The sequence below is a fragment of the Akebia trifoliata genome, chromosome 5 (genome assembly GCF_017979445.1).
Source record: "Akebia trifoliata isolate Shusen 1 chromosome 5, ASM1797944v1, whole genome shotgun sequence".
NCBI lineage: Eukaryota > Viridiplantae > Streptophyta > Magnoliopsida > Ranunculales > Lardizabalaceae > Akebia > Akebia trifoliata.
Genome location: NC_141379.1, coordinates 23743475 through 23815563, shown reverse-complemented (window position 1 = coordinate 23815563; position 72089 = coordinate 23743475). Strand labels below are relative to the sequence as shown.

Genomic DNA, 72089 nt, shown 5'->3' with positions numbered 1-72089 from the left:
CCATTGACAACTCCGAGTCCGATCGACGCCATTGACGACGATGAATCGAAGTCTAAGCGAACTCAAACTCTCCGTTTGCCCCTTTTCCGATCGACGCCTTTCGATTCCTTCTCACAACAGCTTCGAACAAGATCTGTGAGCTCTCTCTCTCTCTCTCTCATCGATTTGGATCTTTGACGAAATTGCAACTTGAAGTTCGATTAACAGAAAAAAAATTTCTGTTACTGTTTTTCTTGTTAGATTTTTATTTTAAAAAAAATAATAGAAAAAATAAATATTTACCATTGATCGGGTAAAAAATTATTGCTTATTTTTGTTGCTTATTTTTATTCACCGTTGATAGGGTCAAAAATATTCACCATTGATCATGTCTGTTGCTTATTTTGCCTAACCTTGGATTGGATGTTTGGCTAGCACCATTCTTGGCCATATGGTATTATGAATTTATGATAATTGGCTGTTGGTAATCTGATAGTCTATATCAGTGAAGATTTATAAGACTCTTAGGTTAGTTACCGAAACTTGAAAAACTGGTTAACAACATTATTTATATTTTTTAGAGAAAAAAAAAAGGTTGATAATATAACAACAGATTGGAGCGTATACAAATTTGACTAAAACCTCATATATGGTGTACTATGGTGATTTTTATACAATTTCAGACATGGTTGTGCTGTGTTTTTTGAATACCTTAATACAAAATATCGACCCACACATCCATGGGGATTATCTTGTGATTCTATTTTTTTTATAAACAAAAAAAAATTATATGCTACAATTGGGCAATATCTAGAGGAAGGATTTATATTCTCATCATGTCTTGCATCCCGATTTAATGAAAACTTCCATTTACAAAACCAATGATTGTCATATAATTCCTGTTGTTAGTTTTACTGTTTGACATTGTTTTATTGACTCATTTATCTGTCATCTTTTCAAGTTATCTAATTGTTTTATTGACTTGGATCAAAGAAAATTATACTCGCCAAAATTTGTTCAGGAGTATTAAAGGGTTAGTTTGATTTTCAACACTTATTGATAGACTTTGACACTCCATTTGGAATGAGAACAAACACTTTCCTCTTCATTTGTCTTGTTTGAGAAATTAACAAGGAGGAGACAATGTATTAGTTGCGGGCATATTAAAATTCTTGTCTCTTATATTTTAGTTAGTTACATGCAAATAACTGGTGACTTTTCAGTCTCATCTGTTGATTGTTAGTTCAAAACATGAATGTCATATCTTTACATTCAAATACTAATAAATTAAATTACAATCTCATTATTCTCGTATCCCTATAATCATGTAAGTAAGAGATGTAAACTACAAAAACATTTATTACAATCTCATTATTCTCATTAATTATGAATCTCATTATTCCCATATCCCAAAATGTGAGTCTCCAACACACTACCTACCCAAATAGTATACAATTCTTGATTGGTTCAAGGTCAAATATTCAAGGAGGCAATCAAATTGTTTTTTACAATAGGGAGGAATGTTAAAATTTAGTTATGTGCAAATAACTTGTGATTGTTCAGTCTCATCTGTTGATTGTTAGTTCAAAAATTTATGTATGTTTTTTTTCAACTTACACACACACACAACAATTACTGTACGTTGTACAGTCAAAGATTGAGAACACAGGGCTCCCTCACCGTGGGACTGAGAACTGTGCGTTCTTCCGACTATCTATATGGTAACCTAACATTGTCTCCTGGTTTCTCTCTTTGATTATACACTGTGCAAAAGTTAAAATATATATATTTTTTTCTTTAACTTACACACGCACACACACACAACAATTGTTGTTCAACCAATGAATCATGTTATATTATTGAAATAGAATATGATATGTTCCATTATATGCGCTACTCTTATTATTACCATTGACAGATGGAAGATAACAATTCAAAGAATGCGAAAGCAGATTGAACACCCAAACAACATGAAGTTTGGGTCGAGATTTGTTATGACTTAGTTAAGAAGGGGAGGAGATCGCATAAAGTACTTGACAAGATCGGTTATGATTTCTTGGTTAAGGAGTTTAATAAAAGAACAAATGTTTATTACGATATAGGGCAAATGAAGAACAAATGGGATAGACAAAAAGGCATTTGCGGACGTTGGAATAAGGTTTGCACGAATACTGGCGTCTCTTATGATATTGAGAGTAGCATATTAGATGCAAGTGATGAGTGGTGGGATGGGTGGTTGGAGGTACATTTTTTTGATAATTTAACCTTCTATTTATTTTAAGATTTTTGTTTCTTTATGATAATCAGTTTTACTTATTATATTAACTATAATTATTATGTTAAAATGATGTTAGAATGTATATTAGATGTTATGTGGATGGGTTATGTATATACGATGTAATGTGGATGTGTTATGTACAATGTGAATTTTGGATTGCGTATTATACAAGTATTTTGTTTATCAGAAAAATTTCATATGTCCATTTTTAAGAGGAGATGCTGCCGAAATTTCTATAGAATTATAAATTTTTCTATAATTTTTATAGACATTTTAAAATTAAAATAATAATTATTTTAATTTTTATATAATTTTATTATATTTATATATATTTAGTGTAATTATATAATTATAGGAGCATTCTGGTAATTTTTAATGTATTATGGGTGCATTATCAACCTTAAAGGCATTTTGGTCATTTTACCCTAATACAGCAAATTCTTGAAGCTATATCAAGCAGTAATTACCAGATTCTGACAGCACAGCACTTTTAGAAAGTTCTATCAAGCAAGCTTTTCAGTGTTTCAGATTTTGACAGCAGATTCTAACAGCAGATTCTGACAGCAGAAGCTGACAGCAGATTCTAGCAGCTGAATTAATCAGGCCCTAAGACAATGCATACCTACTCATTATGGTACCAAGGACGCCAAGGAGAAACGATAGGAAGCTTCATTGCATTTATACTGTACCTCGTGGATGTAATTGGGATTACAGAATCTGTATTCCCACTAATCAGAACAAAGAAAAATAAGATATATTAGATTAATTGGTGGATGATTCAGATTAAAAATTGCTCAATGAGAGCACACAAAAGTAATTTCCACATCAATTGGTCCCTAGAAGAAATTTTCCAACTTGAACTAACTACTTACATAGTTCTTACTAGGTCCATTTTGATTGTAATTCAACTTTGAACAATTCAAAAAATCTGTTTACTACCATTAACAACCCTTAGACACAAGCGCATGAGTCACCCCCCACCCACCCTCCCTCCCACAGAAACCCACATACGGATAGATTAATAATATAGACTAGATGATCATCATTATCAATCCCTTATCCCCAATAATTAGGTCGACACTCGGTAACACGAATCATATTGCACCATCAATGCATGTATCTTTAAATATTTTCTTACTATCTCGATTCATGCCATTTTAAACCATTTACTGACCATTTTTAAAGCCTTCAAATTGAACCGAATAGGTTAAATAAGAACCAAAAAAAAAGTAGGCCATAAAACCATATAAATCATTCACTTTCTCAAGCAGGAGAGTCAAAGTTTATCAAAGTAAAGTTAAATTACAATAAAACAAACTCATAAATTAATTAATAATATAAAAATAAAAAGTAAGAATAAAAGGCTCATCTGCATCAAAACATTCTAAAATATAAACTAAACAAATAAAGAACAAGTCACCAAACAAATTTGAACAGTTAAAATACTTCTTAAAGTAAATTAATAAATAAACAAACCTAAAACTCCAAGACAATCAAATTTTTTTAGAAATTTTTGGTCTACTTTTGCACTACATCTATTAAAAAAAAACTACATGGAAACTTAAGAATGGGTGAAATTGAACACATCTGAAAAGTTTGAACTTCTACACTTATTAGTAAAAAATAAAAGCATAAAGAATTTCCTAAAGAACTAATTTTGATTAAATTATTTGAATTTTTAATTTAAATTGGAAATGGGAGCTCTAATTCTGATAAAAATAATTCAAAATCTAAACCAAAAGGGAAATTCAGAGTTGTTTGTCAGGTTCAATAACCAATTTTCATTCTTGTTCAAGATAAAATAAATTAACATTTTAGATCCGTCTGGCATATCAGATCGTAGTTCAAAAGAATCGAAATAAAACAAGCCAGAGTGTGAAAGAACTTCATATCTTTAATTTTTAATATAGGTTTAACTTAATTAATCTATAAAAGTTATTGATGATGAAATAGAATCTATTAAATTGATAGAACTTGGAATTTAGTATCTTTACCTACAGGTTATAAGGTTATAGGACATAAGTGGATTTTCAAAAGGAAATTAAAACCAAATGGTAGTATAGATAAATTTAAGACAAGATTTGGACTAAAAGATCCCGAAGGATCTCCCAAAATCCTATAAATAGGAAATCCATCTAAGGCAAAAAGGAAGAGCTCAATTGTGATCCAAAATTCTACTCAAATCACTTCCAAAGCTCTCTAGCCTTCCATTCTTTCCAAACCTCTTTCAAAAAATTTATAGAAAGAAAACGCAAGAAAAAGAAGAAGAAGACTAGGTGGGACCAAGAAACCTTAGCTAATCCCCATACTATCACTACCCCCTTCTTTATCTTTCAAGCAATATTTTAAACATAATTGTTTTGGCCATTCCTTGCTTATGACCAAATCAGTTAGTCTACCCATGTGTGCACACTAGGAAATGACCTCATCAACCTCCTTAAGTTGGATTTTCCTACAATTAATCATTTCTTAATTTCCTAAGTACCCGTACATAAATATTCAAATTTCTCATCATCTAAGGTCTTTTGGTAATCTCCTTTGTTCCCTAATCTTGACCCAAAATCATCTTTGATCCCCACTTAGAAAGAATTGCTTCATCTAACCTTGGTTTGTTGACACACATTAGGGTCAAATTACCTTTTTTACCCTTTCATTCTTCTTCAAGAACCAAAGATATTTCATGCCATTCAAGGTAGAATGACCTAAGTCTAAAGGCTATGAAAATTTTACCCATCTAAGATAATGCTCTAGAAATTATGTGAAAAAACACTTTTAGCCCTAGGTTGTTAAAAGCCTAGCTAGATAGAAAGTCTTAAAAATCCAAAATTCAAGTACTAAATTACATGCCATTTGTACTAGTTCTCTCTCAATTAGGGTCTAAGACTACTTTACCCCCTTCAAAGGATTCTTTAGAAATTATTAGACTTTTACAAATTTATCCCTGGATGATCTTGATTGGTTAGACCATGAGAAAGTGAAAGACCATCATAACCAAATTGTTAAGGGATAAATGAAGTCATTCTATAAGATTTTCTTGAGAATGTTGAGAATCTTAGGTTTTAAGACCAGATTATCCCCAAGGGTTTCCCAAAATTCTATAAATAACACTCCCATCCAAGACAAAATGGAGGAATTCAATTGTAATCCAAAATTCTGCTCAAATATCTCTCAAATCTTTCTAGCCTTCCATTCTTCCCAAACCTCTCTAAAAAATCCATAAAAAGAAAACCCAAGAAAAAGAAAAAGATTAAGGTGGGACCAATAAACCCCCTCTAATCCCCTTACTTTCACTATCCCTTATTTATCTTTCAAGTAATTTTCTCTTATTTACATGCTTTCTAGTTTAATAATGTAGATATTTAGCTTTATAATCTAGAGACTTGAGAGTAAAGAGTAATCCCTCTTTGAGGTAATCTCCCCAATAAGTTCCTTAAGAGCTTTAAAATATGTTGTCTTTACTTTATGCAATTTAAATTCCTAGATTAGTTGCTTTACATTCATTTATATTTCTTTGCACCTTAAATTCCTAAAATAATTGTTGCTATAGATATATATATATATTTTTATGGCAATAGAGCTAGAGAGTAAATCATTATTGGAGGTAATATTTTGTTGTTAAGTTCATTGTATGCATACACTCGCATCTAAAATGGCTATAAGGAAGGGCGTAGGTCTTTGTAGGCTTATACCTAACATTTAAAGTCAACAACAATGGTCCAAAAATGGACAAAAATCTCATGCATACGATCTAGATGCCTACATGATGTGATTCAAGTAATAAACCTCACTAAAGGATCAAACTAATAAATAAAACCTCCCAAAAGAGCACATAAATTAGTTTTGAAGCTTTGAGATCTCAAATGATGAAATCCAAATAGATTTTCATCAAAGTCTCAAACTCACAAAAAAAAATCTAGCAAGCATACACTTCAGTGTATGGCTTGCTCATCATCTCTTCTTTGTTCATTTTATAAGGCTAGACTATAACAATTTTCTCTTTAACTTCTATCATATATTCTATTTTCAAAAAATAAAATAAAAATAGTTTTAAATACTTCATTTATGGTCATATCAGTAACCATCTTAAGATGCGAGGGACAAGATGCCTAATACTTTCCTTGTCCTTTAATCGAACTCCCTTACCTTAGAATCTCTAGGAAGATCTTTCCCTTTATCCTTAGATATAAGAGTCACTACAAGCCAAGAAAAATAGATTTTAGAACATTTTTATGGTGTCCATTCATACTTTAATTGAAGGTTCACAATTCTTCATCTTATAAACTAGGGTTAGAAATTTTAGAATTTGTTGATTTTTTGTGATGATGATTTTCTCACCATAGAGATCATCCTCACAAAAAATCAGCCCATTTTGAAATTTGTATCCCATATAAAAAAAAATGCTGTCTAGAATATTGTCTAGGATTTTGTCAAAAGAACGCCACCATATATTATATATATAAAAGAAATAAAGAAAAATAAGGAAAGAGAGAGAAACTAAGAGAGGGGACCATCCAATTTTGGATAGGCTCCAAATCAGTCTAAAAGGTGCCAAATAGGCCCATGGATTTCCTAACAGGTTCTTAGATCCGAATAGGTGCCTAATGGATCCAATGGATTTTGTACCTATTAAGTTTCTTTATCCATTTTTGTATGGATATGACTTTTAAAATTGTTCTCTATATATAGAAATCAATTCTGTCAAGAAAAAAAAAAAAATTATAATCTCTCTATTTTCTAACTTTCTTCTTAATAAACTCTTTTCTATTTTTCTACCAAAAGGCATTTGTGTATCCGAGACTTTGTGTAACAGATTTTCTCAACATAATGTAGATTTTGAAAAAATATATAGCTGTGATAAAATTGGGCTTCTGTTGTATCTAAAGACAAATTCGTCAGTAACCCATCTACATCTTCGTGTTTAACCAGAGTGAGGTCGTTTGTTGTCTATAAGACAATGTAGATTGTTACTACATGCCTCAAAGTAATCTTCTTCCCTTTTTTCTCATTTTAATTGCAACACTCTTTGTTATTAATTTATATTGTACTTCGATTGTTAGTTATCTATTGCACTTCTTTTACAACTAAGTACTCAATGGAACTTTGAATTAATTTGAATACAAAGTTGAAAAGTATTTACAAAATCGTCTTATTGAATTAAATCCAATTAAATGAAAAACAAATATGGAATTTAAATTTTGTAATAGTAAGTCTAAGAGAATAAAAGGTTCAATCCAATAGAAAGAACTTTTCAATCAAATTGAATTTTGAACGGTAGAAAAATCAAATTATTTGACCCTAAGGAAGGTTAAGGTAGCTATTTGACCTTTACAGTTCACACTAGTTCAAGTTGGCTCACTCTTGGCCTCTATTCACATTAGCCCCTTGAATAAGACAAATAGAGTTGACATTATCCTCATCTATGTCAACTTCATCTGTGATTTTGAAACATTTAGACAACCCCTTAAATTTTTTTTGAATATCTGAGATACCCACATTTTTAAATTTTAAAACTGTTGACGTACCTTGAATGCAGATTCTCCTGAGAGTTTGATAGAAAATGACCAAAATACCCCTATCTTTGACAACTTTAGCATTGCCCATGAAATCAACCTTGGGCTTTTTATATCAAATTCTTGACTTGTTCTTTTCATGTTATGATTAATTACTCAATTTCCTCTGCTGTATTGTTTTCTGAATCAATGAAAATAAAATAAATAAGTTTTTATCATATCTTTTCGAATAAATCGAAAACCTCAATGATTTTTTTTAGAGGGAAAGAATCAAGGGGTTTTTGAAAGAGTTTGAAAACAAGGGTATTTCAGAATTTTATGCAATACCACTTTGGAGGAAATTAAGAGATTTTGCAAAATTTGTAGTTTGATTCATTTTCAAAAAGAAATTGCACCTAATTTGATCCCAAAGCTTTTCTAGTACTTCAGTATAATTCTACAGAGGCTAGCTGCTATTGGTGCCTAACTTTTATTTATTACACCCCAATATTTTAAATTATTTATCACACCTTAATAAAAGATTATAATAGTTTCATTCAAGTTATTACCTCAACATTATAAAGAATTATACCACATTCAACCAACTTCGGCAATTGTTTACAATTAGGATTAGGCTTATATAAAATCTTAAATCTAGCAAATATATATTTAAAAGAGAGAGAGTGACTGTGAGAGAGAGAGAGAGAGAGAATTAAAAAAATAACATAAAATAACCTCTAATTAATCATTTTGATTTCACAATTGAAAAGCACTTATCAAAAAGAGTTCTAACGGGATGCCAAAAAAGTGGGTTAGAACAGTTTTTATAATTAAAATTGGTTGGTTTTGAAACTGAAAGTGAAATGAAATGCAATATCCACGTTGCAATTGATTTAAAACTATTATCTGACTCATAGTCAATATGCCTGTTATTGAGGTTACAAGATGATTGGCCAAATATTTGAGAAATTCTTTTCTAATATATGCATAATTATCTATGGATAATCTTACAATAGAAAAAATAATGTATATATATATATATAAAGTATACAAAACAATTTGTTAATTCTCCCGATCCAAGTTGAAGTCGGAACACTTGGGCAACCTACAACATGACTTGAGAATTTTATAATATCTCATAACTCATCAATCACCTCATCATGGTCAACGAAATTAGGCGATGAACCAAGACGTCATTCATGAAATGAATAATGTTATTAATCTCTATCAGAAGAATATTTATATAACCAATAATGATCTCTAATAAATGGTTATATATTTATAAAATAAAAAATTATAACAATATTTCTAATAAACCATAGTCAATGGGTATACCTCATCAATTTGACAATATAATCCATTGAAATCAAATGTGGTATGCTTCAATTACCCATCTTTTTGGGTTGGAGGATTATCAATGCACATCCGGCAAGTTTGAATTTGAGTTATAGCATTGGCTCAAGATTGATTACAAGTTGCTTCATGTTCTTGACTTGATTGAATTTTGTGATAAATCAGATAAAAATATCGTGTCAAGTTGACTTATATCAATTGGATTATGAGAGGCATTGATGTACAAACACTAAAAAAATTAATTACTTGCATCATCAAAAATATAGTTGAAACTCAGGTCAAGTAGGGCTTAAAATGGAATTGATTTTATCTGAAATTCAAGTGCACCAAATCCGAATTTAGTGGGTTAGGGTTAGGTCCAATCAAGTATATCCAAATTAAAATATGATTCGAGTATGGGTTGATGTCCTTTGATCCAAGTCGAATATGGATTCATTCTTATATCCGTCAAGATCAAAATGATATATTATTTTGTAAGTAGTATTTTTATATTTTTCAAGTTATTTTACATTAACCAATAACTCTTTAAAATGAAAACATCTTCAGTTCAAGTCACCATTTGATTATATTTTAATAATTTTATTTAAAATAATTTTAAATGATTTGACATTATTCAATCAATTAATTAGATTGGATCGGATTCGAATAGAGATTTGATAAAAGTAAAAATGATTCGGATATGATTTTAATTATTAAGATTCGAATAAAAATTTGGATATGAATATGGACATACTTATATTCAGACCGTATCCGACTCATTTTAAGCCTTAAGGTCAATATGAGTTATATTTAATTATTTAGATAAAGAGAAAAGTATATAATTTAACATTTTATCAAAAAGAGTAAAAAAAAAAAAATTTAAAAGTAATTTGTATGTTATATCTACAAAATCATGGAATAAAAGTATTAGATGAAATTCAGGTGAGGTAATATATATTCTAAAAAAAAAGAAAATAATTGTAGTTTTAAAATTCTAATTTTGTGTTGAACTGGTCAAGGCTCCGAACGCAATTTGATCTGTCATCATATTTCGAGTTGACTTAAAACCGTAATTAATATGGGGCTGCAGAGGTGCTCATTTAGGACGTGTGTTGGCAGTTGGCAATAAACTTAGGTTGGACCCACCTTAATCAAGCTGCCATGTGTAATAATTATACCCAATCAGCGCATTTATAATGATCATTTTTTTTTTGGGGGTTGTACGGCAAACTGCCGCAAAAGTAAATTTTTATGGAGCTTTGTGGGCCCAATCGTAAAAATACGCAAACCTCTTTATTAATAACAAAAAAGAAAAAAGGGGGTTCAAAATACCGTGAAATTTTGTGGGAGGAAAAACTTTCACAGAAATTTTCGATTTTGAGAATTCTTCTACTTTACACGGACACAAGAGTTCATGAATATTTGAGACACTCCCTTAGGCATATTCCCTGACCTCAATCTTTTTTGAGAGAGAAATAGAAATTAACCTAAAGGACCAAAACTTCAACCTCTAGCTGAAAACCTTTAGCCTTGGAAACATTTTTTTTTTCTTTCAATTTTTGACTTCTTCTACCTCCTTCTTTTTGTGTGCAATATTTAAATCTTTTGGCATGTATGAGTGCATGCGAAAATGAGTAAAATATTTATTTTAGTTGAAAAATAAAATTTTATAAGTGTATGATTGCACATTTTCCCCTTACCCCAATTGTCAGGAAAATAAATGTCACTCACTTTTAAATGTCACTATTTCTACGACTGGCAATGGGTCAGGTGAAGCTATTTTCATGTCCTTATCCAACTCTATAACCGATTATTTATCCACTTTTTTAAAGGATATCCGTATCGGACTTCTACCTAAATTTCAAGTAGATATCAAAGTCGGATATATATATATATATACCTCCTTGGGAAGATGATGGAAAATTCTTAATTTTAGGTTATACATATATTTTTATTATGAATTTATCATATTCAAGTTGGATAAACGAATATTAGGGTAGATGGGATGCTTATCCATACCCGACTCTAAAAATATTCGGATAAAAACAATTATAGATAAATTTATCCGAATTCTTAATCGGATAAAAAATTTGTGCCCATACCAAAATAATTTTGGTAGGATGAGTTAGGTAAGCCGATATTATCTAACCCATAACCAGCCCTAATTATCTCATGATTACCTCGAATTCCAAACTAAAACCAAACTCTTTTTTGACATTTTTTTTAGGTGCAATCACACAATAAAATTCGTTTTTCCAAGGAATTTATTTGGACACTATGATTTTCATAAGAAGTCATTTTTCCTCAAAAAGGAAATCTCTATAATCAGGACTTTAATAACAAGATAAGATTTTTTGAGAAGTACAAGAAGTCAAGAAGATGGATATTTGAATCAATGTTTTTATTTTATTTTTTATATAAGAGTTTATGGATGAAGTCAATCAGATTAAAAATAATTTACCTCAAAAGTTAAAGAGCTTCGTAGTGGTTGATTTTTGGGATAGAAAATTAGGGTTTACAGCTAGAGGTTAAAGACGGTGGTATTTAGGATGTATTTGTTGACCAAAGAAAATTGGTGGAAAAATGATTTTTTTCAGAAATATGATATTTTTAGATGTTTGATTACATACTTTCAAACATCCTAAAGGATGTATATATATATATAAATTCTTGTCCAATACGATTGTCCATCCTAAAGGAGAAAATAGATTACCATTCCCCCTCCTTGAAAAATGATTTTCCCATCTCTCAATGTTATTCTTCATGAATATTCCCACCTGCAGATCTATTTTTTTAAAGTAAAAAACTCCATCTGACTTGAATTTCTATTGAGTTTGGTAAACAATTCAAGAATCAACTCAAATGAGTCAAATTAAAATATATTAAATTCATTAATATTTAAGGGACTGAATAGTTGCACACAATCCATTACTAATTGAACTTCATCACTTAAAAATTATCCCTTGCACTAAAAAAAAAAAATGTTTCACGTCTTGTTTCCTTCTTCTTCTTCTTCTTCTTCTTCAATCATGCCTACAAAATATTATTGCTTGTTCTTAAATGTATATAAAAGATGCTTGGCTGATTTTTAATCAATTTCTTCAATTGGTCAAGAAACATTTTCATTATTGAAAATCATTTAAACTTAGTCAATTAATTAATAAATAATAAAATATCTTAAAACAAAGATGACACAAGTAGAATAAGAAAGATGAACAAGCAGGTCATTCTAATGAAGTGTAACTTGTTGGTTATGAGATATTATAAATAATAAAGTTATTTATTAAGATTGAGATGCAAGCAACCAGTAGTGATGTGCAACAAGTCGTTTTCATAATTAATCTGTTCTCACTAAGAATATTAAATATAAAATTATAAATAATAATAAAAAAAGGTAATTTTTTAAGATTGGGATGCAGCTAGGCCGTAGTGATGTGCAACAAGTCGATCTCATATTTAATTTTATTTTCATAATAAATATTACATATAATCAAATAACTTGATCGAATTTCTACTTATTTTCAAGTGACTCAATAGTTTGTCGAGTTGACTTGGCGAATTGTTTCCATTGAATTTTGTGGTCATGTCAGTATGAACTTTACTCAAAGTTTAAAACATATAAGTTTCGTTTTGATATTTTGCCAGTTCAATCAAATAGTTAAAAATAAATTGTCAAAATATTCAATTTACTAGGAATTCAAATCTCTTGAAAACGAATTCTCAATAATCAAAGATAACCCTAATCAAGTTATTTATTTTATTAATATGTAAAAATAGATGAGGTCAAACAAGCATGTCATCTTAATATGAACTAAAATCCAGTGAAATTGTCTTAAACGCCCTTTCACACTTAATAAACAAAATAAAAAAGTCAACTTGATTGTAAATTTCTAGCCATTGATCTCAGAATACTTTTTTCATCAAAATTCCAAGATGAGAAATTCTCTATCCAACCCAATCAAGCTTACTTTTTCTCAAAGTAACCCCACCAAAAAGATAGATCATGTGTTCTTCCAAGGTTAACGAACTTGACACGTGGCAAAAATAATCCCAAGTAGTGTAACCTTAAACAACTTATGGAGTACATAATCAGTATACACAGCTGAACTCTCTACATCACCAATTAAGACGTTATGAAGTCGGTGAGAAGAACTTGCCTTCTCCAGTCAACGCTAACCCAGAAGAACAAAATAAAAATTGCTTCTTAATGGCTCAAAATCAAAATCAATATCAGAATCAGAATCAAAATCTTTCTTCTTCAACCACCCTTCTTCTTCCCAATCTCTCTCTCTCTCTCTCTCTCTCTCTCTCTCTCTCTCTCTCTCTCTCTCTCTTCTTCTTCTTCTTCTTCTTCTTCCCTTCTACATGGGATCTAAACTCATCTTATCCTTCACCTTCTTAACCCTCTTAACCTACGCACTCCTCCTTCATCCATCCTTTTCTGCTCCCCTCAACACAGAGTTCATCTACCCAAACTTCACCGCCTCGAGATTCCAATTCATCAACAACGCAGGCGCTTTCTTATCCTCTCTTAATGGAAACTTCATAGCCACTATCCTCAACCCCGTGAAGCAGCAGAACACCTACTTCTACGTCTCCATCATCCACGTGCCATCCAATCAGATCATCTGGTCCGCTAATCGCAATGCCCCAATCTCTGATTCAGCTAAGTTGACTCTAACAATCAAAGGTATTACCATCTCTGACGATAACGGAAACCTCGTATGGACAACTCCATCGTTAAATTCGACCGTTAGAGCGTTACAACTTAAGGAGACAGGTAATCTAGTTTTACTTGATCAATCAAATGTGTCTCTTTGGGAGAGTTTCGATCATCCAACGGACACAATTGTGATTGGTCAGAGGTTTCCCATCGGGGCTTCGCTGTCCAGTGCTGTATCAGAAACTAACCTATCGACCGGAGCTTTTCAATTTTCGATTACTGATAGAGATGCGATTTTGCAATGGAATGGACTCACGTATTGGAAACTATCGATGGAAGCGATGGCATATCGGAATACGAATTATCCGGTGGGTTATATGGAGATGAACTCTACCGGACTTTATTTGTTTGCCGGTGGTAATGGTGTCGTTGGATTGGTTGTCGTATTTCAGGTAATACTCGATGGATCAGATTTTCAAATTGCAAAATTGGATTCTGGTGGGAGGTTTAGGATTAGTAGTTCTGATAAATTGTTTCAGAAAATTAGTTGGCCCAGTCATGATTGTCAAATTCCGAACTTTTGTGATACAATTGGGTTGTGTTCCGACATCGCTGGATCAAATTCAGGCACAGGCACTTGTTCATGCCCATCGGGCTTCCGCAATGGTCCCAATTCAAAAGGTTGCTTACCCCCCAATTCTAATTATCTTCCATCTGCTTGTAATTCTACTAACAATGGTAATCAACCCAATTTGTCAGAGATTTCGTTTATGGTTCTTGCCCCTGGTATCGATTACTTCGCTAATTATTTCTCAACACCGGATACTTACAGTGATACTTTCTCTGCTTGTGAGAATCGTTGCTTCAAGAATTGTTCTTGTTTGGGTTTTTTCTATGATAATTCTTCTGCTTCTTGTTTTCTTATCAAGAACCAATTGGGGTCGGTTAGGCTCAACACTCGAATTCCGAACGATCGATTAGGCTATATTAAAATTCCAATATCACCAAATGATAACACAATCGATGGTAAACAAGCACGTAATTTTCCGCTAGCGGCTCTTATTTTGTTACCTTCGACTGGATTCTTTCTCGTGTTCGCACTTTCAGTTATTGGGTTCATTTGCTGGAGAAGACGGAGACTCGAGAAAATGAAAATTGTAAAATTAGGTCGAGATGGATCAAATTCTTCGATGGAGCTTGATGTGTTTTCAATCCCTGGCTTACCTGTTAGATTTGATTACGAAGAGCTTAGGGAGGCAACAAATAATTTTGAGACCCATATCGGGTCTGGTGGATTTGGTGCCGTTTACAAGGGCATTCTCCCTGACAAGACGTTGGTGGCGGTGAAGAAGATAAACAATTTAGGTGTTCAAGGGAAGAAAGAATTCTGCACAGAGATCGCGGTTATTGGTAACATTCACCATGTCAACTTGGTGAAACTTAGAGGGTTTTGTGCCCAAGGCCGGCAACGACTGCTTGTGTACGAGTTCATGAACCTTGGATCGTTAGACCGAACACTCTTCGGATCAGGACCGGTCATAGAATGGCAAGAACGGGTTGAAATAGGATTAGGAACGGCACGTGGACTTGCTTACTTGCATAGTGGATGTGAACACAAGATCATTCATTGTGATGTAAAACCGGAGAACATTCTCTTGCATGACCATTTCCAAGTGAAGATTTCAGATTTCGGGTTGTCGAAGCTTTTGAGCCCTGAGCAGTCCAGCCACTTTACCACAATGAGAGGCACTCGTGGCTACCTTGCACCTGAGTGGTTAACAAGCTCTGCAATCTCAGATAAGACCGATGTTTACAGCTATGGAATGGTACTATTAGAAATTGTGAGCGGAAGAAAGAACTGTTCGATGAGAACACAAAACCCTAGCAATGAAGAAGATGGTAGTGAAGGTGGTGGTAGATCATTGTTATCGTCGGGGTCACCACGATTCGGTTATTTTCCTCAATTTGCGTTAGAGATGCATGAAGAAAGAAGGTATTTGGAACTCGTGGACCCAAGGCTTGAGGGGCGAGTGACGAGTGAAGAGGTCGAGAAACTTGTGCGAGTAGCCTTGTGTTGCGTTCACGAAGAGCCAAGTTTGAGACCAAGCATGGTGAATGTAGTGGGTATGTTGGAAGGTGGGATCCCATTAGGGGAGCCAAGGGTCGATGCATTGAATTTCTTACGATTCTATGGGCGGAGATTCACTGAGGCCTCTGTAATTGAAGGATCTAAAGCAGATAATGAGTTCATGATGTTTCCACGGGCAAATGCTTCCTCAACGACCACCACGACTGGTTCACACACCTCTCTTTCTTACATCTCATCGCAGCAAATCTCCGGTCCAAGGTAGTCATGAAAAATCAGTATCATTGCAGCGGATTGTAACTGTTAATTGTGAGTTAACGCGAAACCCATGAAAGTTTGCGTAATTTAAGAGTTCAAATCTTTGTATAAGGGGCTTTGTTAAATATGTTCCGGCTAAGCCTCAATTGTGAATTTTTTTTATTGTAAAATGAATCTTCTTTTATTTTTTTGTTATTGTTCTACATTTGTTTAAATCAATGTTTTAAGAACTGAACCAACAATCGGACAGAAAATCTGTTAAATTGGTCAGACTGCTTTCAGACCCTGGTTCAATTTTGTTTTGGAGTGATTTACATTTATTACAGAATTTTGGGAACATGCTTCATTTATTACTGGCTTTTTCATTGAACATTTTCTGACTAATTTAATAGCAAATTTCTTTTCTTGGATCTTTGATCTTTAGCTCTCTGTTATTATCTAAGCAGTGGAGATCACAGTTCAATATTTGTTGGGAAACAGTTTTATTTGTTTAATTCATGTGCCCTAGACTTTCGAGTGTTGGAAGCTCTCAACTTCCCTACTAATTTACATGTGGTTTGGTTTTCGATTATCTAATTCGATTTTCTGTGTTTGTTTTATGATAATTTGAGATAAATTCAGTTCTTGAATATTATTGACTAGTGCCTTGGAGATCTGTTGTTTGCTCTTTTTTGAATAGTTATTCGTCGTTAGATTGGGTTTGGTGATGGATTTTGTTAACAAAGTGTGATATTCGTAAGCAGTATAAATCTTTAAATTTCTTATCTTCTTCCTTTATTTTCTCTGATTAAGGAAAGATTGTAGTATAGATCTTTATTTTTTATATTCATTATCGATGATCTTTATGTTTCATTTTGCAATTTCCTTTAACTTTTTTCGTCTTTATTTTTATTTTCCCATTTTCATTTGATCGATTTCAGGTAAGATCCATTATTATTGAAAACCCATCTAAAACTATCCATGTGTTTATTCTATGATCTTATTTGTTCATTTGTAGTTGGATAACAAGCATTTTGATTAATCGAAATTTAATCAAAAAGTGGAAGACGACAACGACGACGAAGAAAATAGAAGCTAAAGAGGAAGCCAAGCAACAACGACAGCTTTTTGATCCCTCAAGTATGCTTGAAGTGAAATTCTCGAGAAATCTAATTGAAGAATTAATTTCTGGAGGTATCTATCTATATTTGTAAGATTGGCAGCTTGGAAATTTCTTCATCTATGGTAACATTACTCAGATAATTTAAGTCATTTTGGTTTTCACTTACAAATACAAATCTCTTCATGTTTCATGTTTTTGCAGATTGCTTCGATTAAGAGAAAGTGGTAATGTGACATAAGAAAAACAAAGCATGCAATGGTCAACATGTCGATCACTTATATAGTTATTAATCGACTATGAAATATTATTAGGCCAAATGACAAAATCACCAATCAAGTTGAATGAATATGCATGGACCTACCTATTGGGTTATTGGGTCTAAAAAGTATTCTCCAAGATATTAGACATCGAGCTTTTTATGTTAAGAAATGGTGCGGATTTGAGCGATGTGTTGATCTTCGTGCACAATGCTTACGGTAGTTTATAATAGATCTAAGGGGGTGTTTGCTTCGGATTTTTGAATTCAATGAATCATTTAATCCAGATTATCTATCTTATTTTTTGTAAAAAAAAAAAAAATGTTGTCGAGTAGCTTATCCCTATCCTCAAATGCAATCCATTCATGGAGATTCTGCAAATCATTTTTAAATACAAAAATTTGAATTACATCTTCCAGCAATAATACTTATAAATAAAAATAAAAATAAAAAATTAAAAGCAAGAATAATTATAATAGCTGTTGATATAAAAATAAAAATTATAAAATCAATGTAACTCTTTGCCTAATTTAATCAAACTTCTCAATCTTGGAATTTTCTTAAGAGTCGTACTAGAGTGACCTCAAGATTAGACCTCATAACGCACATCTTGACGTGAAAGTTTATGGGAGTCATAGATGCTTTTTCTTAAATCTCGAGGAAAGGATTCGAGGAAAAGCATCTACAGTTCCCATACACATTCACGTTAGGGAGTGAATGTAAGGTCCAATCTTAACTTGAGGTCACTTCAGTATTATTCTTTTCTTAAATACTAATAGAAAATGATCTAAATGCCCTCATTTTCCATCTCTAGGATGATATTTTCATCTTCGACCTTTATATATGCAATTAAGTAAATGTTTTATTAAATTCTTTATTTCTCAAGTAGTGTTATCCAAATGAGATATTGATTTTGGATTGTAATATTATTGTTTGAAATCTTATAACCAAAGAAGTTTCTAGTTTAGGAAGTTAATTAGTTTCTATACTCTGATTATGACAATCCATAGTCATGAATTAAGTTTTACAATCCGAACCCAACTTTTGTTTATATTAATTTGAACTGTGAAGGGCAAATAATTTTAGGAAGTTTTATTTTGGGGTGTGATATTACCACAACTTATGAATAAACATAACTATTGTTGTATCATACCATGTAATAAAATCATTGCACGTCAATTTTTAGTATGTATAAGTACTTGGTTTTTAGAATAGGGTCAGGATCCCTTGACTCCTAAGATTGATTAATTATGGGATTGATACCAAATCAATCTTGATCGAATTTGAACCCCATCCATGACAAAGATTGTGTCAATGGATACCTATTTAACCAAAACGGAATCGCAAACCAATTAGAGTCAGTTCTAAAATTGAATTGAATCGATAAGAGCAGAAACCGCTAGGTTGTATCCGACAAGTATTCAAAATCAATTTATTTGCCATTTCTTTTTATACTATAACGGAAGATGATTTAAGGTATTATTTTATTTCAAAGTTAATTCATGTTGTAGACACTCAATTTGAATGGGCTCCCTGCAAAAACTTCCCCAAAAAAATGTTAAAATTAAAATGGGTTTAAAAGCCTAAATCTTAAAAAATGCTTTTTTTATTTTAAATAAAAGCCTAAGGCCTCTTTGTTTGGCCCATGGGCTAAGAATAGGTCATTTCCCACCATAAATCTTCACATTCATCGTCTCATGTCTTAAGTCAACTCAATCCTACACTTACCCTAGGTTAATCAAGTTCAACCCAACCTCTAAGCCCAATGGACCTAAACTAATCCTAATGCAACCCAACTTAAACTACTATCCAATCCTAAGCCCAAACCCCTACTCAAGTCCAAGATCATACCTTTGATCACAACTAATCACCACAAAGATCAATGATCATAAAAAATGAACAGTTGTCACTACCACAACCCATCTTCTTAATCCTATCTACCCAACCTCCTCATCATTCTCAAATAGTTAACCAACCCACACCCATGTGATAACTTACCCCCCATCATTCTCTCTAAACCTTTATCACAAGCCATCCTCACACATGTTCTCCTTAATCAATTCACCTAACACACACACCCCCACACCTCTTTTGACACTTGTTACCACTTCATCGACCCTCCCAAAATATCAACAACCACCTCTCTTACATAATCTTTCTTCTAACTAAAACCCATACCCTTTAACCCCACCTAATACTCAACTCATATAGGTTGAAAGATCCAATTCATTTGCACCACTTTTCAGATATACCCCTCTTTTAACCTTAAATTATAAACACCTCATCTACAAGTCTCAAATCATTTCCCTCCACTTCATACTTTCATCCCATTCTATCTTTAAAAATCATCTCAAAATCCTATAAACCCCCTCTCTCTTATAAAACCCTCAAGACTTGAACCCTTATCAAGCTTCAACTTTCATCTTTCCCAATTTTAGGAAAAAAAAAAAAAAACCTTCTCAACTTACTACTTCAATCCACTCAATTTTCAACACAAAAAGTCTATCAACCTTCAAGCTCTACACTACAAGCTACTCAAGTCAAGACAAACAAAAATACAAAAATACAAAAATACAAAAAAAAAATCAAAGAAGAAAATGTATGAACAAGATAGAGTAAGGATAAAAAATAATAATAATAATAATAATACGTTTTCCCCTTTTCTTCTTTCCATTTTTTTTTTCTTTTCTATCTCTTCCCCTCTTCCTTTATTTTTAGTTTTAGAACAACCTTAAGATGTAATGGATACCTTCCCTTACTTCTGGTAGATTGGGTTTCGACTCAATCGAAAAGGTAGGGGTTAAAGACATTTTCAAAATAATATTTCTTAAAAAATCTTTACACCCTTGCACCAACTACAAAATATTTTGAGACTAATGGTTTTGGGGCCTTTTCTTATTTAAATGAGTTCTTGACCTAAGAGTCTACAATTTTCAAAATGTTCTTAAAGGCATGGATCATAGAAAGGGCTCTTCCTTAATAAGGAAGCCTTCATTGGTTTAAGTTAAAATCGAAGTTCCTCGCAATCGAGGGTACAAAAATCCAAATTTTCTAACTTTTTTATTCATTTATCGAAATATGACCAAATCTAAAATTACCACCTATGGTGGAGGGAATAGGGTGCCTAACGATGAACCCCCTTATCTAGATCTTAGGTCGATTAATACATTTACTCGTACAAAAGTCACTAATAAAAAATTAATTTTCAAAATTATTTTCTAGGTATCCATTCATACATTTTTCTAAAAAAGAATAGTAAAAACTCATAATCCAAGTAGTAGATATCTTCAAACTTGAAAATCTTGTGTCTACAACTTGGAGACTACACTAGGGACATTAGTGGGTTTGATTTTTTTTCAATTCAATCATTTGTCAAACTAAAATATGTGTTTTCATTTCTTTGTTTTTTTCTCATTTTCTAATGTTCTTATGTTTCATGTTCATTTTACTTTATTTTGTAAAGAATGATTGTAATATTTATTTACTTGTTGCATTTATTTTTGGACAACCTAATGTGTAAGGATCAATACACTTTTCAAAATGCACACACGCTTTACAATCTCTTACATAACCATCACCTCCCTTGTTAAAAATTAACCCAAAATGTTAGTACTTTCAAGTCCCAAAGATCGTTATTTTGAGTGGCGGGGAAGAAAAAATCCATCCCATTCACCAACCTAAAACGTGGACACTTTAATGTACATTAAGGTTTGAAGAATGAATATTCGAAAATTACCCATGAACATGCATGCATTGAACACCAAGGTTTTCAAAATCAAGTGCTTATCAATCCCACACTTATGTTATTGTAATTTCGAAAGCCCACGAAGACAAGTTCGTAAATCCCGTAAGGAGCTCACGAAGGCAAGTTGTATGGTCCTAGGCATTTTTTTTTTTCGTTTTCCTTATACCCCTAGGTAAAAGGGGAAAGTCAATTTTTTTAAAGTATGCTTATCATAAAAATATATATGTTTTTCTTGTCTCAAACCAAGAACCAGAGGCAATGTCCTCTACAATTCAAAAAACAAAAGCCCAAAAATAAGGCAATGCCCAAAATAGACAGCATAAGCAATGCTGCTTAGTAGAAAATGTTCTAGTCCATGTATAAAACACGAAGTTAAGAAGTATTATTGAGTTCATATTTCATATACAAACTTAAGAAATGTTTAATATTATTCTGTAGATAATATATTGATTTTTTAAAAAGATTTTTTTATTATTATAATAATTTGAAATATATATATATATATATATATATATATTTTAGGATAATGCTAAAGTAATATTGTGGGAGAAAATTTCTGACGTGGATGTATGTCATAATCGTAGATGCTTTTCATCTTAATGAAAAACATTTATGATTATCTTACTTCAGTGCAACTCATCTTTTTTATCATTCAAATCTTAAGATTTGAAATATATATATATATATATGGAAATGTTCAACACCCTATGCTTTACCCTACACTTTAACAAACGTGTTTTGTCCTATATGGGTTAGAAGTTTTGGAATGGGCTGATTTTTGGTGAAGATGATCTCTATGATTAGAAGATCATCCTCACCAAAAATCAGCCCATTCCGAAATTTTTAGCCCCATGTTTACAAGTTGAAAAATCGTGGACTGTCCATTTTTTGTAAACCATTTTTTATGGGGTTAGAAGTTTTGGAATGGGCTGATTTTTTGTGAGAATGATCTCCTCACCATAGAGATCATCCTCACCAAAAATCAGCTTATTCCAAAACTTCTAACCCATGTAGGACAAAACACGTTTGTTAAGTGTAGCGTAAAGCTTAGGGTGGCGAACGGGATATATATATATGTATATATGGGTCGGGTTCCGTAGACCCCCATTACGACACACCGTTTTGTCTTATATGGGCAAAAATGTTTGGAATGGGCTGATTTTTTGTGAGGATGATCTCTAGGGTGAGGAGATCATCCTTGCCAAAAATTAGCTCATTATGAAACTTCTAGCCCCATGTTTACAAGTTGAAAAATTTTAGACCGTCCAATTTTTGTAAATCAATTTTGATGGGGTTAGAAGTTTTGGAATGTGATGATTTTTTACCAGGATGATCACAGAGATCATCCTCACAAAAAATCAGCCCATTCCAAACATTTTTGCCCATATAAAACAAACGGTGAGTCGTAATGGGGGTCGTAGGAACCCCATATATATATATATATATGGGTGGCGTTCAATGGCCAACTTTTTGGCAAAACATGAGTTAGAAGTTTTGGAATGGGCTGATTTTTGGTGATGATGATCTCTACGGTGAGGAGATCATCCTCACCAAAAATCAGCCCATTCCAAAACTTCTAACTCATGTTTTGAAAAATGTTTTGCCAAAAAGTTTGCCCTCACAAAAAATCAGCCCATTCCAAAACTTCTAACTCATGTTTTGAAAAATGTTTTGCCAAAAAGTTTGCTAAAAAGTTGGCCCTTGAACGTGACCCTATATATATATATATATATATATATATATATATTATAGGGAAATGTTCAACACCCTATGCTTTACCAAACGTGTTTTATCCTACATGGGTTAGAAGTTTTGGAATAGGCTGATTTTTGGTGAGGATGATCTCTACAATTAGAAGATCCTTCTCATAAAAAATCAGCCTATTCTGAAATTTTTAGCCCCATGTTTACAAGTTCAAAAATCGTGGACTGTCCATTTTTTGTAAATCATTTTTTATGGGGTTAGAAGTTTTGGAATAAGCTGATTTTTGGTGAGGATGATCTCTACCGTAGAGATCATCCTCACCAAAAATCAGCCTATTCCAAAACTTCTAACCCATGTAAGACAAAACATGTAGGGTAAAGCATAGGGTGTTGAACGCGACCCATATACATATATTATGATTTTTAATTCGATAGTATTTATTTTAAAATGCTAATTGAAGTTGAGAAGATATAATGGTTATGATTTTAAATACCTTGGTAACCAAATTGGAACCGATCCATTAACAGATTCCCAATGCTGCACGTTTGAGAATATTATATGATAAGGTCAGAATTCTAATTATACCGAGAGAGTTTATGATAAGATCAGGATTCTCTAATTATCTGAGGAATCTCTAGGAAATGATCTTGCATCGTAAGCGTTAATAGGACACGACTTTTCCTAGAACAAGCCGGCGACTTGTTACAGTGCGAGAGTTATAAAAACCGTAGACAGAGACCCAGAACAGGTGTCTACGCGTAACCATGGCTTACGTCGAGAAAGGTTCTTCTCTGCATCTCTCTTCCTCTGTTCTTTCGATTAAAGCTCGTAATTTTTCTATTAAATTTCTTTACAAAATCGAGATAAAAAAACCTGGATCTGTTAGCGATTATTGTTGGAATTGCTGCTTATCTATAAAACAAAATTTGTTGAATTAGATTCGGAGATTAGGCATTAGGGCTTCGGATTGACTTTATGCTTTTGCGATATTGGTTGTCTCATTGGTGTCACATGAGGATGGATCCCTGTCTTGGCAATAATTTAGGGTTTCATTCAGATTTTTATTTTATTTTATTTTTCTTTCTCTTAGTTTAGTTTAGTGGTGATTCAATTGCAAACTGTTTCTTAAAATTTTGGTTATTGTTTTGAATTATTTCACTGTTGAGAAATTTATATTAGGGATTGCTATTGGTGCATAGATGTTGTTTATAATTATAATTTTGTATTATATTAATTGGTATCTTTTCAGAAAGTATTTAACTTGGCTAAGACTGAGTTGTAGTTTCAGCAACTGTTACACAACATCCATTTTTAAGATGTAAACATAATTACTTTTGCACTTAGCAAGCATCATGGTATTAAATTTTTATGAAATGCTTTCTTTTCCACAAGGATTGATGCAAAATTTAATCAGAAGTTTCGATCTGTATACCATTCCTTTAGAAATCACTATTCATTTCGCAAAATATTTTGGTGAACAGTAAATTTTGACTGAAATAAATACTGTATTTTGACAACAGTGAAAATTTTCTACTCAAATATTATTTTTGAAAATAATATTATAAAATTATTTATAAAAATCACAGAAAAATTATATCCATTTATTAGTGTAAATAAGTTATTATTTTCATGCTCTTTTTTCGTTGTTTCTTGATTGATAGAATGGTGCTACCAAGCTTTCATTTTCCATCACTGTAAGTTGTAATTGAAGGTATACCCAGATTCAACGTATCATATATAATACCAGAGATAAGGGGGTAAAGGAGGAAAGACAATATAGTTGGAAGGGTATTATTGGAAAAGAGCAGGAAGAAGAGGAAAGACAATAAAGTTAGAGGGGGTATTATAGAAAAGGCAGAGAAAAGGAAAAAAATATATATAATTTACAAAATTGAAGAGGCATTCTTGGAAAGGGGTTATAAGAGGGAAAACATTAAAGCTAGGGTATCCTTGGAAGGCAGGAGAAGAGAAAAAGTGATAAAGTTATCCTTGGGATACTTTATATATGTGGGGATAAAGATTGAGCCGAAGGGGAGGGAATAGCTGTAGTGTTTTATTATATAGATTAGTACATACCACTTGCTTATCCAAAAAAACAAGTATAAATAAATTATTAGTAGTTAGGTTTATACTATCTTTTTGTATAATGAGCATTTAACACTTAATATAAGCAATGCATTAGTTGGATATATTAATACATATTTAAAAATTAAATTTTTTAAAAAGTATATAATTATGTGTAAATTTAATACCTAATAGTTTGTTCATTTAAGCAAGTCCTTTATGGATAAAGGTCTATGTAATGGGACATTTTATTCTCAATTCCGTGCAAAATATAATTTTTTTTGACTATCCAACTTTCAAATACTGGCTCAATGCGTAGTTAAATTATGCTAATATTCATCTCCACTCTCCTTGTGGTTCTTTATTATGGTTTCATGACTTATGAATTCATTTTATTGATTTTTATATCATTTCCTATAGTTTCAAAGAAAACTTCCTTAGCATTTCCATCATTTTGCAACTTCCATTATTTTCTTGAAAATTATATTAATTTCCACTGATCGAAATATTTCTACCGTCCTACAAAATATTTCTATTTCTAGGCCAATATGCCCTCCACATGGCACTATCTACAATATATAACCCATGTTTGTGGTATCGGCACTCAAATACTTTATAAACCCATTGAGTTTGAACCTTCAATTTAGAGGGCATTTATTGCTGACCCCAATATGTTGTATAAGGTATAAATGACGATGAAGAAGAATTTAGAGCAAAATAAAGCTATACTTCTACTAGTACTGCCCTCTAGATTTATAGCCAAAAGCGAAATGATTTATTGTTTTGTTTCTTTGTTTACTCAGGTGTTGTGAAATCCAAGCGTTCAATATGGAGGTTGAGCACAATTACTGATTTCTTTTGGGCCATTGTTAACTTCATTGGCGTGTTCTTCACGACAATGTTTTCGGTATATTTGAAATTCCTGGGCCTACATTTCTGATTAACATCATTTTAGATATGAGTATTGGAAGCTCAGTTCATTCCTAATATCTGCCTTGATTCAGATGGAAAAATCAGACGCGTACAAGAAAGGCAAGAAATGGGATGGAGGTGGTCCTGGTGGCCCTGGAAGTGGTCCATATGGAGGTGGGCCACGTGGGCCTCCTCGTGGATTGGATAATGTCCGAGGAATCGATCATAGTAAGTCTACACTTCCTTGTTTGTAGTACCGTCTGGTCCTTTCTTGTTTTAGTTTCATTTAACAAGGGATCCATGTTATAATTTCTAGGTTCTCTTCCTGCGTGTGGCTCCTGCTGTGGTTGAGATGCTGGAGGAAGTACTTCTTACATGTTTGAAATGTTTTCATGTGCTTGTCATTATGTCTATGTCGCAAACACTGGCGTTGGAGGAAACTCCCTTACCTAATGTGGAAATGAATGTTTGGGTATATACACTCTTTCTTGTTCTTGGTTTTCTACTTAAATATATTTCAAGAAAGTAATCCAGCATCTCTAGCAAAGCACGTATATTTTTAACTTCATTTGGCCTTCGCTTCTTTTCATTCATTTTCTGAAATTTGCATAAAATGAAATAGGGACCAGACAAACATTTCATTGTATGGCCCGCTTGTTCATTTTGAACACAGGCAAAGAGAAAGAACTAAACCTTGTTCTTTTACATCATTTAAACACAAAAAGTTCCTGAGTGAAACTGGATGTAACATCAGTTAGGCAGACTGAAGGCTTTTCTTTCATCAATTATTGAAATTTAATTATTTATGTTGATTATTCCTCCTTATATGTCAACATCTTGGTGACTTTCTTGGATGGTCATAGCAATTTAATACCATCTTCTGAATCCACCTTAAGATAATATATTAACCAACTGGACAGACTAACAGACCAAAAACTTGAAATCTGTATTGTCTTTACTATATTATGAGCTACCAGATATGATTTGCTAGGACCACATATCACTTTATACATGTCAAAAGAGTTCAGAAATAACTAAATATTATTCTATGTTCACAAGTTCCATGTAAATAACAAAATTAGGGGAAAGCATGCACAATGTCCATGTTGCCTATAAACAAATCTTTCAGATAAGACTTCAAGGATGACGATAATGGACATTGCTTTCTGACAATATAAAATTCTTAATATTGGAATTGTTGTAGAGATCTTATCAAAGGCTTTCTAATGGTACTATTATTAATTGATACCAGATTTAAAGAGGATATTATAAGGGAACTTAAATGGTCATTATACGGGGATGGAAAGTACATCTTATGAGATGGTGTAAAGAACACTTGGATTTAGAGAAAGAAATGCAATGAAAATATGCTTGACATTGTGATGTCTAATGACCTTTTCATATCAAACATGTAGTTCCAAATTAAAGGGGCTGTGGACATGTATTTACTTTCAAGGGGAACAAATAAAAGCCAGATCATTTTTTTCTTCTAATTAAGAGAAATAAGTGATCAATATGCAAGGTTGCAAAGTTATCCCAAAGGAGAATTTCAGCACAAAACATAGGCTAATGGCTTTAGATGTCTATGTTAAAAGATGGAAAGAGAGTACGTGAAGGATATCAAAGAATAAGGCGGTAGTAGTATCAAAAAGGTGAAAAAAAAACAATTAAACCATCAAGGAAGAAATGTGGAACATAAGAGGCAGTGTCTTCAATATTTGGAGTTGTTATTTAACGTGTTAGGGTTGCTATTTTTCTGGGGAAATTCTTTTAAATAATTCAAGGGACTTTTCTTTGAGGACTTTGTTGTTTGTTGGGACTTTGTTTGTAATTTGGGAGATATGTAGTTTCCCTTGTGGTTTTTTCCGTTTTTCTTTTTTCTTTCTTCTCCTTTTGATAAGTTTTGTATCCTTGGGGCCATCTCGTCTGCTTTTTTCTAATATATTTTAACTTATCAAAAAAAAAAGAGAGGTGGTGTCTTCCATATTGTGGGTTGAAGTAGTAAATGTATTAAAAGAGTGGTGAAAGGGATCCTTGGGGAATCTGTTTGGAAAAGTCAAATACACAAGAAAAATTTGGTGGAGAAATGATGGTTTAAAAGGCCATTAGAGAGAAGATACATTACAAGTTTTGGCAGATTATTAGAAAGATAAAATGCTAAAAAGGAAACAAGGAGAGTAGTAGTTGAAGCTGAACATTATCTTCATTATAATTTACATTACAGATCTCGAACTAAAGATGTTGAGAAAAATGTCTAGAAATTGGCACCAATTAGAGAAAGCAAAATTCGATACTTATATCATATTAGATGCATAAAGGGTGAAAACAAGAGTCTTGGTAAAGAATGAAGAGGTAAATAAAAAGTTGCTGTTTCTTTCAAATATTATTAAATAAGGATTATACATGAAGCTTATTGGATTAAAAGGAGATGGACATGAGTTCTGAACTCATTCAGGAAAATGCAGCAGCTCTAATAAGTGATAAACTAAGAGAAAGTCGACTGAGATGATTTGGACATGTTCAACGAAGGTCAAATACAGTTCCATTTAGACAAAATATTCAAGTTGAAGGTCTGGAAAGAGCGAGAGGAAGAATTTAAAGAATGTGGATGGAGATAATGAAAGTAGATATGAATTTGCTTTCCATAAAGAAGACTTTGCTCTAAATTGTGTGGAATGAGGAACATGATTCACTTAGCTAACTCCAAATCTTTGAGACAAGGCTTTGATGTTGGTATTGTTGATCAATTACACCTATGTGTTGTTCTAAAGAGTCACCTCTTCAACAAATCTCGTGCTAGTGTAAGCTTGTTCCTCATTGGCACCACCTTCTGCTTCTTTCACAACTTGAGTGGCCCTGCTTCACATTTAGTAAAGCTATAAAACCCTTGATTTTGTCTCTGTTTATTGTTCCTGTACCAACCTAACTATTCTCTTCTTCCCATGTCCCTCATCTGTCTTCTTTTATTTGCGACTTCATTTTTTCTCTTAAGAGACTTGGATACTCCAACATTGACTATTGTGAATGATTGAACTTCCTCCTTTTGGAACAATCAAATCATTTCTCTTTCAAACTTTCCACATAACATAGCCAAATATGTGTATCTTTCCGATTCATCCCTTCACCCTGTGAATTTGCTAATTGCACCAAATTATTTTTGAGAAATTAGACCTACCCTTCTGGACATTTGAGATACCTTTGAATTTTGTAACTGTTGACATATCCCTTTGACCGGTATTTTGTGTGAAACTAAATAAAATGTCCAAAATACCCTCGTCTTCAAACTCTTGCCAAAATCTTTGATTTTTCCTTAAACCACATCATTTTCAACTGCAACCTATACGGTGAAATTTTTTTACCCTTGTCATCAACCGCAAGATTGTCTCCTTAAGCCTCATTTACAAGTGGAGTGTTTGAGGATATTGAAGAGGATGTGTTTCTGGGATGAAAAGTCCAGGATTGTCACGAGGTTGGGCTGAAGAGTTCTTTTACCCTGGAGGTTAAAAAAATTGAAGTTGATAGGTTTTGGGGAAAATAATCAAAGGGATTTTAACATGTTGAAGATGAGAAGATTTTGTTCGTTTATTTGTCTTTTACGGAAAACAGCATTGAAGTGGGATATATAGTCGGTTTTATTTCAAATATTCACCAGAACTCTGTGGGGTGTCTAAATTACCCATCGTTCATCCTTTGAAGAATAGTTTTCCTTCCTTGTTTTTAATTTAAAATCTATCTGCAAATTTGATGTAGACCATTTATTATCCTCAATAGTTTCCCAGATTCTGATTATGCTGTCTCCTTACCATTCCAAATTTTCTTTGTTATGTCCACTGCTTATCGGTCCAGTTGATCTGCTCCTCCGCACTTATTAAAGAAACAAATCGGGGTTTTGTTAAAACTGTTGCATGTTTATTATGAATTAGAATTCTACTCAGAACCAGATTATTTGTTGTTTAGAATTGGCTTAATTCATGTTAAGGTTATTTTTTGAGGATTTATTTCAGCGAGAACAACCTGCGATATTTTATTTTAATCTAGAATAAGTTTTCGTCATTCTTTAGTTTATATTAGACTTACTTCTGTTGTCAAATTATGCCGATTGCCGTCAATAAGACAATTGAGTAACCTAACCTGCTTATGCATTTGCTATCTGATGAACAAGGTCATTGCATGTGTTTTTGAAACAATGGGACGAGCTATCTATCTGATCTACTGTACTCTTTTTAAAATCTCAGAAGGGATTGTTGTTAGTGAACATGTGATTTGCAGGTGTATGATTGTGCATTTTCGTGGGAAATTGAGTTTCCGTGAGAAAACGATTTTCCTGTCCCCCTTTCCCATCCTGCCAAAAAAACTCATCAGGGTTGGAAATTTCTATGTTATCCTGTCATGATTCATATCCCTGAAACTGGAAAGCAACTCACTTTTTGATATTTGCTGAGGTGAAATCGAACGTTGGCAAATGTTTGCTCAGCTATTTCATTGTCAGTGTCGTTTTCCTAAAATATTCATTTTGCTATTCTTTTTGGAGTCTGTTAAATTGTGGCTATCCTTTAATCATGAAAATTGAGGAGTATGGCTATTCTACACATCTTTCTTTGGAGTCTTCTGCACAGCTTCATGTAACTAATCCCTCAGCCTTGGCATTTTGTCGATCTCATCAAATTTGGAACATTAGATGACTTGTTCATGAGATCCACTGAGATCTCAAGGTTTGATTTGGGTAAAAGATAATATTTTTGAAATTGATAGAAAAGCTGTCAATTTGAAATCATCTTTGAAAAAGGGAGAAAAAGTTGGTCATATTGAGGTCATTTTGGTTGGGGTGAAGCTGAGGATGATGTTGGCCATTATGTCTCGGTTCTGATCAATCCTCCTCAGGTTTGGGTATTGGGATGTGGGGTTGAATTTTGGTTCCTTTTTTGGGTCTATAGTTTAGGTTAAATCTGTTCTGCTCGTAAGACTTACTTGTGATGGTGTTGTGCAGACAAAAATAAAAATCAGTTTTACTAGGGTTCGTTGATCCGTTTTGGCTGTATCCAATCGCTTTTAAAACATATAAATAATTGGTGCCACAATGCATTTGTGCAAAATCCGTACATGTGCCATGCTAGTCAAAGTAAGGGTTAAAATAGGGCCTGTAGACTATTTCACTCCCATGACAGATTTTACAGCCAAACCAGAATTGACTTTAGGTTTTCAAAATATTACCTAATTTCTAATTTGTCCTTGACATGATTAAACTAGGTCTTAAAATGGGTTGGATTTTATCCGGGTTTGGTTCTTTCAAGTATGTCCGAATTAAAAAATAGGTTGGATATGAGTTGATGTCCTTTGACTTGAATTGGATCCGGGTTGGATATGGTTTATCCACCTAGATTCGAATGATATATTGTTTTGTAAATTATATTTTATATTTTTCAAGATTTTTTTTTTTTATGATCATTTAGAACAATGGTAAGGCTTCCCTCAATGAAGGAAGAGGTTTTGACTTCATATCCGGATAAAAATTTAAATATGGCTATACTCATATCCGACCTGAACCTGACCCGTTTAAGCCCTTAAGTTGAACATAGGACTTATAATGGGCCAGACCCTAATCAGATTTGATTATGTCCAGATTCATATCCGGATACTTTTAGTGTTGGTAAAAGTATTTTGGAAGTTAAGTGATCCATCGACAATCAAATGCCTTGACTAAAGATATGATTCACGATTGTATTGCATGACCAACTATGATTACTATGAATCAAAATATTTATGATACTTTCGATTCAGGGAAGGGTAGTTACTTCTTCGGAAATCAAATTTCTCATAAAGTAGTTTATACATTTTAATACAAAAGTTAACACCGACGTTTCAAAATCATTGTATAAGGTAAAATTATTTCGGAGTAAAGTGGTCCATACGTGCACCATCAAACACCTTGACCGAAGATTTGATCGATGATTCAATTACCTAGCCAACTAGGATTAATACCCATAACTTCTAAGAATCAAATCATTTATGATACTTCCCATTTGAGGTAGTTATCTCTTCCGATTTCTAATTTCTCTTACATTAGTTTATAGATTTTAATACAAAAGTCAACATCAACCGAACAAATAATGTCGATTTCATATTCACCCTTTTTGGTGCGAAATCGAAATCATTGGATAAAGTAAAATTATTTTGAAAATTAAATTGGTCCGTCCACGATTGAACACTTTGACTAAAGATATGATTCATGATTGAATTACATACCTGACTAAGATTAATTTTGAACCCCTAAGAATCAAATCATTCATGATATTTCCGCATTCAGGCTAGTTAGTCTTCGACTATCAAATTTATTTTAAACTAATTTATGTATTTTAGTTTTAAAAAAAAGTCAACATCGTCGCTTCAAATAAATGCTGGTTATGTTGATTTTGGATTCACCCTCGAAACCATTGTTTATGCCCAAATTATTTCCAAGTTAAGTGGCCCATCCTTAATCAAACCCCAAATACCCTTAAATTCCTTGACAAAATTGGATATATATTGTTTCAGAGGTCTTTTTAGGTTAAGTCCCTCACTTAATGTCTCTTGATATTGGTTTTTCTGGCAATATGCCTCCTTATTATTGGAGAGAACTTAATAATCCACTCAATAACAATTTTTCAACCAAACATAATATGGCTTGAAGAAAATATTTAAAATAACCTTTAGGTGAGACTAATCCCACGGCCACACACACCGCCCCCTCATAAAGTCCTACATGCAACTGATTAAGTCTAGGGTCGACAGACCCTAGAGGGTGGCCCCAAGGAATTCATAGCTTCATGGGGTTTTGAACATTTGACATATCCTTCCTGATGAGCTTATCAAGGTTCGACTTGCCACTAACCACCTAGTTAGTAAAGTCTTCTTTTCTTAAAGTCTATTAATTGAGCTTATTGTAGTTGCTTTATAGCTCACTCATTTTGTAGGACTCAATTTGGAGTCAAATCTATCAAAACATGCACAATATATCGATTATTTACCAAATCAGTAAACTATACATCTTATTTTTGAAAACGGTAATTGATTGTTTTTTATAGTATTTTATTTTATGTGAAAATTATTATTTTTATCATTTTGATAAAATAAAATAATTTTGAAAATGATAAATTACCATTTTCATAAATAAGATGTACAATTGATCGTTTTGTTAAATAAGTTTCAAAGTTCTCCATTTTGATAAATTATTCTAATTTGTATTTAGATGGTTCGAGCCCTTGGCCAACTAGCTTGAAGAAGCTTTGCCTACTGACAAGTGTCATTATCAACCATTGAAATCAGCCATTTTGACAATTTTCAAGTGTCGAGATCATCATTAATCTCAATGGTTGTAAAAGGTAAATCTCGAGCATTGGATCAAAGGATGGTCTCAAATGATGTGAATCATGAATTTCACCAATTGAAGGGGATGAGGAGAATTAAGAAAGACAAACTTAGGGGGTGTTTAGATATAAATTCCTCCATCAGGGCTCTTTATATAATTTTTTGAAAAAATAAAAATAAAAAATTGCAATCCTAGGGTGACGAAGGTACGACAAAGTTTTATGATGATATATATAGAGGGAGCCCCAGAACTATGGCATCAGAAATCGTAATTATTTGAATTTTTTTACATTAATTACGGAAACACAGAAAACCCCAAAAAGACTTGTACGGGTTTGCCAATTAAAAATATCTGGTTTTGATTCCATCCACAGCCCATACGGTCCGTCTCCGTGGGAAAATATCTAGGGTTAGCCTTATTAAATTGTTAAGTATTTCACCTTTGCTAAGGGTCCTTAGGCTCATCTTGTGACATTAAAAAAAAAAAAATGATCGGATAGTTCAGTGCAGTAAGGGAAGAAATTTTATGAATTTTGAAAAATAAATTTATTTTTCACTATTAAATTTTAATTTTAAATTTTAAATTTTAAATTTTAAAGTTAAGTGATAGTTCAGTAGTCATCCATTCTCGAAAACTTGGATCAAATTTAAAAAAATTATTTTTAATTTTTTTTTTCTTTTCGAATATGAGTTTTTTAATTAAATTTAGAGGACTGTGGTGTTGGATTGTTAATGTGGTAATCGTTTGAGCAAAATGACCCTTGGTGAGGAAGGTGTGTTGTAGAGTTGTGAATGGATCAGGTTTGGATGGGATTGAGTTGATTTGGTATCAAATCGAATGGAATTGATTCGAGAAACATCAGATCTTCTTTTAATCTTAATATTAAGATACAAACCCGAGTAAATAATTATCGGATCTTGTCAAATTCAATTTATACAAAAAATCTAAATAGCTTTCATATATTTTAAATATATATATATTACTTAATTTATATATGTAAATTTGCCCAATTCCAAGGGCTTTCATACGCCTTTCCAACAAACACGCCCAAAACCCCTAAAGTTAGATGGTTACATCTACATTTATGACATCTATTGAAAATCACTCCCAAAACCTGAAAGTTAGATGGTTTTACATCTACATTTATGACATCTATTGAAAATTCAGGTACATCATGTGATTAATATCTATCCACGTGTATAATAAAATGGAGTGCCACGTGACCTTGGTTAGGAACGGAACACGTGACGTGAAAATGACTTGAGGCCAACCCGTAGTGCCTGTTATGGACATCCCTCAAATTTAGGTACAATCTACACATTACTTCCTTAGAATTGAAATAACTCTCCCACCGCACAAAGTAGATATTTTTATTATTTACATTTTTCAAAAGAATTGATAAATGGATATTTATGATGTGTAACACGAAATATTCATTATTGTCATTAAAGTATTATTTATTTTTAAAATTTAATTTATTCCTACTGGAATAACGTATAATTTCGTTGTAGATAAATGTAAAAGGATAATTATATATTCAAATATTTTTACTTAAAAAGGTTTATCACTATGAAGTATAATAATCATAATAATAAAAGATAAAAAAAAAGGGAAATTAACCCTAACCCTACACATGTCGTCATCGATTGAGGTCTACATGATTAGGTTGAGGTGGAGTTGGAATCTCATTCGGATCGTGGTACTTCTATTCAACAGTGCTCTTATTTGGATTGCAGGAACCTAATTAGTGTATAAAATCTCTAAATAAGTCAAGATGGTTTAGAGAAGAGATGCCTAATCTTAACATAATTCTTAAAAAGGAAGTTATTCATTTTAAGGAAACACATTCCTTGGATCATCCACAATCCTCAATACAAATCATGGAGGGAATGCGTATACCTACAATTAGAGAAATCTTGGGGAAAAAGACTTTTGACACTTCGTTGATCTAAGAGATATCATCATATTCAGATTATTAACTTGGATGTTAGAGACTTTTTAGCAGGTATCACACCGATGTCACAAATCGAATAAAGCTCAAGAGATTCACCATTACAGTAAGAAGTTCAAAGTGAAGACAGACAATCAAAAAAGACCTCAACAATAATAAAACAAAATGTATGACATGTGAGTGCTAATAATATGACGCGGTTTTGGCACAAGTACTTGCCACGTTTGCTCACAACCCAACAAATGTTTGACATGTGACATGAATGACATCAACAATAGAGAGATTCTCTTTCTTGCTAGTAGTCCACATATTTATTTTTTTAGATTTCAAATCTTAAAAAAGGGTTGTTGCACCCACATTGATTATCACATTTACAACCCAACAACACAGCATTTTAGATTTCATGAAAGTTTACTTTATTTCACAATAGGCAGGATAGAGAAAATGGCGAGTAATAAATTTAATATCTTAAATAATTAAAAAGTAAACTTAGGTAAGACATAATCAGATTCATCAGTTTGGTATTGATTTAGGGCTTGTAAAGAAACAAACATAAAAGTGGAGTAACATGATTTTCAAGTTCACAATATTTAAATAATACAATATTAGTAACAAAAGGTATTTTTATCCTTTAAAATAAGTAATATGTCAATGAAGTTAGTCATTTTATGTCCAACATAACTAGATACTAATTATCATTTTTTATAACTAAACTTGTTTGTAATTAGAGTAGTAACTCAATGCTAAGACTATCAATGGATTGGGATTAGATCAGATTAAGGTTGATTTGGTACTAGTCTGATAAATATTGGACTGAACCCATAATGGATCAGATGAGCTTCGGATCAAACTCTTATTTGATCAAGGTTTTTTCTTTCCATATACCAATATTATGACCAAGCCTGATCAAATAACAATCGGATTAGGTCTGAATTGGGTCAAATTTAATTTCATATATTTTATATATTTAAACAAAATTGTATAATCGAGACATGGTTGATCCATAACCAATTTGATAAAATATGAGATTGAAACCTTATTGGATAAGATCCTTATTGGTATCCAAATTCTCAATCTAAACCCAAAGTTATCATATCGTAATGGATCAGATTTCTGGTCTAACATTCCAATCCATGGACAGCCTTACTCAATGCTGGTGAGAATTGAATCCAAGTCTTATGGTGTCATCATCCATAGACTTTACCAACTAAGTTACTTGGCTTTAAGGCTGCAACTAGGTAGGTCAAACTGGAATCCAATAGGTTCAATCCGACTTTGGGTGAAGTTTGGGCACGGTTTGCTAGGGTTCGGGCTCGGATTAGGGAATTGTTTTTTGACCGAATCAAATAAGATTGGGTTTGAGCATAGACATCGGGTTGTTCAATTTGTTCGAACCCGAATTTAATATTGTTATAACTTTAAAATATTTTAAAATATCTTTGTTTCTTTTTCATTCACAATTCACATTTCAAATTTTATTTAATAATTATCATATTTTCTTTACATTTGTTATAATTTCATGTATTTAAACTTTGAAAAATATTTTTGGACAAGTAGCAGTAATTTGTAAATTTTGTATATTTTTACATAAAATTTATCTTTATATAAACTATTATCAATATTAAATTATCTAGTATTAATGAGGAATGAACCAACCCGACCAAATCAGCTTGGATTGTTGTAGATATCCCATTTTTGCATTTGCCTGATTAATCAACTCGTCAACCTGATCGCGACGATTCCCAATGATGGATGATTATTTCAATGCTTTATTTGTTACCAGATATATTTCAGAAATTTGGATGAAGTTTCTCAAACTAATAAAACTTTAGAAACCATACTACGCTAGGAAAATATAATCCCAAAAACCTAGAAATCATCATTTTGCAAACAAAAAGATGTTTCACGGTAAAAATCACTAAAAAATGATCAAATTACTAAAATACCCCTAACATCAAAACATCCCTAGAGCCTATAATACGCTTAGGAAAATCCTTTCAAACACATAAAATAACAAATCGAAATCAAATAAATCATTTCGTCAATTTTCACAAAATTCGACAAAATTACGAAAATACCCCTTATAAAGTTCACGACCATTTCGCACAAAAAATTTCATAAATGACACAAACCAATATTCTCATTGAATTTCTTACGAAAAATCGATTTCAAAACATCTTTGAACATTGAAAAATGACTTAAAACGCAAAAAGTCATCTCCGAGGGCAAAACGGTAATTTTATAATTTTAATAATTAAAATTTTGGAAATTAATAATTAAAATATTAGTTAATGTAAAGTGAAATACTAATTAAAATTAAAGTCAATCAAGTAAAACTTAAGTCAAAATCTTAAAATCAAGTCAATCAAGTAAGACTTAAGTCAAAATCCTAAAATCAAGTCAATCAAGTGAGACTTAAGTCAAAATCCTAATCAATCTAATAAGATCAAAGTCAAACCCTAACCCTAATAGAATTCTAATTAAACTCTAAAACTATCTAAAAGAATTCTAATTAAACTCTAAAACTACCCAATATAATTCTAATTAAACTCCAAAACTATCTAGAAGAATTTTAATTAAACTCTAAAACTATCTAAAAGAAACATAATCTAAATCTAACTCTATCTAAAAAGCTCTTAAATAAGGGTCTTTACAACATATTTTCTTATTCAAGAGAAAACCCTAGAAAAAGTAGGTCAAGAAGGCTCTTAACCTTTCCAAAACCCTAATTTTGAAGTCCTAACCCCTTACCTATCATCCAACCCCCAATTTTTGTTCAAAAAATACTCAGAAACCCTTCAAAAATACCTAGAAATCCATCAAAAATTAGAAAGAACTTAGATCTAAGGAGAAGATACTTCATCTTGGAGATTCAAAGCGGATCCAGTAACGGAAACGAAGCAAGGAATTACAAGCAAGAAATCTTTCCGTCAACTCTGAGGGAACTATTGTTGTGCTCATCTAGGTATTTTTCATTTTTATTTATTTATTTTTTAGGTCTTTTAGCAATGTAGCTTTATTTGGAAAAAGTAGAGACTGGCGTTTGTCGGAGCGGGGTTAGTGCCTAACACCTTCCAACCCTGTAACGTGATCCCTGGACCCGTATTTTCTTTCGTAGATTAGTGTTATTTGCCTTTTAGAGTCAATGTTCGGTTTCTAAACCGTAATAACTAGGTGGCGACTCCCAAACTTCAAAAATCAAAAGCGGATCCGCATACCCCGCGGGTCGAGGGCGCTTTCAGTTGTACATTTCTTCTCGATGTGGGGTTGGGCACGAGCATGGGTTGGTGTTTGTCAAGTGTGGGTTGGATGTGAATTGATCCCCAACCCAGTCCAACCTGCTCAAGTTGCTGCCCTAGCGGGCTCTGCGAACTAATTATATTTTTGTAATTCATACTTAAATCTTTTTGAAAATGGGTAATTTTGTCATTAAAAGGTATTTATAAATGAAATTTTTTTTGAGAGATTTACCAGGCAAAACTATATGTTCCAATTTTATTACAAAAACGCTCGTACTTTATCAAGTTCGCTACCGTACAACTTTACTTTATTAATCAGGCTAGCATGACTAGCTTAGTAAGATTCAAATCTTAATGACAATCCAACACTACATCCTTCTAGATTTCATGAAAAAAGCTAGATTAAAAAGAAAAAAAAGTTTATTTTTGTGCTTGATCCAAAGAGTTGAAAATGAATAGTTACCGAACCCCCAAATTTAAATATAAAATTCAATACTAAAGACTATTTTTTTTTTTTTTCAAAATTCTTAAAATCTTTTCATTTATTACCCTATGACATCAGATCATATTTTTGGACACCACAAATTGATGAGGTTATGTTCCACTCCAATGTATATTGAGTAACAAATTAACACATTCATTTGAAATTTATGATGTGGATTTCCACTTCAAGGTTTTTTGAGTAACAAACTTCATATGGTAAAGTTTCATGATTGACAAACTTGATAAAGTCAAGTTCTCTTGGAATATTCATAACTCCAAGGGAGTTTTTGTAATAAAAATGAAATAGTTAGGACTTAGGTTTGTCGGGTAAGAATCGTGATAATCTGACTATCTCACATGGCACACTCAATCAACTATCTTGACGTGATAAGTTTGGAATTATAGATTTGTACACCTCAGGATAAAAAACTGCACTTTCCCATAAAAATGTATGTCTGAAGGGAATCGTGTCTTTCGAGACATATAAATCTACGATTCTTGAACTTATCACATCAAGAGAGTTGATTGAGTGTGTCGTGTGGGTAGTCAGATGATCACAACTACTCGTCGGATAATCTCTCAAATTTTTAACATGTTTGGTTTCAAATATGTAAATAGTACTTGGGTTGGGCTACTTTTACTCATAAACATATTTAAAGAATCTTGATAAATTGGCTCTCTTTGTATGGTACACGACGTGGCAGTGCACAGAATCATACAGGGTGGATTGATAGTGACTCGGCCCATGGAACGATAAAAGACAAAGATTTATGATTCTATACACTGCCACGTCAGAGAAGTTACAAAGAGCGTCCGGTTATGATGAGTGTAGTTACAAACTTCCACAAGAGCGCTAACTCTTCATATTTATTTTAAGAGAACAAAGTTCAATTGCTAATGACGTGGTGCTTTCTACGCAAAGCAATTCGTTACGAGTCGTTAGCATCAAATTCACCCCTCCCCAATTCCCATACTTCTTAAATTTCTATATATAAAGGAGATATCGAACCAATCAATCTTCATAGACAGAGAGAGAGAGAGAAAGTAGTTTTGTTGAGGTAGAATGGAGGTGGAACGAGTGCAAGTAATCGCCAACCTATCAAACACAATCAACGCCATCCCTGCTGAGTTCATAAGATCAGAGAAAGAACAACCAATTCTTACCACCTTCAATGGCCCAATACCTGAAATCCCAACCATTGATTTTAGTGACCCAGATCAAAACAACCTCGTCCGAATGATTGCTGATGCAAGTCAAGAATGGGGTTTGTTTCAAATTGTGAATCATGAGATACCTGTTGAAGTTATAGAAAAGTTACAAAAAGTTGGTAAGGAGTTCTTCGAGTTGCCACAAGAAGAGAAAGAACAGTACGCAAGAGATCCAACTACAGAGGAGGGGATTGAAGGTTATGGAACGAAACTTCAGAAAGAAATGGAAGGAAAGAAAACTTGGGTTGATTACTTATTTCATAATGTTTGGCCTCCTTCTCGAATTAACTACAAGTTTTGGCCTAAGAATCCAGCTTCTTACAGGTCTGAATTTTCCTAAATCAATTTAATTCTAGCTTTCTTTTGGTTTTCGACGGAGGGTTCTCCTGAATTAATTACCTCCTTCATTAATATGGAATATTATAAATGACTCCCCTCTGTTTTAAGAAATTAGAGTTACCTCCTTTATTTTTTTTATTTTTTTGAGGGTGGGGGTGGTTTGTTAACATTTTATTTATAAAAAACATAATTTAACAGTGGCCCAAGTCATCTTGGTATCATTAATGAAGGAATTTCTTTCCTTTTCTTTCTTAGTTTTCATAATAGATCAAAGGTCTTTAAAAAAAAAAGATTTTAACACTATTCAAGAAATTTAATTAGAATAAATTCAAGAATGATCACTTAGTTAAGCGGTAAGACCTTGTGGAGGTTGTTCACACGGTCTTAGGTTCAAAACCCTTCTTAGCTAACCACTGATCCACCAAGAAAATTTTGATTTTTTTTTTTTCTTTTTGGAAGGATAGAATCTTTGAATTATTTGAGGTGTGAGTGGGTGAACACAGCTAAGGTTATTAATATCCACTACTCATTTATGTCTTTTTAAGTCTTAACTGCAAGTCTATTTATTTTATAGGGAAGTTAATGAGGAGTACGCCAAGTTCATGAAAGGTGTGGTGGACAAGCTGATGATGTACCTCTCTTTAGGATTAGGGCTTGAAGGACATGTCATGAAAGAAGCCGCGGGTGGTGAAGACTTGGAATATCTTCTCAAGATAAACTACTACCCACCATGCCCTCGCCCTGATCTTGCTCTTGGGGTCGCCCCACACACAGACATGTCCTTCCTCACAGTTCTTGTGCCGAATGATGTTCAAGGGCTCCAAGTTTTCAAAGATGATCATTGGTTCAACGTCAAGTATATCCCTAATGCTCTCATCATTCATATTGGTGATCAGACTCAGGTATGTTTTTCGTGATGACATCCCATTTTGTACTTGTCAAATTTAACAATTTTTCATCTTCTAAACATATATAGAAATTGACTTAACCCACATTTAACTAGGATGGGATTTTGATTTGAATGTTGTTCAAAATTTTCATGTATTTAGATCATAGATAGGGTAAGACTTAATAAGAGAGATGTGTATCATTAGTTCTCTTGTGGTTATCATCAATAGACATTAGTCATGGGCCAAATCTTTGAATGGGGACATTAATTACTTATAAATGATATATTAAACATTTATGTCTAGAAATGATAAAATGAATTTCCTCAAGCATGGGGCCTCTAGAGATTAATGATGCCAAATGAGAAAATGATACACCACGTGAAATTGTTGGTGGTACACCTCGTGGAGCATTTATATGGACCTTCTTAAGGGTTCACTAACAACTAACATGAGAAGAGACTACTCAACAAAAAAAAAAAAAACAGGAATAAACTTTGAAGCGGGCAGCCCATTTCAAAAATTTGAAGAAACCATTTCCATTGGATTACAAGTGGCACTTCCAAATTTTGGTGGAAATGTAGGGGTGTGAAATTAATTCAAACCGCCACATGTCTTGTAAAGAAGAGGGTTCCTTCAAATTTTTCGAAGTTGAACTCGGAAAAAATTGATCCCCAAAAAAGTTGGACACATCGGTCTTAACACTTTTGAGGCCAACGAGACATGTGACCAATTTTTACAGGAATCAATTACTTTCCCGTATTAGACTAAATTTTTAAAAACCAAATTCACTAGGTCCCATTTTTTTTAAACACTCAGGGATATATTTGATTAGACATGGACAATGGGTGAAACTGCATTATCAAAAGAAAATTATATTTTCCACACCATTTTACTATGATTACACCTCAAACTTAAACCCATCAATTATCAACCAACCATAAAACCACACCACTTTTAAGTGAATTAATTAAGTTGGAGTTTTTTGAAGAATCCCTCCACATTTCAGTTAAAATTAGAGACACATCCCTGTTTTTTCAAACTGATGACCTATCTTGACTCTGGTCTACCATGATAGATACATATATAATGACTGAAATGCCCTTTTCTTCAACCTTGTCAAAATCCCTTGATTTTTTCCCCAACTCCATCATCTTCAACTTCTAAGGTAAATCTCTTACCTTTTCTTCAGCCTAAAGACTTAATCTTCTTCAGCCATCAAAGAAGGAGATTTGACCAACCCATGTGCCATATTCATGCAATATAAATTACTGAGTCAACCCCCTCAAAATTTTCTTGAATGGTCAAATAAAACCTTCTTTTAGAGGGTGTACCATTTTCAAAATCCCAAATTAGTATTTCATTTTTATGGGAAATTATTCATAGTCTAAGTTTTAAATTTTAATATTTAAATGTAGGAAAGACCCATTATTAAAAGAAATCAAAATAATAACATAAACATTCAAATTATTTTTTGTGCAGATCTTAAGCAATGGGAAGTACAAGGCTGTGTTCCATAGGACAACTGTGAACAAGGAGAAGACAAGGATGTCTTGGCCAATATTTTGCTCGCCAGCACCCGAGCAAGTTATAGGGCCTCTTCCCCAAATGGTTAATGAAGAAAACCCAGCAAAGTTCAAGACCAAGAAATATAAAGATTATCAGTATTGTAAGCTCAACAAGCTTCCTCAGTAGAAAATGTTGTCTAGGACATAAGGGAGTCATTGCTAGCTAGTCATGTTTGGTCTTCTATTGGAATAACTTGATAAGATGTCTAGCGCCTCCAACATTTTCCTCACTTTTATATTTTTCTTTTGGAAATTAGAAAATATAAGAGTATTGGGGGATGTACTGTAATAAGGTGTACTACAATGCACCAACTCATGTCCATATGAGTTGTTATTAGGATAGAGATTACCTTTAAGTTGGTTTGATTTGATTAGATTATCTTATCTAGATTTAAGTTTTATTTGTTTATGTAATTTCTATAATAAAGTCTATTAGGGTTTATTGTAATTTATTGAAGATTAATAGAAATGTATTAGCTGTTAAAAAAAATAAAATTTAGATTGGCACAAGAACAATCATAAGTGCAATTGGTTATGCTCGGCTTCCACATTAAAAAGTCGAGATTGATACTTGGCAACATGTTTGATGCTCGGCTAGCTAGTTTGTATCCTCAAATACGGGGCAAAAATAATTGGTTACCATTAAATTATCTTGGCAGTATTCTATACTCTTATGAGTATTGTAAATTTAAGAAACTTAAAAGAGATATAAAGTTGTACTCAATGACCTAATGGGTGGACCAAGCTTTATGACAAATAGATGAGTCGAAAAAATATTTCGTGTGGATAGCCCAAAGTTGGGTTGCCACTCAACTCTATGAACACTACGTGAAAAAAAAAGGTGAAATTGATCTGAATAATTTGATTGACCAACCCATCGAATAAGCCCAACGATTTTTTTGGTATTGAATACAATTTTTCGACGGCTCAAAGCTATCGAATTCCCTGCCAAATAAATATCAAATTTTCACCAAAAATCAATGGCTCATGCGTGTTGAATTTGAGTTGCACAAGAAATTTTTTTTTATAACTGCAATTGGCACCCCAACTTTTACTTATTACAGCCCATTTCTTAAATTATTTACCTCACTCTAATTAAAGAATAAAACACACCATTAAAACTTACAAAAGTTTGATTCAAATTATTACCTCAACATTACAAAGCATTATAACATACTCAAACAACCTCAATAGTAGTTTATAATTAGGATTAGACTCATATAAAATCCTAAATCTTAAAAAATAGAAATCTAAGAGAGTGAGAGTGAGATTTTGAGAAATGACATATCCATCCAGTCTATGTAATCATAAGGTCACCATATGTTTAACGGTCAAGATAGCCCTTGATTAGAGAATAAACAGGATTGTGGTGTGAAGGTTTTTTGGAAAAATAGGAGTTGGATTCTCTTTTACTATTATAGAAGAAACCCCCTCCAAATGTTCATTTTTATTTCTTGATATGGGAATTTAAATTTAATAATACTAATTTATCTTTAATGACAAATAACTGCATATTGAGACTTACAAGTCCATCTTGAGTTTTACCGTTAAAACAAGGGAATTGACAATATTTTAAAGATAGATTTGCCGGATTGACAACTCCAAGGGGACATTACTTTATCAAGTTTGGTACCCTTCAAACTTTGGAATGCAAATCCACGTCATAAAATTCAAATTGATGTTGTTAGTTTGCTACTCAACAAACCTTGGAGTGGATCTAACTGCATCAATTTTTGGCATCCAAAAACATGATTTGGTGCCACAAGGTTATAAAGGATAAAATTCTTAAAACTTAAAAAAAAATGGGGACAAAAGTTAATTTTCACTGATAAATTCTAATTTTAAACTTAGGAGTATGATAGCCATCCATTTTCAACACCTTATTCTCTATTGTTTGGCCTAAAAAGATAACAATGTAAGTAGGACGTAACATCTTTTGTTATGTTGCACTCCAACCAATTATCGTACTCATAAAATTAAGTAGGGTTAAGTTATTGTAACAAATTTTAAAATTTCTTTAGAGAAAATTTATGATTACGAGGTTGGAATTAAATGACATTTTAGCAAATATGCTCTTCAACTTGTCTTAATTTTTAGGATGATAACTTGAAATTTGAGTAGGAAATCTTGGATTTATTGGAAGATCTTCCAAATTAACCTCTATAAGATTTTATTCAAACTTGGCTGCACTTACTAAATTTTTGAGGTAGGAAGTGATGTACTTGACACTATGTGAAAAGCGCAAAAATTGAAAAAAAAAATTGTTGGGTTTCGACCGACGAATTATAAAAACCCAAATTTGACGGGCATGGGCCACGAATTTTGAGTTCTCAACCTCACACTCTCAGTCTCTATGTGATTTGTTTCCCTTCTCTCACTCTCTCAATCGATTGTGAGAAACTCTCCCTCTCACTCTCACTTTTTCTTTGTCTCTCTGTCTCTCTCCCGATTGTGATAAACTCTCTCTCTCTCACTCTCTCTTGATTGTGAGAAACTATAAGATCTCTTTGTCTCCCTCGATCTCATTTCTCTCTCTATCCGATCGCTCTCTCTGTCTCTAATCTCTAAACACTAAAAATGGAGCCTCAAAGTGATCTCATGATTTCTCAGGTTGGTGGATCCATAACACCATTGAGGTAATTGAAGAGGAGATCTAGGGTTTATGATTCCACAAGCTTTTCGGTCTCTAAATTGGTTTTAAACCTTATTTACTTGGATATGATTTTGATTTTTTCTGTGAATCTGAATAGCGAGGATCAAGATTCATAATGTCAAAGCTAACTCATAGCCAGATTTGTTAAGCCAGTTGAAGGATCTAAACACAAAACTCGCTCTGCTCCATGTCTCTAAGGTCATTGGTGAAGCCCCAACAAGCTATTTCTCTAACCTTCTTCTCCCGATTTTAAACCTGTAAGTCTCTTTCTCACATGTGCACACGTGAATCTCACACTTCATTTCCCAATTAAAAGGTTAATTTTCTACTTTTTTGTTGTAGTTTATCTCCTTTGGGTTTAATACCAAAATCAAGCAAAGGTTCTCTCCTCAATTCTCAGGATTAGGTTAAATTTCTACTTTTATAATTGATGATATAATATTGTTTCCATGATTTTACTTATATGAATCAATTTTCTTCCAAAAAATTCTAGATATATGTTTATAGAAAAAAGAAATCTAATTAGATGAGACTGCAATATGCAAGATGGTCATTAGTTTAGTGTTGATGGAACTAAAGCAACATTAATTATATCTTATTGAAAAACCAAACTAATAATTGGAGAAACTATATATGATAGATCTTTTTCAATATTGACTCCTAGATATACTTTGTTTAGTTTAGAGAAATACAAGCATTGAGCTTCTCCATTCAACCTAAGTCCAATAAGATTCCCCACTTTCAATGACCTTATCTTGATGAAGTTTACATTCCAAGCAGTACCACTCGTGCGGTACCCGTGGGTATCTTTAGTAAGTATTACGTCGTGAGATGTGTAGCCAACTATTGCCAGAGTAGAGGCATTGTTTAATTTAGGTGAAACCAAACACAAATTAGTGTTGTGTTTTGGGTTTCTATTTTAAATGTGTAGCTTCTAGTTAGAGATCTCAAAGTTAAAAATTAAGAGGAGAGTAGGTGACGGTTAGATATTAATGTTTAGTTGATACCGTGAGTTCTTTTGGAAGATCTTTTAAATCGGTGAAGCATTCGTGTCAAATTTTGACACTTAAACTGACTTTTGTGCACCCGTTTCGAATTTCTGTTTTTCTTTCCTTGCAAGATAGTAACTAACATTTATCATAGAGTATGAGTTCCATTCTACCTATTCCAATTGATTTTTTTTTTCTTTAAGCAGATATATATTATACATATATGTATTTTGTTTATGGGTATATGATACAAATTGTAAGATATGCCATTCTTTCATTTATCTTTTTTATTGCATAAACATTTCTTATTTTTCCACATTGTTTAGTGTTATTTGAGACTTTGAGTCTACAAATCCTATTTTTTTAGGGTTAGTCAATTCTGACACTTTCTATATGTGTCAAGCTCTTGACATCTGCATCTTTATCGCTGCAACGTGGAAATAATTTGTATCTGGTGTATTGTGAATCATCCTCCTTTTCACAAGACAAGCTTTTTAGCTCAACTTTGATAGGTGCAATAACCATTAAACAAAAGGAGATGGGTAGGCAACTTAATTAAGAACATGGGAAGGGTTGTTGTATTTGGACTCTTTTATTCTATCTTCTTTTTCTATTTTTGAGGGTTCTAATTTTGGGGAGATAGATGCGTATAACAACTCTTGATTTTATAAATAGACATCTCTAGGATTGTAAAACAATCATAATTATTCTTGATCTGATCTGTAGACATAAGCACACTGCCAAACCACATAAATCCCCTTGTGTTCTTGTGTGCATTTTTTGTTTTCTTTGCTTTTTGTTTCTTTCATACATTTGGAAGGCATAGTTAAGAAGTTGCGTTAACTGAGCTTTAAATACTACTATTTTTGCTTCAAGATTACTTCTTTTGGGGAAGCTTGAGCAATGTCATTGGCTTCAAAGAGAATGACTTTTTGTGGTGGTTTGAACTTAGGTCAACTACATCCTTTGGAGTACCGACAATATATCTGATTCATTGGTGAGGTAAGATGGGTAGCATTCTTCATTTTTAGTAATGATTTGGTAAATTGACTACTAGTATACAGATCATGCTTCGAAAATGAGTTAGTCATGATGACCAATCAATTCTTAGTCTGAACATTTTCCCATTATGTCTTTCTGATCCATTTTGAAATATCAGTAATGTATTTGACATTTACTCATGTACATTGGACCCATTTTGATTTGGAAAGGGAATGGCCTTCATATCTTGATTTATTTTTGTTTTAACTTTCTTAATATGTTTTATATTTATAAGGTAGCTAATTTTGAAAACTTTACAATTGTAATGAAAACTGATTTTTGGATTCAAATTATTTTTCCTTTTTTCCACAATGCATAATCCTTGGAAATAAACTTGCACAAGTAAGATTTAGAAAACTTAATTATTGGATTCAGTGATGACTGAAGTCAGATTTAACTAGAATCTAGGCTTGGGTGGACATTTGATGGAGCTGAGGCAAACAAGATGATGCATAGGAAAATTGCTTTGCTTACTCATGTCTAGATCATATTAAGTCTATTTGGGACTCATTATTATTCAAATCCCATCCACTTACAAATTTATATAGTTTATCACTTTAAGAGATTATGTCAAGATACAATTTTTTTCCCGATTTGTTGAAAGTTTGATAAAACTACATCACTAACTTGTAGATGCCTTTAAAGTCGACGATTCTGAGTAAGGAGTAGATAATGAAATCTAGGTTATCAAATGAATATCTCAAAGGTGTATATTCTTTCATTAAAAAAATATCGGTTAAGTTACCCATACTGGTTCCTTTATTTATTGGGAGGATTATCTTTTGATAGATAAATGGAAAACACAAGCTCAGTGGTGGAGCATGTGAGGTATACAGAAATTGTGGAGAACTAATCTGCCACTATTCAATAGGGAGGCTTGTTAAATGCACCTTGTTATTCCTTTCATTGAGGTAATGATTATAAAGTTTATTTTAAAAAATCACGGTATTTTTTAGAGAAAAGCTTTAGGAAACACCCTAATTTATTCATTTATGTCCATTATTCTACAAAGAAATAGTAAGCAATTTGAAAGTTCTCTAGTTTAGGTTCTCTATCAATTAAAAGTAAAATCTTGGGTTCTATAATTATTATGTGTTAAAATGTATTTTATGTTACTCTCTTTATTTCTTATGTTGGGTTCTTTGTTACTTTAAAAAAATAATTATAACTTAAATCTTAAGGCTCGTCTCATTGTTTTTCTTTTTTTTTCAAACATGCAATGCTAACAATGCATTTAATATAGTTCAATGAGAGCATTTGAAGACTTTGTGTGGCTCACCGCATAGGAATCATTGGGAGGCTTGTGATTGTGTTGGCAATGATGTTGTCCATGCATTCCAGTCCATGAGTTGGAATATGCACCTTACCTTATGAACTAGCTAATGAAAACTAGCAATATAGTGTTTCTATTTGCCAATGTATCATTTTATTTACTCTTGTGGTTGTGCAGCTGCATTAGATTGTTGAGATGTCAATCTGAATTTTTTTCTTATTAGGAAATTTATAATGCAAAATCGCCAAATACTATGACAGAAGGTAAATGAGTGGTTATAGGATTTTCATTAGTAACTATGACAGCAATTAGACAAGTCCTCCTTTGTGGTTGATTTTGAGTTTTTTTTTCCTTGCATTTATTTTTGCCTTTCACATATATTGAAAGCCTCTTTGTTGACTTGTTTTTAGGCTCATTTTTTTTTTCATTACATAAGTGTAATGAATTGCTAGTGAACATTTGTTGTTATTGCCTTTGTTTGCTTCGGTGGTAGGGTAATGATCACTTCTGATATGTGTGTTTCTTGTTAAAAGAACTATGGCTAGAGAAAATTTAAGGTGCGTTTATCTAACTTAAAACTGAAAGTGGAGGTTTTGCAAAGCAAACAAACTTCATAATAGCTTAGTAGTAAGATCTTTTTAGGCTCATAGATGTTAGTTTTATCTTCCATCAAATCAATCTAATTGAACATAGAAAATTTTAACTAAGTCTAATTATGCCAGTACAAATCAGACAAACCCACCAATATAAAAAAAAAATAGATAATATAATTAGGATAGAAGCATTTGTAGAAATGCAAGAGCAATCCTACTAGGTAGTAAACTACGAGAAAAATCAATTGAGATGACTTTCAAGTAAACAATTTCTAAATATTTTAAAATAGTTTAAACATGTTTTGAAAGCATTATGTCAAAATAACTAGAAGACTTTGACTCTAGACAAAGTGAAATAGAATATCAGGATTGGTTTAGCCAACCCGAATCTTTAGGATAAGGCGTCGTTGTCAAAATAAATGGTGTGAAATTGTTATTGCACACAACATAGTAAAGTGTGAATGTGTCACTCTCTCCACTAAAATAGTTGTATACCATTGTCATCCTCATTTTAAACCCAAGCAAAAACTAATGCAACCAATACAGGGACAGTTCAAATAAGGATGATTACTTGTTGAAAGGGATCAACAAAAGCTATAATATTCTATACAAACACTAAACCTCTCTACAAGATCTCTTTAGGATTAGTTATTCATTCCTCATATAGCTTCGTGGTAAGATCTTGTGGAGGTTGTTCCCAAGGTCTTAGGTTCAAATCCCTTGAACCCCTTCTTATGCTAGTCTAGGTCTACCTTAACTCTACTGACCTTTCAAAAAAAAAATTGTATAAAAGTCTGACTCAAGGGAGATGCAAGCTTGAGCAAGATATTTTAGGAATCTCGTCCTTATTAACCGAATCCGAATCCTTTAAACCCACTCACAAACATTGTATAACCTAGTTCTTGGTAACCCTTTCTCAATTGGGTACCACAATCCACTTTGAACTTTGGGCTCTTACTAAACATACATCCACCATCCACTTCTTTAGTTCGTGTTCTCATTTCACACTTTTGGGTTCCCATGAATGTGACACTTTTGCTTTTGTATTTGATGTTTCTCTTTCTTAAATGGATAATGTATGTGCAAGCAAAATTTTGTCAGACCATAAGCAGATGGCTTCCACAATATGGATTGGTTGAACAAATTTTTTAAAGGTTCCAACCATAAATTCCAGAAAGGGCAATATCATGGGAAGCTTGGAAATGATAGAGTTTTGGATGAACTTTCTAGTTTTACGGTAATTCAGTTATTGCATCTTGTTGGGATTCTCTTTTATCTCATGCTCAACTTACTTGATCAGGGTACTCTGTTCCCTCACATTTAGTTGAAAAGCAGTACGTAATTTATAGTTTTAGAGTTAATTGATGAATATGAGATGCTATCGAGTCTGATAGGGATAGGTTCCTGTTTTAGATTATATTCTTTATCTCCCATGAACATATCATAGCCTTGGTTAGATGATGGGTTTGTGATTTTTAAAATGTTAAGTTGCTTTTTTCATGTTAGTGTTTTTTTTAACTTTATTTTAGGGAGGAACTTGAATACATGATGCATTGTATAAATGTGAACATATACATTGAGCTATTGCAATTTCTCTTTCAAAAGAAGATAAAAACAAGGAAAACTATGATTGGTGAGTAATATGACTATTTTGTGTGATTGTGAATGCTCTTGGCATTCTTTGATTGCATGATTATATTTTATGTCTTAACACAAACAAGTAATGTGATCGATGACTTATACTAGTTACATTTGAGTATGGTCGGTGGGTTTGATATTTTTTCATGTCTATATATATGGATGGGTTCACTGACTAAGAATCTGAACATTGGATTGGTGGGCTCTAAAGAGTGTGTAAACACGAACTGAATTCTAAGATAATGGTGCAATTTTTAGATTTATACTATTTTGTTTATATATATAGGTATCATGCATGATCTTTGTTTACACAATGCAGGACTTGTGAATCATTAAAATGTTGTCTTCCTGGCCTGTTAAGAGATGCAACTTTCAGTAGTTGCCTTTTGTAAGTACTACCTTTGAAATTTTTTTATGTGATGTTGAGAGTTAGATTTTCAGTTCCTTAGCACTTTTTCTTGAATTTCAGTTATTGAGTTATGACAAATGCTTTCGTAAAGATGATACTTGTTATAATATTTTTTATTTGATAAATGCTTTTGTTTTAGTTCATTTAGGTTTATTACAAGATCGGATTGTGACATGTGACTATGGATGGAAATCACAGAGGAACAAGATCTAATTAGCTAACCCAAAAATCTTTCGGATAAGGCTTCGATGATGATGATGGCAAGATCGGTTGTTTGTAAATCAATAACTCATTGTAATAAGCATGGCTTGGATGTGAATTGTCTAACAAATTGGATTTGCAATTATATTTTAGATTTTATTTAATGAAATATAGTTTATATGGATTGTGTGACAATAGTTTGAATGACTGGATGTTGATTGTTGGATGGCTTGGTGTACAACTGGATATCGTATATTTGTTTGTAGGCTTTACTAAACTACAATAAAAAAATTTTAATTTTTATTAGATACAATTTAAGTTGAAAGTTGCCCACATTTGATGTCTTACAACTGCCAAAATTTCCCTAGATAAATTCTACAGCTTTGGGCAATTGCATTTTTTAGATAGTTTGACGTCTTTAGGCTGTCAAAAAAAAAAATTCTACATAGAAAAATTTGACGGGATGGTCCGTCAAATTTTGCAAAATTCGATGGCCCTCAACCGTCAAATAAGGCACTTTTTCACATAGTGCGACTTCAACTTTATTTAGATAAACTTATCCATAAACTATAAGAACTTGTAGGTGTAATGCTCCGAAATTCTGAACAATTTGACTGACCAACCCATCGAATAAGCCCAACAAATTTTTTGGTATTGAATACAATTTTTCGATGGCTCAAAGCTATTGAATTCCCAGCCGAATAAATATCAAATTTTCACAAAAAATTTATGGCTCATGCCTGTCGAATTTGAGTTGCACAAGAATTTTTTTTATAACTGCAATTGGCACCACAACTTTTACTTATTACAACCCATTTCTTAAATTATTTACCTCACTCTGATTAAAGATTAAAGCACACCATTAAAAATTACAAAATTTTGATTCAAATTATTATCTCAACATTACAAAGCATTATAACACACTCAAACATCCTCTACAGTGGTTTATAATTAGGATTATAAAATCCTAAATCTAACAAATAAAAATCTAAGAGAGAGAGCGAGATTTTGAGAAATGACATATCCATCCAGTCTATGTAATCATAAGGTCACCATATGTTTAACGACCAAGATAACCCTTGATTAAAGAATAAACAGGGTTGTGGTGTGAAGGTTTTTTGGAAAAATAGGAGTTGGGTTCTCTTTTACTAGTATAGCAGAAACCCCCTCCAAGTATTCATTTTTATTTCTTGATATGGGAATTTAAATTTAGTAATACTGATTTATCTTTAATGATTAATAACTGCATATTAAGACTTACAAGTCCATCTTAAGTTTTATCATTAAAACAAGTGAATTAACAATATTTTAAAGATAGATTTGTCGGACTAACAATTCTAAGGGGACATTACCCTATCAAGTTTGGTACCCTTCAAACCTTGGAATGCAGATTGACATCATAAAATTCAAATTGATGTTGTTAATTTGCTACTCAACAAACTTTGGAGTGGATCTAACCGCATCAATTTTTGGCATCCAAAAACATGGTTTGGTGTCACAAGGTTATAAAGGACAAAATTCTAAGAACTTTAAGAAAAAATGGGGACAAAAGTTAATTTTCACTATTGAATTTTAATTTTAAACTTAAGAGTATGATAGCCATTCATTTTCAACACCTTATTCTTTATTGTTTGGCCTAAAAAGGTAACAATGCAAGTAGGACTTAACATCTTTTGTTATATTGCACTCCAACCAATTATCGTACTGATAAAATCAAGTAGGGTTAAGATATGATAACAAATTTTAAAATTTCTTTAGAGAAAATTTACGATTATGAAGTTGGAATTAAATGACATTTTTGCAAATATGCTCTTCAAATCTTGTCTTAATTTTTAGGATGATAACTTGAAATTTGAGTAGGAAGTCTTGGATTTATTGGAAGATTTTCCAAATTAACTTGTATAAGATTTTATTCAAACTTGGTTGAACTTACTCAATTTTTGAAGTAGGAAGTGATGCATTTGACTTCAACTTTATTTAGATAAACTTATCCATAAACTATAAGAGTCTGTAGGTGTAATGCCCTAAAATCCCAACAAGAATCCCGAGGATTCATCTATTAGAATCTCGAGGTATGAAATTAAATGTATCACTCATTATATGCATAACAAACACAATACTTTTTTATTTAAATAAATAAAACGCAGCAAAACTACAAAATAACTAACATCTATAAATATCCAAAGTATGCGGAAGTTGTCATCAAGCATAGTCATAATCCAAATACTCAAACTCCTAATATATTAGATTACAAACTCTTAAACAAACATGTTTCTTATCTATAATCAAATAACTGTTAAAATCCTAAAATAAAAGACAACAGCAAGACATCAACCTAATCCTCCTCAGGGACCTCTTCGAATGACACCTTAAGGAAAAACTCTTTAAAAGTTAAATAATTTGTAAGGGTGAAGGATAAGGTGAGTAATAGGGGAATGTTACTCAGTAGGATGAACTCCGTTCTAACAACGAGTCATACATGCATAAGTAATCATCTGAACAGTTAAATAATATAGGTTTCATAATGTAACATACGATAAATATCTAAACATAATCAATAAACAATTATAATAAACTTCAATCTATCATTTAAAATAATACATATAATTTTCAAATGGAAAACATCTATCACATTACACAATAAAGAAAATATATATAATACAAACATGGTGGTGTAGTCAATTAAAGAGTAGAGAAACACGTCAATATAACCGCTTCGACAATGGTAATTCAATATTTCAAACTTTAAATCCGATGTAGAATTTTATCGTTAAAATCTGATTTTATAGTGAGTTTAGCTTGCTATGATTTCAAGATCATTTATCTGGCTCAGACTAGTCATTGACCAATAACTCAATATTGAATTCACCTAACAGTGAAGTCTGTCGTTTGATGACTGTAAACTAACAATGATCACTAACTAGTCTAGAAGATCCCTCGTATCGAAGCCTATTAAGAGACAATGCATGTGAACCCCACCTACTTTTACACTATGTAGAGACCATCTTTATACACAAAGTTCTTAGGAAAAAAGTAGGAGAAATTCTCATATCTCATAAGCTGTAATATGCTCTAAGGTATCCTATACTACTGAAGAGTATATGACATCTAGTGTTATCTTAGATTGACCCATCGCTTCTAGATATACAACGACGCATCACTTCTTATACGTTTTCTACAACTCTTTTTTGGTAAATAAAATAATTTTTGTGTTTGTTATATATGCTAGTTTCTTTATATTAAAAATACAAGCAAGATTCGGTAGTACCTTCCAGTGACATTTATTTGTCATTCCATCTATCTATCAAATCTCATGTGATCGTGAGACCATGAGATATACATCCATCTATTTATCTATTTATCATGTCTTACGTGGCATGACTGCTGCATAAGGCTGGAGGTACTATCTCATCAATCAATTGAGAACATATGTTCTCTCCATTCATCCATCAATCAATCGATCAATCTATCGTCTAACTTTCTACATATCTATTAAAGTATTTTTTTCTTTTAAAGTTATTCGATATCCATAGAACATCAATCGATTTCATTCGATAATTTTGATTGAGTCGAAAGACTCGGAAAACATGATAAAGACATAAGACGTAAAAATTAGGAAAATTGTAAAAATTTGGTTAAGTGTTGAAAAAAATGATTTTTCCAAGTTGGTCAAATTGAAAATGGATTTTTGTAAATGGAAGCCCTGATAACATTAAAAACATCATATAATTTTTATAGTTTCATTCAAAGGAATGGTTAAGCTATCAAATTTTGAAAATTGGGCAAAAACGTCACAATTTACGTTTTGTTCTTAAAATTAAAAATCAAATTTTAATATGATGAGATTTAGGTTTTAAAACCATTCCTAAAGTTTCCAAATGGAAGGTGAAAGCTTAATTTCATTAAAGAATTTAAAGTAAAATTTAAAGAAAAAAATAAAATTTAAAGAATTTAAAATAAATGGAAAGGTGATTTTTGTATGTGAACATCTTGGCGAAGCAAAAGAAATTTTCAAAAATAAATCGGTGGGACCGATTTTTGGTTTTGGACAGGTGGTAACCGGTGGGAACATTGTAATGGACCAGTGGTACCAACAACAAAGGAAAAAATCACGAATTTGCACGTGGATTTGTTGTGTTTGCTTTAGAAGTTTAAATTTTCATACTGTTTGGAAAATCGATGAAAATTTATGAATACTTGAAAATCTATCAACTTAAAACTTCATGACAATTTCAATGAAACGAAATCTAATCAATAGAAAACCTAGAACTACACTTAAATTGTGACACCTCACCAAACGCTAAAACAAATCCCAATGTCAAAACTCAAAGTACTAGGTAACACCTCAAAATTTCGACATGACCCCCTCTATTTATATTAGTGTTCCATGGAACTCAAAAACCTGATAATCTATTATACAACAAATCCTGTATATAAGGAAATACAAACATGAGATAACAACAGAAGACTAAATAAATCTAACACATAGGTAGATCAAAGTGTAGAAGTTTAAGAATATACAGGATTACAAAAATACTCACTCTAACATGAACCTAACACTCGACCCCAAAATCTATATACATCATGGACAAAACTGACAACATTAAAGGGTGTAGTCCCAGTGCTCACCATGCAACAGACACTGGTTGTTGATCTAATCGACCAGGTACTCCTCACTTGTCGACTTGGCGTCTACCTTGGTAACGATAAGTTTTGAAACTAAAAAAAATAGGAAGAAAAAGATGAGTAACAATGGTTACCCAGTAAGTTCACAACTAATTCCTACTAATAACCTCTCCTAAACATGATCGAGTAAGCATACTGAGCAGTTTAACATATATAAAGTTTTACAAGAGAAAATACAATTAACTGATACATATAGCTAGGGATAAGCAGCTAAACATTTTAAAAGTTCATATAACATCAATCATTAATACTCACTATACATTTTCGATTTTCTACAAATGTAATTGACAACATTAAAATGACAGGCACGCTTTTCAATTTATATATCAAGATAAAATAACAACTACATAATACACGATTGTGGAGTAGTAGAATTAAAGAGTTGGGATTCACGACTGGATCGTTCCTAGTCGGGATATGATATTCTTCAAATAAATCATAGTTTCTAATTTTGTGGCTAGTCATTGTTTATCACATTTGCGGGATCATTTATCTGGCTCATGCTAGCCGTTTGACGTAACTGTAAGCAATGAGTCTCTTTTCGATGTGTTAGAATGTTTGACTATTACTAGATTATTAGTGATCACTGACTAATCATCTTCATCTATACCTATCAGGCATGCATGTGATTTCTAAAATAAACACTCTATTCGTATACGACCACCTTTACAATACATGTTTACTAGTAAAGATAGAGAGGAATAGACCCGAATTTCAGTTGTGACTCCACTTTCATACGCGTCCCATACTATGTATGAGCTTGGTGGTTCCTACCGTACATCCTAGGATAATACACCATTCCGAATGATATGACATACTATTCTTTCAGGCATTTATAGACTCTTTAATAACTCACAAAATAACTATTTATATATATTATTTTTCTTTAAAAATAAAAGAGAAATTAACATAACAAGGTTGAGAATGAATATCCAATTCCTATCATGAAACTGTGGTCAGCCGTCCTAAAATAAATAATAGTACTCGGAGCTTCTACGCCAACATAATTTAAATAAACATGTAACCATTCATTACACCTGGATATCTATTCACCAACCTATACACAACATACAATGTAAAATATAGACATTACCCCTCGGGTGTGATTCTGACATTTTACCTTTTCATCTCCTTTCTTATTCTTTCGACATTTTCACTTTTCATTTTTCAAGTCAAATCTTTCTATTTTCAAGCTTTCAAATTTCCTTTGATTTTTCAATTGAAAACTATCAAATTTTTATTAAAACAAGGTCCCAATAAGTACGTTAAGACAAACTGCAAAAATTGAAAAAGTTGGTGGAAATTTGACTAAGTGTCAGAAACTTAAATTTTCAAAATTCTTGAAATTGAAAATGAATTTTTAGAAGTGAAAGTCTTTAATACGAGATTCAACACCATATAATATTTATAGTCTAATTCAAAGTAATGCGAAAGATATCAACTTTTGAAAATTTGTCGAAAATGTTGAAATTTATGTTTTGTTCTTGAAACTAAAATTCGGATTTTGATCCTTTGAGATTTGAATCTTAAAACCATTCCCATTATTTCAAAATGGGGGTTAAAACCTTAATTTCATTAAAGAACTTACTTAAATATTTTGAAAATTTACCGTAAATGGATTTACTTAAATGTGTTTAATGAAATAAAGGGTGGAAAAACATGTACAACTCATGAGGAGAACAGTCTAAAAGCCATAAATAGTTTTGCTCAAAACTTTTTGTCAGTGGAACCGACGGTTCCTGCCGACAGTACTGAACACTTTCACGAATTTTCAATTTTTCAATCCATTTTTTTGGGTTTCTCTTTCGTTCTTCAAACCTTTCGACCCACCCACGAATTTGTTGTTAAAACTTAATAAAAACACATCAAATATTTAATTCTAACATGAATTTTAAATCAAACATAAGATTTCTAGGATTTAAAAATAAACAATAAGTTTTGTTAAAAACCTAAATGCATACTTTAAAATCTAAGATTACTACTAAGAATCGAAAGTCCCTTACCGGAGTTCGTAGACGTCAAAGGTGATGAGCTAGCACGAGAGCATACATAAGATTTTAAATCAAACATAAGATTTCTACGATTTAAAAATAAACAATAAGTTTTGTTAAAAACCTAAATGCATACTTCAAAATCTAAGGTTACTACTAAGAATCGAAAGTCCCTTACCGGAGTTTGTGGACACCAAAGGTGATGAGCTAGCATGAGAGCTTAGGTTGGATGCCAAGAAAGCCGATGTTGGCTGACTTGAGTGCAAAAGGATGAGGATTTGAAATCTTTCGACAACAACACTCTCATTTTCTTCTATAATGGGGGATGAGCCTTCTACTAACGAGATGAAACCTTCGAATGAAATGTGTAAAGGTTCACTCGAACTACACGGCTATTTTTTTTATAGAGGATGGGGAACGAACGAGAATGGACAAGCAAATATGGTGAGGTTGTAGCTCTCATCATGGTCGACTACTTTGCCTTCTTCGTTGAAGTTCAACTTGGCTTCGTTTTCAACGAATCTTAAAGAAAATGAGCTGAAACTCTTAGGTTGGGAGTTGACTATCGTTTGATTCTTTAAAGAAGAAGAGAAATAAATAAAAGAAACCAACTTTCTTTTAAATAGAATGGTTTGGGGTATATTTGTAATTTTTTTCCATTGTTTCTAGTTTTGGCTGTAATTTGACTACTCGGGCTCGAAAAATAATAAATGTGTATTCCATTTTAAATATTTTTTCGTTTTGGACCTAATGGTGACGTCGAATTTTCTTGATTCTCACTCTAACAAAATTTCACTGTTTTGGATCTTACTTAATGCGAAATTTAAGGATTTTATAATTTTTCCATCTGAAATCAAATTCAAACTTACTTACAGGCTAAAGTATATATTTTGACCTTTTTTAATTTAATGACGAAGTCGATTTTCCTTGAAAATGAACAAAATAATATCCGAGTATTTTATTCTAAGATATTTCAAAATTTTCTTCAAAATATCACCATTTGATTTCTTCAAGATACGAGTTAAAAATTCGAGGTATTACATAAATCAAATCAAGCATACATGAATTTCATTGATAAATAAAAAAAATGAGAATAATATTATCGATCAAGATCATTTTCTATGAAAAGTTTCATATAACTAAAGGGTAGAAGAGAAGTCATCCTACATCGGACTATTTTTGACAGTTGATAAATCAAACATTACTAAAAATAGATAGGATAAATGAGAAGGGTCTATCTCTTTTCAAGATTTCAAGTTTGACCTAGATGTAATTCCTGAGAACATTGTTGAGATGATCATTTTGCACAGGTACTCATTTTCAATGGTTCACCATTATGGATTTAAAAAGGTATTAAGTTCAATGCAACCAACATCTAAAATGGTGACCCGTAACATGATTAGATCAGCCTCCATGAAAATCTATGAAATCTTGTATAAGAATCTTGATAAACTTCAATGATACATAAGCCTAACGTCTGATTTTTGGAGTTCAGGTCAGAATAAAAGTATATGACTTTGACAACTCATTGTATGATGAGACATGGAAGTTCCTAAAAAATATTCTATGCTTTTGCACTATGAGTGGTTTACATAATGAGGATAATATTGCTAATGCATTATTGGGAAAAATTATGAGTGGAATATAAACAAGAAATTGGCAACAATTACATTAGACAATGATTCATCTAATGATATGCTAGTTCGTGAATTTTTTAGGAAGTTTCAATCAAAGCAAACTCTACTGTTAGATGGAAAATCACTTCAAGTACGTTGTTGTACTCACATCCTTAATCTCATTGTCCAATATGGTTTAAAAGAGGTTGAAAGACAATTTGAGAAGATCTGTGCTGCAATTAGATTTATCAAACACTCACCAAAAAGACAGAGTATGTTTGAAGATGTGTGTGCTCAAGTCAGAATTACCCCAAAATATTTTGTTCAAGACGTTGCAATAAGATGGAATTCGACATACATAATGCTTGAGGTGGCATTGGAGTTGAAAGATGCATTATTTCTTTATGTGAAAGTTGACCTTGATTTCAATTGTGGTCCTCTTAAGATATCGTGGAATAGTGAAAGAAATGTTGTTGAATGTCTAAAGATTTTTTATGATACTACACAAATTTTGTCTAGGACTAGGTATACAATGGTGAATCGATATTTTGATTTAGCTTGTGGTATTTATTTGCAACTTATAGAGTGCTGCACAAGTGAACGTTATTTCATTAATTTGATGGCAATGGGAATGAAAGAAAATTTACCAAATATTGGAATATTACTAATTTAATTTTTATCATTGCTTCCATATTGGATCCTTGACAAAATATTAAGTAAATTGAGTTTTACTTCCCACAAATATATGAAAGTGAATCTACTAAGAGGGTAACTGAAATTCATGAAGTGTTGACAAATCTTTACAATGAATATGCAACCTACTCGTCTATGCTAAGTCAATCATTCCTGTGGAATGCAAGTGTTAATTGTATTGCTAATGGAAGTACTTCAATTGGTAGAAATGAAAGTAGTAGTGTTAGCTCACTTAGTACCTTCATTTCAAAAATGAAACGTTTTGAAACATGCCTTGAAAAAAGTTTTAAAAATGTACAAGTGAAGAAAGACTTGGAATCATACTTGGGAGAAACTACTTAGCTCGTAAGAAAAAGGGAAAGGGTTTGGATGATGGGTCATTTGATGTCTTGGGTTGGTAGATGTGTAATGCACCTAAATTTTCTATTATAAGAAAATTGGCTCGTGATATCTTAGCAATTCCTGCATCAACTGTTGCTTCAGAATATGCATTTGGTACTAGTGATAGAGTAATTGATCGATATTGATCTACCACGTGTCCAAAGACTGTTGAAGCATTTATATGTGTACAAGATTGGGTTAGAAAGAGTTTAGAAGGTAAATTTTGAGCTAAAATTGTAAATATTGTCATTTTATTAAATGTAATATATATATATATTGGGGGGAGTTCAAGGGCCAACTTTTTGGCAAAACATTTTTCAAAACATGAGTTAGAGGTTTTGGAATGGGCTGATTTTTGGTGAGGATGATCTCTACAGTGACGAGATCATCATCACCAAAAATCAGCCCATTCCAAAACTTCTAAACCATCAAAAACAGTTTACAAAAAATGGATGGTCCACGATTTTTCAGCTTGTAAACATGGGTTAGAAGTTTTGGAATGGTCTGATTTGTGGTGAGGATGATCTCCTCACCGTAGAGATCATCCTCACCAAAAATCAGCCCATTCCAAAACCTCTAACTCATGTTTTGAAAAATGTTTTGCCAAAAAGTTTGCCATTGATCGCTACTTATATATATATAGGGGGCGGTTCAAGGGCCATATGAGAAAACATATGAAAAAACTTTCGTTTTTCAAAATAAGAGTTAGAGGTTTTGGATTGAGCTGATTTTTTGCAAGGATGGTCACTATGATGAAAAGATCGTCCTCACAAAAAATCAGCTCAATCAGAAACTTCTAAATCCATCAAAAGTGATTTACAAATTAGTGATAAAAATTGGTAAAAAATCGACGGTCCACATTCTAAATCACTTTTAATAGGGTTAGAAGTTTCAGATTGGGCTGATTTTTTTTTTTTTTTTTGATGATCTTCCCATCATAGAAATCATGCTCACAAAAAATCAGCTCAATCTAAAATTTCTAACCCATATTTTAAAATTTTATTAAAAACGAAAGTTTTTACATATGTTTTCTCATATGGCCCTTGAACCTGACCCATATATATGGGAAATGTTCAGCACCCTAAGTTTTACCACACACTTTAACAAACGTTTTTTGTCCTACATGGGTTAGAAGTTTTGGAATGAGCTGATTTTTGGTGAGGATGATCTCTATGATTAGAAGATCATCCTCCTCAAAAATCAGCCCATTTCGAAATGTTTAGCCCCATGTTTACACGTTGAAAAATCGTGGACCGTCCATTTTTTGTAAATCAATTTTGATGGGGTTAGAAGTTTTGGAATGAGCTGATTTTTGGTGAGGATGATCTCCTCACCATAGAGATCATCCTCACCAAAAATCAGCTCATTCCGAAACTTCTAACCCATGTAAGACAAAACGCGTTTGTTAAAGTGTGTGGTAAAACTAAGGGTGGCGAACGGGACCCTATATATTCGCCACCCTTAGTTTTACCACACACTTTAACAAACGCGTTTTGTCTTACATGGGTTAGAAGTTTCGGAATGAGCTGATTTTTGGTGAGGATGATCTCTATGGTGAGGAGATCATCCTCACCAAAAATCAGCTCATTCCAAAACTTCTAACCCCATCAAAATTGATTTACAAAAAATGGACGGTCCACGATTTTTCAACGTGTAAACATGGGGCTAAACATTTCGAAATGGGCTGATTTTTGAGGAGGATGATCTTCTAATCATAGAGATCATCCTCACCAAAAATCAGCTCATTCCAAAACTTCTAACCCATGTAGGACAAAAAACGTTTGTTAAAGTGTGTGGTAAAACTTAGGGTGCTGAACATTTCCCATATATATATGGGTCTCGTTCAGCAACAAACATTTTGACAAACATTTTGGCAAAACATTTTTCAAAACATGGGTTAGAGGTCTTGGAATGGGCTGATTTTTGGTGAGGATGATCTCTACGGTGAGGAGATCATCCTCACCAAAAATCAGCCCATTCCAAAACTTCTAGCCCCAGTTTACAAGTTGAAAACTTATGGACCGTCCATTTTTTGTAAATCATTTTTGATGGGGTTAGAAGTTTTGGAATGGGCTGATTTTTGGTGATGATGATCTCCTCACCGTAGAGATTATCCTCACCAAAAATCAGCCCATTCCAAAACCTCTAACCCATGTTTTGAAAAATGTTTTGCCAAAATGTTTGTCAAAATGTTTGTTGCTGAACATTTCCCTATATATATATGGGAAATGTTCAGCACCCTAAGTTTTACCACACACTTTAACAAATGTTTTTTGTCCTACATGGGTTAGAAGTTTTGGAATGGGCTGATTTTTGATGAGGATGATCTCTATGATTAGAAGATCATCCTCCCCAAAAATCAGCCCATTCTGAAATGTTTAGCCCCATGTTTACACGTTGAAAAATCGTGGACCGTCCATTTTTTGGAAATCATTTTTGATAGGGTTAGAAGTTTTGGAATGAGCTGATTTTTGGTGAGGATGATCTCCTCACCATAGAGATCATCCTCACCAAAAATCAGCCCATTCCAAAACTTCTAACCCATGTAAGACAAAACACGTTTGTTAAAGTGTGTGGTAAAGCTTAGGGTGGTGAACGGGACCCTATATATATATATATAGGGTGGCGTTCAAGGGCCAACTTTTTGGCAAAACATTTTTCAAAATATGAGTTAGAAGTTTTGGAATGGGCTGATTTTTGGTGAGGATGATCTCCTCATCGTAGAGATCATCCTCACCAAAAATCAGCCCATTCCAAAACTTCTAACTCACGTTTTGAAAAATGTTTTGCCAAAAAGTTGGCCCTTGAACGTGACCCTATATATATATATTTTTGTGAATATTTTTTTATATGCGATTGTGTATTAGATTAAGGAGTTGCAGCGACAACAACTATGCCCTTGAAACAGTCCTCAAGACTGTGATGAGCTTCAACTGAATGAGGATTGTGGTCCCATTGTTGAAGATGATATTTTTTTATGATAGTGAAACTATTCCACTATAGTGCATTGAAGGATCTAGCATATGGATTCAAATTTTTCGAGGTTAGTCACTGAATTTTCTATTATTTTTCTTGAACTAAAATAGAGTTTTGGATTCTAATCCGTGATTCATCAATATTCTTTTGCAGTTGTGACAACTAAAATGGATATCTTGATTGTGTTAAGGGAATTAATCTACCAACTTGAAAGCTTAGTTGTTGATGGAGAGAGATGGTCATGGGCTTTATCTCAAGTGTTTGGGTCATTATGAATTAAATTAGTTTTGTTGGACATTTGTGTGTTTCTCTTTTTTATTTTATTTTTTGGTACCAAGACATGAATGAGGATGCTAGAAACTTGAAGTTTTATCGAATGATTTGAATCCCACGTCATTCAATAAAATTATAAGAAAACAAATAAAACAAAAGATAGAAGATGGACTGCAATGATATCTTCAGTTTTTTTTTTTCATTATATATGCAAATTTATTTTAATTTTACAGATTATGCATATGTAATAATCATTTTCCTCCTAACTAAGCATGTACTATGATCACCTTCCTGATTAGATTTTAATAATTTATTCTTGGTCTATGATATATTTTGATGGAAAGTTAGGTTTATGTAGATGCAAGAATTTGCTCTACACTTTTCCTCTCTCTTAGCTCGGGCGGACCTGTAAACCAGTCCACTCCGACGATCAAGTTAGATAAGTTGATCAATGTAATTTAGTTTTTTGAGAGAAGAATAATTCGAACCTCTTTTACCCATAGTCCTCTTTCTTTTATAGGCGTTAAACTTGATCGTTTTCTGTGCCATCCTTTGAAATGACCCAAGGCAGTTAGGTTACTAAGGGTAGTTAGCTCACTGCCTGACATGTCAGTTGCAGGAATTGTTGCAACTGTCCTGCCACTTCTAGGATGATTAGGGTTGATCTGACATGATGTGGGTTGTTAGTGCTGTTAATTAATGGCACATCTGTCAGATCCGCCTTACCGACCTATAATGTAATTGTCCGGACTACTTAATTGGTCGGCAACCAAATTCTGATCTGGTCATCCGTGCACCCGAAAAGTCTAATAAACTGGTCTTATATGGCAATCTATTCAAGCTTAAATCCATTACTTCCAGGCTTTACTCGAGCCACGTGTCCATGCCTAAGAATTTTCCCCACAGTTTATATGTTTTTCCCATGTTGAGAATGATTCATAAATTAGATTTCGATAAAATCATAGGATGTATTATGTGTATAGTTCAAATTAGTATTTTGTGTGGATTGATTATACCTCTTAACTCATCGGTATTTTCTTCTTTGATTATTTTATTGTGTGAAATAGTGATGGATTTATATATTTGCAAGGGCTCTCTAAAAACAAGGGTAAAGCTTGGAATTATTAATTAAAAGTTATGTATTCTTGTTCTTGGCAAAAATCAAATTTTTTTTAATAAATTTTAAATTATAAAAAAAAATTGAAAAAGGAAATTTGTGATGGTATGACTCTATGAAAAGTATGGACAATTAGTAAATCTTGTATCTTAATCCTTTATAGGGATGATTTGCTGTGCAACATCAAAATCTCATAAAATACAGCCTTGCCCAATAGGTCCTACTTTGGTTAAAATTTTAATGCAAATTAACAATGGTGGGAGAAGAGATGTCCAAGGAAAAAAATGATGTTTATCAACTATATATATATATATATTAAATATTTTATCTCACAGATCTGATTGATATGGTTTGAGCAACAAGAGCCAATGGAAGAACAAAATTGTCTAAACCACTCAAACTTTAATGGAACAAAAATGAATTTTTTTTACTATTAATTTAGTAGTTAGGAGTAAGCGGACAAATAATAGATGTTGCAGTGATGGGGAACAAGAGAATGTTACAAGTGTGCAAGTTAACCCACCTGATGAAGTTCTGCAACTAGTTCTTCATCAGTGAGCATTTCCAATGCTACTAGATTGTCCTAATTTTTTCCTTTTTTGGAAGGTAATCGGGGGGGCATAAGCGTGCCTCCACCCCAACCAGCAAATTGATCATAATTGGATAGCCATTATGCTTGGGCATATATCATGACAAAAAAAATTTAATACATTTTTTCTGAGATACAGACTTTTCTCTACTTAGTAATGTTTCATTAATTATATCAATATTTTCTTTTCTAAAAAAAAAAAAGACTCAAATTATATATGTGAGTCTTGAGAACCGAAACCGATGGGTACTCGCAATTCTTGTCGATTCCAATTTCACTTATTCTAAAATCGGAACTGGAGAAGTATAATAGTTCTCAATTCGATTCTGGAAATATGTGAAGGTGACCCAGAACTAAGCCGTTTCAAAGACCTAGGATCCTATATGTTGTCCTGTTCTTAGAAGAATAATGATTTTCTATTTAGAAAGTCTTCACTCGATAAAAAAATGTGCCACGTAAACACTTAACATTGTTATAAGAATGGACACCGTTTTGGATTGCAACTTAGTTTCGAACCCATGTCCCCATTTCTAATTGGGTCATTATAAAAGCACCCCATGAATTAATAAGGATAACACGCGTCATAGCCGAATTGTTTTGTCTTATATGAATTAACATTTTCAGAATGAGTTGATTTTTGGGAAGGATGATCACATCATCCTTTTCAAAAATCAGTTCTATCTGAAACTTTTAAGTTTTAACCCTATCAAAACAAGTTCAAGAATAGTAAATCACATATTTTTTTGCAAGTTATTTTTGATGAAGATAAAATTTCTGATTGGACTGATTTTTGGTGAGGATGATCCCCACACCATAGAAATCATGCTCAACAAAAATCAACTCATTGTGAAACTTGCCCATATAAGACGAAAGAAAATTGGTTAAGGTGTGGGCTGTCATTAATTCGTGGGGGTTGCTTTTATAATTACTCTTCCTAAATTTTTATTATTATATTTATTTGTGTCTTCTTCTCTCATCAGAGAGAGAGAGAAAAGAACTGAACAATGGCGGGTGGAAAGGTCTCATTCAAAGTAACTTTGACCTCCGATCCAAAGCTTCCCTTCAAAGTGTATGTTACACAGTCTTTTATTAGGGTTTATTCATCAATCTTCAATCTTCAATCTTCATGTTTTTTACATCTTTGATCTTCAAAATTATTTGATTTGATTTGATTTTTGTGTGATTAAATTACAGTTTTAGCGTACCAGAGGCCGCCCCTTTCACTGCAGTTCTGAAATTCGCTGCAGAGGAATTTAAAGTACCTCCCCAAACCAGTGCCATCATCACCAACGGTACTCTTTATTTTAACTTCACTTGTTAAATACCCATTCGATTGTTTCTTTTAGGGTCTCAGGTATGTTAACCTACAATTTCTGTTGATCTTCGTTTCTTTCTAGCTATGATTGTATGATCTTTTTTTTTTTTTTTTGCCGAGTTTCTTGTTCATTAATCGGGTTATTGGAGTTTGTCTGTCTTAATGGTCCCTCTTTTTTCTTTTTTCCCCAAAAAATTAGAAAATTTTTCCATAAAAGAAAGGGTTTCTTGTTATTGGGGTTGAATAATAATTTTATTTTGAGAATCCAATTCAAATGTCATCTATTCTAGGGTTAGTTTTAGATTTTTTTTTTGTTTTTTTAAGGATCATTTGTTGGTTTTGCTTTCCTAGACCGTAACAACCATCCATTACGGTGTACATAGCATTCAGCGTGGCAGGAGCCACTAATTATTGTATTTAAGGTTTTGTATTACCTTACGAATTTTGGAACTTTACACTTTATCACTGTGGGCCAAAATATTAATCAGACGATTATACTGGAAGAACGTAATATTCAGAAATGAAAAAAAAAAATTAAAAAAAGAAGAAAAAATATGGACTAGATAATGGGATAGCTATTAAAGTGAGAATTAATGGAGAAAAAAGTAAATATATTGAGTTTTGCATAGTGAACCATCTCCAAGACAAACTCTTTTGATTGCCCAAAAGAGCAGTTGATTGGATCTATATTGCATTGATACCTACCTATATGGATGTCAAAGTTGACATGAGTACACATAGTGCTGAAGCAGTGAACTTTGAAAAGAGAATTTATTGTCTTAGCATATCAGCTTTGAGTATCTCAATCCATTTCCGTTTTGGTCTTCCTCTCCCTTTTTTAGAACTTTCAATGTTGTTAGTCCTTCTCCCCGTTTCTACCATCAATTCTTCTCCTACATTTTTATAAATTCACTCATTTGTGGTTTTATTATTCTTAGTCTTTCTCTACTCATTCATCCCAACAACTTTATATTTTCCATGTTATCCTGTGAATATGTTTTTGGTTGCCCAACATTCAACTCCATGAAGCGTAATCGATGTTATTTTTTTCTCATAAACTTCCATTTAGTTTGATTGGAATGCATCAGTCACATTACACACTTCTAATTTAACCACCAAACTATAATTCTATGGGAAACATCCTCAATCTATCCATCCATATGTTGATAGAATCATGATAAATCGAGTAGCCCTAGAAGCGTGTGTACAAGCTTGTAATGAGGGACATGATCTTGCTTGTGAAGGTAATGAAATTATCTGTGAGGCTAGCAAATGGAGCCCTGAACTAGCTGCTACTTGTGAAGTATGGAAGGAGAAATAGTTGTTAATGGTATTCTTTAGTCATTGAATTTTACAACTGCATCTTTTCTATGTGTGTCCTTACTAAATTTGCACTTAAAATAGTTCATATACTTTTTTGGTCCGACATAGTTTAAATCTCTTGGACTCTAAACTCTAAAGCATCTTTGCAGATAAGATAATGCATATGTGATATGATTTGTTAACTAGAGACTTCAACTAGACAAGGTAGAACACTTTAGATACCATCATTATTGTAGCATTATCCTAAAGGTTTAGGGTCAGTTGGAAACCATAGCTTATAATGAATGTGAATTTGCACATAAGGAAAGGAAAAATAGTGAGAAATCTAGAAGTGTTGCATGAAAAATGGAGGAGCTTCTTGACAAAATTCTGATGCAACTATTTCTCCCATTTGCGGAGTCCATGCAACATTAGTTTTTTAGGAGTTTTAATAATTCAGTTGGTTTTGATATCATATCTCTGTGGTTTGGACTTTGGAACTATCAAATAGTAGTTTTGCCCCTTAGCGTGCCCCTCTTCCCCGCCCAAAAAAAAAAAAAATAATAATAATAATAATAAAATAAAATAAACAAAAAACATTTGATCTAACTATAGGGCTAATTGCTGTACTCACAATGTATGAGACAAAGCTTAGACTTCATCATTTCTTCTATGGTAGAAATGTGTTGCCATTTTATATATTCTTGGACTTTTATATTGAAAGATCTTTTATCTTTCATGGCTGTTCTTTATTTGAAATTTCTTGTTTTTTTTATACAGATGGTGTGGGCATTAATCCTCAACAAAGTGCAGGCATGTTAATGTTTTCCCTTTCATTGTTAACTTCTTGTTTAGATCTGATTTTCTCTATATGTTTTTCTTTTTCTTTTCAAATAATTAATTGAACATCTTTTCATGGAATGTGTAAATTTTATAAATCCAAAATAAATTTTGTCCTCAGGTTGATGTTTTTTAAGTTAATATTATTCAGCTCTCATCTCAGAAGAGGATATAATGGTCATGACTTTGCTTTTTCATGGCTATTCATCTTTTCAATTTCTTTTAAGTTCCATGGATCTTGATTTGATCAGCAAGAGTGTAAGACATTTGATAGTTTTCTCAAAACTTGTAAGTAGTTTCATTTCTTGCATTTTTTTTTTTTTTGTGATTGGTTGTAATTTTGTAATTCTAGATTATGTGAATGGGATTGGGCATGCTATAGCTGTGGTATAACCATTGAATAAAACATGAATTAGGTTCTGAGGAGAGATCTTTTGGGCATATAGAGCTAAAAAGGAGATAAATCCGAAATCCGAGTCGAAAATAAACTCTAATAATTTTGGACATTTTAAATGGTTTTTAATTAATAAACTGTGTTAAAAACTTAACTTCTAATGAGCCATTGGTTAAGGGGCTCAGCAATAATATTCTCTGGGTCCTAGTGACCTTTTTTTCTTAAGAAGTCAAAAGCCCCTCTAAATCAAGAACTCCTTATCAATCCATCAAGACTAACATTTGTGAATTAGGCTCTTGGATGGGATTTATTAGGCATATGTAAGGAGAGGATGGGGATAAGTAGCCAAATCTTAGTCGGAAACGAACTCCCAATAGGCTTGGATGTTTGTGCTTGATTTTATTTAATAAACCTTACTAAATACTTAAGTGTGCGATTGAATCTAAGCAATTATATTCTTTAGGTCCACCGATTAGAAGAAAAAAAATGAAAGAAATCCTTAAGGTCCCAACAACCTCTGTTTTCACCAAAAGGTCCTCAAGATCAATAAATTCCACACTGATCCAACAAGACTAAAATCTCTCACTACTAACTTGACATACTAATTCAATAACCATGTAACAATGATGATCTCTTGTGGATAGAAACTTTTACGGATTCAACTTTACATTGAATGGATAATTGTAAATTATGCTCTAAGGTGGGAGGAAGGGGATATGTAACCAAATCCCCATCCAAATGAGCTCTCTAAAGGATGGGACATTTTTGTTGTTTTTAGCTAATAAATGTTTTTAAAACGCTTAATCACAAGTGTGCATGGCTTAAAAAGATTAGCAATAATTTCTTTTAGGTCCTAGTAACCTCTATTTTAACCAAAAGCCCCTCTATATATCTTTTTTTTTATAGGTAACCCCTCTATACCAAGAGAAAGGTAGTTATTATACCATAATGGTGCTGCCATTGGTAGCCTTATGCATGCGATTCTTTTTCACTAGATCTGATGTCAGCTTTGCCATAGTATTTCTTAGTAGATTTCTGAGTAGCCTAGGAAAAAATTAGCCTTTTACGAGCGGTTTGGATCACCAACATCAATATAGAGTTAGGTAATCTGGGTTGGCATCAATTGGAGGTCAAGCACGTTAACAGCTTAGTGAAGAAGAAAAAGAAGACAAGTAGTTGAATAATTGCCTCAACTATCAAGAATACCGAAAGCCCATTTAAATTTGAAAGTAGATGAACGTCAAGAATGCCTAGATTCTACGCATAAAAGTATGGCAGTTCTAAGGGCGCAAAAGCTGGATTTTGGAAGAGTATTTCCATGTTAAAGGCTTTTTTTTTAAGTTGCAATTATCATGGCTATTGAATTTTTGTCTTGACGAGTTGATTCTGAATTTCTTGATGTAAATGAGCTCTTGTGTTAGAAGAAACGATGTTGTCATGACCCGACGACCAAAAAGTGGAACATTCCTTTGGCCTTGCTTACCAGATGAATTTTTGACCCACTCTTCAGTAGACCTGCACAAAAACATTGGATGGATTGATGATTTCAAGTCATTGGATATGAGTGTTTGTCATGAAGAGTTTCATCAAACCCTGATTGTATTTACCCATGGTTTTGGTTCTATTTCATTATAGAAAAACTTAAATCCACTGGAAATAAATTATTGTTTAGGCTGATTTTTGGTGTATATGTCCACCAGAGGATGGGCAAAAGGTTCATTGGGTCTCTAGACGCCCAAAATTGCACAAAAATCAGAGTTTGAAATTCAAGGAGATCGAGAAAGAGACAAAAATCGAAAAGGAGAAGAGAGAAAGTCAAAGAGAAAAAGGATAATTTACAGAGAGCATGTGACGATCAACTTAAAAATCCAACCAAACTCCACACACCAATATAAAAAATCCTATAAATGAATACCATAGGTCCCGCATCCAAACATCCTCAAATTATCTGATGTGAAGGCTATACAATTGAATAAACACAAGAATAATTTTATGGAGGAAAATCAGGAGAGTGTTAGATGAATCTGACTATAGATAAAGGCTCAACCTTCAAAAGGTCTTGGTGATCTTTCACCAAAAAAGGATTGTATGAAGAGAATCTCTTTTTTATTTCTGCAATTTTTGTAAATAAAAAAAATTAAAACCAGCAGGGTAATTTTTTCACTTTGAAATATCCATTAACACATTTAAAAAAGTAGAAACATGCTTTTAGGTTCAAAATCAGACATT

General features: G+C 32.6%; 4 protein-coding genes across 6 annotated transcripts in view; all 4 read left to right on the top strand.

Moving 5' to 3' along the window:
- Positions 1-13199: 13199 nt before the first annotated feature.
- Positions 13200-16382, top strand: LOC147401691 (S-locus lectin protein kinase family protein). The gene has a single exon (XM_086443061.1). The coding sequence runs from the start codon at positions 13444-13446 to the stop codon at positions 16090-16092; it is 2649 nt and encodes an 882-aa protein (XP_086299187.1). The 5' UTR covers positions 13200-13443; the 3' UTR covers positions 16093-16382.
- A 7138-nt stretch (positions 16383-23520) lies between these two features.
- Positions 23521-26437, top strand: LOC147401690 (uncharacterized). The gene is made up of 4 exons (XM_086443059.1): positions 23521-23676; positions 25761-25864; positions 25962-26097; positions 26186-26437. The coding sequence occupies exons 1-4, from the start codon at positions 23658-23660 to the stop codon at positions 26218-26220; spliced, it is 294 nt and encodes a 97-aa protein (XP_086299185.1). The 5' UTR covers positions 23521-23657; the 3' UTR covers positions 26221-26437.
- A 13384-nt stretch (positions 26438-39821) lies between these two features.
- LOC147401689 (flavonol synthase/flavanone 3-hydroxylase-like) lies at positions 39822-43418 on the top strand. The gene is made up of 3 exons (XM_086443058.1): positions 39822-40420; positions 41010-41337; positions 42805-43418. The coding sequence occupies exons 1-3, from the start codon at positions 39951-39953 to the stop codon at positions 43015-43017; spliced, it is 1011 nt and encodes a 336-aa protein (XP_086299184.1). The 5' UTR covers positions 39822-39950; the 3' UTR covers positions 43018-43418.
- Positions 43419-66918: 23500 nt separating this feature from the next.
- The window catches only part of LOC147401688 (ubiquitin-fold modifier 1-like), a 7741-nt gene continuing 2570 nt past the window's right edge, over positions 66919-72089 (top strand). For 2 of the 3 annotated variants that reach the window (XM_086443056.1, XM_086443055.1), the window contains exons 1-3: positions 66919-67078; positions 67204-67301; positions 69407-69439. In XM_086443056.1, the coding sequence (XP_086299182.1) occupies positions 67014-67078; positions 67204-67301; positions 69407-69439 (196 nt within the window). In that variant the 5' untranslated portion in view covers positions 66919-67013. Of the gene's footprint in view, positions 67079-67203; positions 67302-68568; positions 68655-69406; positions 69440-72089 lie in introns of all 3 variants that reach the window. The other variant, XM_086443057.1, reaches the window with a different exon arrangement.

Excerpts from the sequence above, each read along its gene's own strand:
- LOC147401691 (XM_086443061.1), top strand. The coding sequence starts at position 13,444 with ATGGGATCTAAACTCATCTTATCCTTCACCTTCTTAACCCTCTTAACC.
- LOC147401690 (XM_086443059.1), top strand. Across the intron at positions 25,865-25,961 it reads TCTTCACGACAATGTTTTCG|ATGGAAAAATCAGACGCGTA; the intron begins GTATATTTGAAA and ends GCCTTGATTCAG. Across the intron at positions 26,098-26,185 it reads TGTCCGAGGAATCGATCATA|GTTCTCTTCCTGCGTGTGGC; the intron begins GTAAGTCTACAC and ends TATAATTTCTAG.
- LOC147401689 (XM_086443058.1), top strand. The coding sequence starts at position 39,951 with ATGGAGGTGGAACGAGTGCAAGTAATCGCCAACCTATCAAACACAATC. Across the intron at positions 40,421-41,009 it reads AAGAATCCAGCTTCTTACAG|GGAAGTTAATGAGGAGTACG; the intron begins GTCTGAATTTTC and ends TTTATTTTATAG. Across the intron at positions 41,338-42,804 it reads ATATTGGTGATCAGACTCAG|ATCTTAAGCAATGGGAAGTA; the intron begins GTATGTTTTTCG and ends TTTTTTGTGCAG.